The sequence below is a fragment of the Carassius gibelio genome, chromosome A3 (assembly GCF_023724105.1).
Source record: "Carassius gibelio isolate Cgi1373 ecotype wild population from Czech Republic chromosome A3, carGib1.2-hapl.c, whole genome shotgun sequence".
NCBI classification, from domain to species: Eukaryota; Metazoa; Chordata; class Actinopteri; order Cypriniformes; family Cyprinidae; genus Carassius; species Carassius gibelio.
This window is the reverse complement of record NC_068373.1, coordinates 29,562,384-29,623,331: the sequence shown is the minus strand read 5'-3', so window position 1 is coordinate 29,623,331 and position 60,948 is coordinate 29,562,384. Positions and strand designations below refer to the sequence as shown.

Here is a 60,948-nt window from a genome sequence, read left to right as displayed (position 1 = left end):
GGAGAGCGATGCCGGACCTCCTCTCGACCAATCACTCCTAAGCGATTGAGATAGATTGACTGCACCTGGTGAAATTAAATGGAGTGCAATTACTGTGAAGACAGGACCAGACTAGAGGAATTCTAGTGCCTATGGTGAAGTGCTTAAGGGGAAGTGAGTCCACTAGTGGACACCCAGGGAAACAGAGACTAGACAGCGTGACAGTCACTGTCTAAAATTAATCTTTTAAATGTTTATTTGGGGCATTTAGAGTTTTTTCTTAGCAAATATTGATAAATAATTATTTGTGACTAATTATATTAATTAATGAGAAAAGCATGTAATTATTAAGATGTAAAAAATATTCACTGACAGTCCTAATTCCTACTTAATGATTCATATAATGACATATTCTAAATATAATGTATCCACCACCTGGTAAGAACATCACTAAGCATGAATTACAATTTATTTAGCATATAATGTTTATTTAAACACTTTTTTGAGATTTGTAACATTTAATAAATAAATAAAAAATCCACAAAAATATTGTATTTAAATTCTCATCACTGATTTTATTTGCACTCAATTTTGTGCATTCAGCTAATATATTACATAGTTAATAGCTCTAACAAAACAGAACAAATAATGAATAAACTTTTTTGGGCGGGAAAACGCAACTTTGCTACCGCAATATGCTTCCTCAGATTTGATGGTGAACTTTTGAAGCCAGACATTTACCTGATGAAAGTCATAATTGAAGTAGAAATGTGTGTGTTTGATGCATGAAAACAAAGATCATTAGTCCTCACATCAGGCACACACATTTGAGCTTCTGTTTACCATATTTAATGTGCATAAGATAAAAGAAAAACATTATGTACTTTTCAAGATTATAATAATATTGTAAGGAATAAAAAGTACTGTTCCCTATCTCTTGGTCACTACGAGTTATGTCGAATGACATGTATACTGTATGGGGTCCCACTTGGGAGGCCAATCATCTCTGAGTTTAAGAGAAAACGAAAAGTTTGGGAGCGTGGCTTGCGCTGCCCAACTCGTCATGCTTCGCATTCGGAACCCGACAGGCATTAGGACAGTCCGTCTCAGTTATGCGATTCAGTTCACCCGGTGACCTCCCAAGTTCAATGGCATGCTCGAGACTTCGGTGGCAGTCAGGGACACCTCTTTCTTGCGTGAGGAGATTGCTTTCCTGCTGGACAAAGATGCAATCGAGCCGGTCCCTCCAGCCGATATGAGGACAGGGTTTTACAGCCCTTACTTCATCGTATCCATTAAAAGCGGTGGCCTTCAACCTATCCTGTATCTGCGAGTCTTGAATCGGGCTCTGCTCAAGCTCCCGTTCAAGATGTTGATGCAGAAACGCATGATCAAATGTGTTCAGCCCCAGGACTGGTTTGCAGCGATCGACCTGAAAGACGCATACTTTAATGTCTCGATTCTCCCTCTCCACAGACCGTTTCTGCGGTTTGCATTCAAAGGTCAGGCATGGCAGTACAAGGTCCTCCACTTCAGGCTCTCCCTATCCCCCCGTGTCTTCACGAAGGTCACGGAGGGTGCCATCAGGATCCCTCCGTGGATAGGAACTATCTCGACAACTGAGTCATTTTGGCCCGGTCCCAAGAGGAGTTGTGTGATCACAGGGACTTGGTGCTCCGGCACCTCAGTCAGTTGGGGCTTCAGGTCAACCGAGAGAAGAGCAAACTCTCCCCGGTGCAGAGAATCTCTTATCTCTGTATGGCGTTAGACTCAGTGAGTATGACGGCATGGCTCACCAGCGAGTGTGCCCAGTCAGTGCTGAACTGCCTGAGTTTCTCCAGAGGCAGGACAATGATACCACTGAGACACTTTCAGAGGCTTCTGGGGCATATGGCATCCAGAACCGCAGTCACACTGCTCCATGTGAATCCACTTCAGCACTGGTTGTCCCGAGTCCCGAGATGGGCATGGCGCCACGGTACACATCCTGTCACCATCACACCGATGTGTCGCAGACTATTCAGCCCCTGGTTGGACCTTGTCTTTCTACGGCCTGGCGTCCCTTAGAACAAGTGTCCCGGCATGTTGTTGTCACAACAGATGCCCCCAACACGGGCTGGGGCGTGACATGCCCGCTCTCATGACAGCTCACCTTTCCAGGGGAATAGTGACTCCATCCCCAGATGGTCCAGCAGATCTGGAGTCGATTCGGGGAAGCCCAGATAGACCTGTTTGCTTCCCACGAGTCCTCCCCCACTGCCAGCTGTACTATTCCCTGTCCCAGGCCGCCCTGGGCATGGATGCACTGGATTTGCTGTGTCCTGTAAGAGCACATTGCATATATGTGGATTGCATCCAGAGCTTCAGAAGCTCTGAGCAGCTCCTGGTCTGCTTTGGAGGTCAGCAGAAGGAGAAGGCTGTCTCCAAGCAGAGGTAGCCTACTGGATAGTGGATGCCATATGGCGAACGTTCCCAAGGCAAGCTGTGCCCCCTGGGGAGCCAGTTTCTTTCTGTGTGTTGGGTAACAGCTAATTGGCGGGAAGGGCTGGCTGTGTGTCATGCTTGCTGTGCCATTCTCCCTAACACGGGGATGTGAGTGCCTTTCTTCTCCCAGTAGAGTTCCCCAGTTGGCGTACCCTGGTCGAGCATCCTCCAGCACCCTTGGCGGTCAGACTTGGTGGAGCAGTCTGTCGCCATGCCCAGTACTGGTGTTAGTGTGACCGGAGCTCCGGTCAGCCCCTGTACTGGGCTAGGTGTCCATCTGGCTTGATTCCCTACAGGTAATCCCATATGTGTATTCTTCCATGGTAAGGTTTCCCTCTTGGCAAACCTGTGTCTTCCCTTGACAGACCCGTTCTGTCAGTCTCTTCTGGCAGCAGTTCCATCCCTACTCTAAGGTGGGACCTGTCTCAGAGACCCTTTCCATATGTAGTACTGCCCCCTGGGTAAGTCCATATCAGTATCTCCACATGTCACCTCCCTACAGGTAGGATGTGGTCTCCGTAGTCGCCTGTTTCCTAGGCTCACTTCCCCATCGTCTTGCCAAGCTGAAAGAACAAATAGGGAAGATTTGAAGCAATCTTTCACAGAAGGTTGAAATCCCTTCCACTAACTTTGTGGGTGGAACAGCAGCGTGGCCTTTTCCAGCAGCGATGTACTGTCCTTTGAACCCCTTCAGTACCATGGTCAGTGAATTTGCGCTGGGGCTTTGGGAAGGTTACGACCTTAGCGTAGCTTTTGTGGCTAACTTAATATGAATAGGCCTAATAATCAGAAGAATGTAACATGCCGACATTAACTTAAAAGGCCAAATTAGATATAACTAAAGTGTATAAAAAATGTATTCAGAAATTTAATGTTTGTGATTTTCTTTTCCAATTCATTATTTAAATGGTCTACAAATAAGGGAACAGGTGCAGTTATTTGTTGAAACAGCCTGGATAACAATTGGCTAACACTTGTCAAGAATTACGCAAAAACACAATTTATTTATTTTAGTTATTTGAGATGTTATAATAGTTCTCTAATTGTGTTAAAAAAGATGAAACAATAATTATTTAACAAATATTATATAAATAAGTGATGTGACATTCAGCCAAGTATGGTGACCCATACTCAGAACTCATGCTCTGCGTTTAACCCATCCGAAGTGCACACACACAGAGCAGTGAACACACACCCAGAGCAGTGGGCAGCCATTTATTCTGCAGCGCCCGGGGAGCAGTTGGGGGTTCGGTGCCTTGCTCGAGGGCACCTAAGTTGTGGTATTGAAGGTGAAGAGAGAACTGTACATGCACTTCCCCCACCCACAATTCCTGCTGGCCCGAGACTCGAACTCACAACCCTTTGATTGGGATTCCGACTCTCTAACCATTAGGCCACGACTTCCCATTAATTGACTTCCCCTTAATATTTGTATAATAAACTTGGAGTGCCTGTCATCAGAGTGGGCTGGACTGTGCCATGAGGGCCCTCCGCTGCCTACGCCCCTGCTTTATAATGTTGCTGTTTGCTGACATCATGTCTGCGGTCAAACATTTTAATGACTGATGCCTTGTCAAAGCACACACACGCAAAGCTCGGGATATGACAAATGCTTGGTTAAAGCTAGAGGGGATACGTTTGGTGCTACTGGGCATGCACACATAAATACAGCCTAATTTGTCACACTGTACAACATTAATTAGTATGTAATTATTGTAAAAGGTAAGTTAAAAGGCCATGTAGGTGTAGACATTAGTAAAACACAATCTAAAAGGTAGAAAATTAAATTGGAAACATCTAAACTTTTCAGAACAAAGTGCACTGATGGTCATGTGACAAGAACCAACAAATCAGCTTCATCCTTTCCCTAACAAAAATGTACAAGGATAGACATTTTTTTTAATGAATTTATTAACAGAGCTACTCCAAGGGATTTTTAGTGATTTTTATTTTTATTTCTATCTTGTAATTGCACTGGTTTAAACACACACACACACACACACACACACAGGTGCTGGTCATGAAATTAAAATATCATCAAAAAGTTGATTTATTTCACTAATTCCATTCAAAAAGTGAAACTTGTATATTATATTCATTCATTACACACAGTCTGATAATATTTCAAATGTTTATTTCTTATAATTTCGATGATTACTGACAACTAAGGAAAATCATAAATTCAATGTCTCAATACTCAATATTGAAGAAACCTGGTGCCACACTCTAATCAGCTAACTCAAAACAAGTGCAAAGGCCTTTAAATGTTCTCTCAGTCTAGTTCTGTAGGCTACACAATCCTTGAGAAGATTGCTGACTTGACAGTTGTCCAAAAGACGACCATTGTCACCTTGCAAAAGGAGAATGAAAACACATTTAAAAATGTGGGGGAGATTCACAAAGAGTGGACTGCAGCTGGAGTCAGTGCTTTAAGAACCATTACACACAGACGAATGCAAGACATGGGTTTCAGCAGTTGCATTCCTTGTGTCAATCAACTCTTGAACAACAGACAGCGTCAGAAGCGTCTCGCTTCAAAAAGGACTGGACTGCTGCGGAGTGGTCCACAGTTATGTTCTCTGATGAAAGTAAATTTAGCATTTCCTTTGGAAATCAGTCTGTCTGCACTAAAAGTCTGTCTAAATTTGATGACTCCACACTACAAAATCATCTAAACGTAGTGTATGTAGGCTACACTTCATCATTAATAGAATAAGGCATCAGTTTACCCATCACTGGGTTCTATTGTCTTTTGTTGGATCTCGCCATTCGTGTCCGGTGTAGACATGGTGTGAGTTTTTAATGGGTTATGTTATAGCCCTGCTTGTTTTTAATGTTTTTATGAAATATCTGTATTGACTGCATGATCATATAATCTTATTATTTACTGCCATGTTAGCCACAAAAGTAAATCGCTTTGCGATTTGCGTAACGAACACTGCTGTAGGTTGCTTTTTTAGCGGGTGCACCGAGCACCCAACTGCTCATGCAGTTTATGCACTCAACTGCTGTGTATGTGTGTGTGTGTGTATGTCTCATTACTCACAATGTATGTCTGCACTTGGATGGGTGAAGTGCAGAGCACAAAATCAGAGTATGAGCTACCATACTTGGCATATACATAACATCACATTATCAAACTGTGACTGGACAGGGTTTTGATGGCTGTTGTTGGTGTGAATGTTGGGTGTTCATGTGCTCATCATTCTTTATTTTCTGATACAGATTTAAATTCTGACCTATCTTACGGGAGAAATGATGAGACGTCTTTCTTAACCATAGTGAGGGCAGCCTGTTACAGTTTATATTTAATCATAACATTTTATGTATACGTACCTTTAATTTTTGGATTACAAGGTAACCTTTATTTTCTTTTTTCATTATATAATGTAGAGTAAGGATAAAAACTAATAAGTCTAGTATAAACTGTATCAGTTAAATATTATTGCAGACAGATTTATTCCAATTAAATTAAGATTTGTTTATTGAAGTTAACTGAGTGCACCCAATTATATGTATTCACATGTTTAAAGTTCTATTTGATTTCTATGTTCACAATATATATCTGTATTCATTTCTCCATATCTAGGAGTTATGGCCACTGGAGTTTTACCGCTTATAGCAAGTGTTCTATGTGTTGTACTCTTCAACAACTCTAATAAGACATATATACAGAGACAAAGTGGTAAGTGTTACAGTAGTTTACATTACAAATCATATACTGGTAAAATACAGTCGTGGTCAGAATGGTTGGTTACCTTGGTAAATAATATGATCAAAAAAAGGCTGTGAAAATAAATCTGCATTGTTAACCCTATTGATCTTATTTTAAAAATATAAAAAAAATCTAACCTTTCATTGAAGAATAAGAATTTAAAATGGATGGAATTCTCATTATGAAATGTTTTTTTTTTCTCTAGTACACGTTGGCCACAATTAATGTTACCCTTAGAAATTCTTATAAGTAAAATATCTCCGAAGTATATTCCCATTCATATGTATAATTTTTAGCACACCAGGGTGATTATGAATTTAAAATTATCCAGCCATTGCTTCCGGATTCACAGGAATATAAAAGTGAGGGAAAACAAAGCCAGAATTCCCTTAATCATCCATCACAATGGAAAACACACACACACACACACACACACACAAACAAAAAACAAACCTAGGAATATATTTCTGATGTGCAGAACAAAATTGTTGAGCTTCACAAAATACAAAGTGGCTTTACAAAAAGAGCTAAAGCATTGAAAATCAACATTAACACCATCAGGCTATAATTAAGAGGTTCCAATCAACTAAAGATATTACAAATCTTCCTGGAAGAGAACATGTCTATATCGTCCTAATGCATGGTGGGAAGGAGAGTTTAAGACTCTCCAAGGATCATAGCTGGAGAACTGCAGAAAATAGTCAGAGTCAGAAACCCTAAAGAAAATTTTAAACAGGACCTACATCAGCACATGTTATTTGGGAGGGTTACAAGATTCAAAAAAAAAAAAAAAATGAAAACAAAATGCTCTCAACCAAATTCATACTCCAGCATATTCATTTGCCAGACACTGAAACTACAAACAAGACTGGTTTCTATGGTTCTAAAAAAAAAAAAAACACCCAAGATGGGTTTGGTGTACACATGTCCTGGGGCCCATTTCACAAAGGAGGTTAAGTGAAAACTCGGAGTATGTTTACCCTGAAATGAGGGAAACTCTAGGTTTTCTGTTTCAGAATGGAAGGTTTGTCAAACCCGAGAAAGCAGGGTAAGTCAAGCCCATTTCTGAAAGAGAGGTTACTTATATGGTAACTTACTATGAACCTAACCTGGTCAGGAGCAGGTTTTCTTCTGTAAACCCGGTTTCTTTTGGTATCCTCCCCCTTTTTAACACTTCATTGATGCACGCTGGAAAAATGCCCTTATTACTAAGTGTTTTTTTTTTTTTCAAGTACAAATGTATATAAAAATTAATAAAATAAAGACTGATTTTCTATATAAGAAAACGATATAAGATACTTAGTCTTGTTTCCTGGGGAGGGGGTCTATTACTAAGAATCTGCAAATCTACTGTAGCTCCTCCCTCCATCATAAGGTTAAATACGACACATGTGAATAACAGCTTCAGTGGTGTAGGCTGTAATGTTTTGGGCACGGAAAACTAGCTTGTAACGCAAATGATTGGGCTAGAGTCCGGCTTTTACAGAGCTCGTTCTTCTCACTTTTCCCATCACATGTCACATTAGAATTTATTTTCAATAAAAATGAACAAAATGTTCTAAAAATGGAAGTTATTATTAAACGAGTGTTTAATAATGATACAGCTATTTATAATTGTAATAAATATAATAATTTACATTCTGTTATTATTGCATCCTGTTAATGTATAACAATACTGAGGTGCAAATCTAATTATTATTTACACTTACATGGTACTTTTACTTTTACATGGTAAATAGAATATATCACGATTTCCACTCATTTACATGTTTTCTGTAAATAGCATCTAGAGCTACTTACACTTAGCCTACTGTAAATAGGATCTATCGCTGAGAAAGTATGTTAATTCCACTTAGTGTAAGTAGCCAATGCCATATTTTTGTTACTCTATTGGCAGATAATTTGTAAAATAAGAAAAATGCACTTAACATATTATTATTAATATTATTATTTTATATATATTTTTTGCCCATGAGATACCATAAAATGATTAGCTATTAGTTCATTAATCTAACGTTCTGCCAGTTATCACCTGTGATATTATAAAACTGAGAAGAATTACATTTGTATCGAGTCTGAAGTATGCAGACGGCTTTTTGGCGGGAGCTGTTGCCATGGTGAATTGTAATATCAGCGCTCCATTGATAATGGCTTTTATAGTTGTGGTGCACGCGCTTAACTCAGAGTCAGTCAATTTAGAGTTGATTAAACTAACTCATTTCAGCTGCTCTGTAACTGAAAACTCAGAGTTTCCCATCTCAGGGTAAGTCAACTCAGAGTTCAAGTTTAAACTCAGAGTTGGTTGAACCTCCTTACTGAAACGGGCCCCAGGACATCTTGTTTAGAGACATGGCATCATGGATTCTATCAAATAACAGATAAGAAAAAAAAAAATTATTGTATGATGCTAGAAATCGAATAATGGGCCATGGTCTGATCTACAACAGGACAATGATCCAAAAACAAATATCGAGATTAAAACAAAAATGGGTTTCTGAACACAAAACAAATATTCTGCCATGGTCGTTCCAGTCCTCTGACCTGAACCCTCCTGAAAATGAGAGAAGTGAACTGAAGAGGAGACGCTGGGAATCTAAAGGGTCTGGAGTGATTCTGGATGAAGGAATGGTCTCTGATCTCTAAATCTCTGATCGCTGGTGCTAAAAAGGTTGGGGACCGCTGGTATACACTACAGTCTCCGTGCTCACAGCTCACAAACACAAATAATTTTATATATTTATTTATTTATATTTATATTTTCATTGTCTGGCTATCTGGGACTTCTGTGTGGAGTTAAAAGGTTAAGATTATAACTTTCTCTGTAGTATTATATCACATTGTGAGTTTATATTAGCACCTTTTGTTGTTTTCTCATGGATATGGAAGCAGACGTCAGACTTAACAAGTGAATAGGAGAAAATATTAGAGCTGTTAAAATGGCAAAATGGAGGTTTCAAAAAAAGTGAATAAAAGTGTGCCATTAATTGTGGCCAACGTGTATTAGAGAAAAACATTTATTTCATAATGAGATTTACCTGAATTTTAAATTCTTAATATTTAATGAAATGTTAGATTTATGTACATTTTTTAAATAAAAGATCAATAGAATTAACAATGCAGATTTATTTTCACAGCCTTTTTGACACTGATCTGCCTAAACATGCTTTAATTACATAAATATTGAGACCGTTCTGAAGCAAAAATGGAAAGTAATGGACTATGATCAAAACCTGTGTTCCTGTAGCTCAACACCAGTGCTTAATCTCAAAATTTAATTCTTCCAGAGTAGGCGAAAAGATGCTGAATGACTTACTATTTTTGTTGAGGTTGAGTGTCTTTTGTATTCTTCTTGTTTTGATAACCCACATAAACTTTTAATCAACAAGGAAGGGAGTCACCAAACACAGAATGAAAATGTCCTCATATTTTCCTCAGATTCAAGCTTTGCAGAGAGAGGATTATTTCTCTGTAATTTCCTGGCGCTTAATGCTTTTATGAACTGTTTTTACAACATGGTACTAAAAAATCATGAAGGTATGATATTTGAAAAAATGAATATCAAAGTATTCTTTTTTAAAACTATTTTATTTGTTATTAATAATAATATTTATAAATAATTTGTTTTAATAAGATGGGGCGTTGAGTGTTATCCTAATTAACCATCTCTCCACTGATAGATTATTTTGGATGGTTCTGTGTGATTACATTTCTGCAGATACAGTGGACACGTATGCAATTAACATGGATATTTAATAACTCAGGTACAGTAATGATAATATTCTTTATGATGTCTTTCTGCTCCCACATTTAGATTATTTCCTTCGCCTATCATTTCTGATTTTTAAGTGTTTGATTTTTAAGTGTTTGATTTAGATGTAAGTGGGAATTTGAGTTAACCCTTCAGTTAAACCTACCTTCAGTGCAGAGTCCAGATCTTTAACCTCTAAACCACAAAGATCTCTCAGTAAATTCATGAGGCTGTGTGCATGCTCGAAAATGCAACCATAATGTTGTAATGTGATCTATGTGGCTTTACAGATTACAGTAATAGTTTTTGTCTTTTAAATTATTTCCTTTTTAACTTTTATTACAGTTTGTCATCACAGTGTTTTTGTGTACCTGTTTGGATCAGTTGTTGTTGTTTTACTGACTTCATCAACACTTATGACAAATCTGATACTCAAGATAAGTGAGTTCAATCCTTTTATTAAAAAAGCCTATCGTCTGTCATAATAATTGAATATTAAATACGATCTCTGCTATAATGTTATTTGTATTCCACAGTGAATGGTGAAGGTGTACTGGGAGATCTGAGAACTGTTCTCTTTCCATCTGAAAGCCTCTTCGCTTTGATTCTGCTGATTTTACAAAAATTTAAACCTGGTGAGTAATAGGTGATGTTTTTAGTACAAAAACATTGTTATGAAATAAACAGTCCATAATGAGAGAACATTGTTCCACACACTTCCAATTCTATGCTTGCACTTTCTTATACAAAGCACAGAAGGAGAATAAAAATAAAAAAAAACTTTATGCAGTTCTTTTCTGTGCAAGGACAGTTCATAGTTTGCCAAACACCATTAAAAGGAGAGACCATCTTCAGTTGAACAAAAAAACATGATTTTTTAATTCATCTGTTGCAGTCTATCAGTCTTATAATGTATGGCAATGGTTACAAAATCTGAGAGAGTAAAAAAAAACTTGCACCGACACAACCAAATTAAACTCTGCAGATTGTGACTATACGTTGATCTGTAAAGACACAAAACGATTGGGGTCTGTGCAAGAAACTGAACAGTATTTATTTTATTTTTTTTTACCTCTGATTAACGCAATATCCAAACTGTTAGAACTCTTGTGAATGCACTTCACAGCAGAAAGTGCATTACCGCCATGATTTCTTCATTTCTTTCTTTTTATTTCTTGTAAGGACCGATTGTTTTGTGTCTTTACACATCAATGTATCAACATGAGCCACAGGGTTTAATTTGAATTTTTCTGTGGAAGGTTTATTTATTTATTTATTTTTACTCTCATAGATCCTGCACTGTATTAAGTTTCTAAAGTAATATGATGATTATATCATAGACATACTGAAATTTAAACTCTTCCTCTGGAAGGCCTGCATTTTTTTTTTTTTTTTTTAAATCTTAGGTTTAATGGCGTTGACCATGTTACACAGCAGCAGAATAAAGTTGTCAGTCCTGTATCTCAGTCCTTAGTACAGTTTTTCACACACATTACTGGTATAAACTTACACTAGTTTTCAGGACTCGGAACTGCATTTTCGGAAAACGTAAAATTTAAGATTGTGAAGCAGAAAACATATATTTTTTATTTATTTCAACAGATGATGACACATCTCAGTCTGTTTCCAATGTGAGCTATCATTTGAAAAATACTATATAATGAGTCTTCTAAATTCTCCTTTTGTGTTTTGTAAAGGAAATCAAAGCATACATGTTTGGAACAACATGAAAGTTAGTAAATGATGACATAATCTAATAAGATCTTTAACTCATTTACTGCACTATGAATGTTCAAAACTTAATAATTACTCAAACACACACAATAAATAGTACACTTGCATGCATAAAATCTGCATTCAATTGCTGAATGCTGAATTCATTGTCAGTTTAAATCCCAATCTAATAAATTGTATATCTCTGCTGCAGGTGAGACTTGTACGTATAATGGATGTCAAATTCCTGCGATCATAATTTTGTGCATCGTGTTTACTGGTTCATTCATATGTTCTATATTGAAGTTTTTTAAAGTCCAGCCATGGTGGTAGGCAGTATGGGAACTTTAACATAATTATTGGTATGAATTGTTGTGGAAAACATGTAAATATGTTAACATAAAATCTGTTATGTTGTATTGTGTAAATTCTCCAAGGCACTAATAAGGTTAGACAAGAGGAGTATGTAAATTCAATTCTATCCTCCCCCTGAGACCCAGAAAAAAAAATGTCATTAGATTGTTTTGAGCATAAGAAACAAATGGGATTTGTTTAATAATATGTCCTCTGTAGAAAACATCAGGACTGAGTTATTAAGGAAAGTATAAGAAACTACAGTCATTCACCAATATTTTTTTTAGGTCCCAGGATATTTTGTTTCGAGCAAAACATTATACAAACTATGTTATGAAAGATATTACAAAACGACTTGATATACTAATATTTTACTTTCTAAAATATGTGTATCAGCTTGGCCAGATGTTTATATTCCTTCTCTATAAATGTTATCTATACACTTGATTTGCATATTAATAGGTTCTTGCGCAACGTGTAATAAAAAAAGAGATAATAATGAGAGAAACAACACTGCAAGATTTTCATATGAATTCTATAGGAATATTGATATACAGTTCCTTTTCCTGCTTAACATGCTGTATTGGCCTCTACGTAACACACTGATAAAATTGATGATATTCTCATTTAATTCCCCAGAAAGTTTTCCTGAGACTTTTATGACAAACAATTTGAAAATTAGTCAGATTTACCATCAACGATGGCAACCAGGTGAGACACAGGGCCATCTCATCAGAACATTATAATTCTAAAGGGACGATACGTTGAGTGGTTTATTTATTTATTTATTTTACAATGTATTATTAATTATTAATACTTATAAAATCGTATTATTAAATTATTTAACTATATTATTCACTTTGATTTCTACACATCTTTGGAATATTTTTGTCAATATTTGAAAAAAGAAAAGTAGTAATCTGGTAGGCCTATATACTGACCATCCAGCAGATGGAGACTGTCGCTCTCTTTCTCTTCTTGACTTTTACTTGAAAAGCAGTTTTTCCCAAGCATCAGCTTGCATGTTTATTTAGTTTAAAAGAATGTTTTAATGCACATCCTGAGCATTTTTTTTTATGTGCATTGACTCTATAAGGAGCTGAATAGTATATATATATATATATATATATATATATATATATATATATATATATATATATATATATATATATATTAGAGGTGGGCATAGATTAATTTTTTTAATCTAGATTAATCTCACTGTGATCTTGAAATTAATCTAGATTAAAATGGCTCATTCGAATTCTGCCGAAGGCATTCAGAATATGTGTTACACAAATAAAATTGACAAACAGTAAGTCTTTGAGAAGGGGTTTATCAAGCTAGGTGGTGCATTAGAAAAGGGGCTCATCTCCTGTTTCCAAAATGCATCACAAAGTGCTTGAAAAAGCTGTAAACTAATTCCACATTTCAAAAGGTGCAAACAACAAAGTTTTTTTGTAAAAGTAAAAGTGTACCTGTAAAAGTTTTTTTTTCAAGTTTGTAGGTGTCAAGGTACAGAAACCAAATAATAGCACTGGATAGTCTTCAATGTAAAAATGAAAGATACAATCAAACCTACATGTATTCAGACACCTTCAACTTTTCTCACATTATTACAGTTTTGCTATATATATCAAAAATTATATCTGGTTTCTGAATAATTTTTGGTTTGACTGTTAAACTACAAAGTAATTCAGTCAAGAGCAGTGAGTGATTTTCTTAAATTTTCTTGTATTAACATTACAGCAGCCAGTAGCTAAATTAGGCGCGGTCACTTTAAGAGAAGATGAACGCATCCAATATAATACACATCCCATTTTTTTCCTCAACTGTTTACTTTCACGTTTTTTCGAGCATAATTTCCAAGGGGGATATTTTGACATATTTTGTATGTATTTGTCGGCACAAGAGCAAAAATAAGCAAATTCGATGTTCTAGTGTTTTGAGACGCCTTTCTCTGCGCGAGCCCTGAACACCAGAACACCGTGGTGTTGAATTGGGCTCTTTCAGATCTTTTTGTTTGTTCAAACTGCGATTTGCATTTGTTCGTTCGGGTGCAGGAGGAACTTTGAGAACTTCGCAGAAGAGAGCTCGGTTCAGTGTCGCTGTCCGTGATACGCGGCTCTCTCTCGTGCGCACCCGCTACTCTGTTCAGTTTTTCCACGTCTAGTTTTTGGATGCTTTAATGTTTAAATCGACAAGCGGTACGGCTTAACAACATGTGAAAAAGATAAGTTTTCGTGACGATGCGCAGCAGTGGCCCGTCAACTGTCCTGAGCATCTTTTTAGGCTGTCCTCAGCGAGTCAGTTATACAAAATATCAAGGTGAAAGTAATCATAGCTTGCTTAGTATAGACCCAGCTCCCAACCCAACTTTCAGAATAGATTAACGGCGATATTTTTTTTTATCGCCCGATAAGAGTCTCGCGTAAACGCAGCACGTTAACGTCGATAACGGCCCACCACTAATATATATATATATATATATATATATATATATATATGTGTGTGTGTGTGTGTGTGTGTGTGTGTGTGTGTGTGTGTGTGTGTGTGTGTGTGTGTGTGTGTTTGAGTTGTTTTCAGTCAAGAATATGGTTATTCTTATGAATGGATGGATTTGTGTGTTCAGTTGTCAGCAGGACTTAAACATTTAGAGTTTTTCATTGACAAAACCTGCAGTGCATTTTCCAGTTGCTCATTTTACTGAAACTCATAATACAGCACATTAATTATTGCATGACATTTCAAGATGATTATTACAGACTATAAACCAACTTTTGGTTTCAGATTCAGTTTTTATTGCACCGGGAGAGAGATAATTTTTTTAGAAAATTAGTTGTGTTTGATAGACTTTATCACATTCGATACTAAACTGATGTGAAAACATGTCACATCTGTTCAGTTCCAGGAAGGCTGTGTGATTTAGTGGGACATGCACCGACTGGTTTAAAACACGAGACCAGTGTCATTTTACAAAGACAAACCACTTGCTTCAAACAGGATTTAAGAGAGAGGTTTGTGCTGTAAAGACACCCATGACAAATATGGTGATGTGTACATTCTGGTTAAAATATAACTAGTATATGGTTATGTTGGTTATATTATAACCAGAATGCACACATCACAATGGATATATGGTTATAAAATAAATAAACGTACTTTGATAAATTTATTCTATATTTTATTCTGACCTTGTTCAATCCGTGTGTTCCTCTTTGTTTGTGCGGGGTTTCCAGACCAGACCAACGAAACACGGAGGGAAGTAGGGTAATTATTTTATACTGAGTAAATGAAACAAAGTTATTGTTTGTTGTGTGTGTGTACCTAAGAACATTGGTTGGGATTACTTAGATATATTTGGTAAACAACAAAAAAAAAAACAAATTGTGTTGTATTTTGAACAAATGCAGATTAATTAAAAACTAGATGTATGAATGTAAAGACAGAAACTTAACATTTTATTGTTAATATCACAGATTTAATTATGTAACATTTACATCCACCCAGATAAATTTTTCAGTGTAAGCTATCTTTTATCTTTCTATCCCGTTTATTGTGTGTACCAGAATGCATATAGTGTCTATTGATGCTCATCATTTAATTTGTTTTGTCAGCAAGTACACTATAGGTATTTTTGTTTATAAAAAGTATGCAGTAAAAAGTAAAAAGTAAAAAGTATGTCTTGGTTGAATGGTTCTTTTATGGTTCACTCAAAATACGGAAGTCAAGGGAAATGCAACAATTGTTTGTGTCTGTTTGTTAAACATATCTATGTTCCTCCTTTTCAGGGAGAGTACAAGAATCTCATCTAAGTCTCCTGAGCTTAGGAAGAGCAACCACCAATCAATACATTTTTCCTAAGGAAGCATCCAGGTTGGTTTAAATTTCACACAGGACTTATAGACATTACATTTACATAACAGGAAAAAACAGTCTGAACATAACAGTCGAAGCTGGTCTGAACTGTAATGTGAAAGCTCATTTGTATTAAATGCAGATTCAGAGAGACGGTGGCTGTATTATCATCTGAAAATGAACCGAATTCTGTTCCTTTTTGGTTCTGTCATCCTGGTGATAGCTGATGGTATGTCCATGAATTTTAATTGTTCAGGGTGTTTTCTTATTATGATTCATCTAATTCATCTATCTATTTTAATAATTCATTTGAAACGTTTTAGGCTTCATTGTGCATGGTCCCTCTGGTCCTCTGTTTGCTCCTCTGGGATCTTCAGTGGTTTTGCCCTGTTATGTTACTGAACCCTTTCTAATGGAGGATCTGGAGGTGCAATGGAGAAGAACAGACTCATATGCCGTGGTTCATCTATTTCTGGATGGTGAGAGTCGACCAGAGGTCAAGCAGCAGGATTATCATGATAGAGCTCATTTCTTCACTGATCAGATTCAACATGGAAACTTCTCTCTCCATCTGGACAATCTGACAGCTGAAGATGAGGGACGATACACATGTAGAGTTTACAGTCAGCAGGATTCTGGAGAAACTTTTGTTGAAATTAAAGCTGTTTTTGAGTCTGGAGCATTAGATGGTATTATAAACATACTTTTCCTAAAATTTATTTTATATTGTTCTGTGATAAATTATGCAATGATTGTTCTTTCAGATCGTTTGCTAGTATCAGGCTCAGATAAATCCATATCTGCATCTGTGGGTGAGGATGTCACTCTGAACTGCTCTGTAGACTCTCACATTAAATCTGAACACATTGAGGTTTCATGGAGGAAAACAGATGAAGATATTCCAGTTCTGTTCTTCCAGAACCATAAGACTTTTCCAGATTCTTCACATGAGCGATACAGAGACAGAGTTGAGCTCTTCCCTGCTGAGATCCCCAAAGGAAACTTCTCTCTCAGACTGAAGAGTGTCAGAACTGAGGATAAAGGAGTTTACATGTGTCACGTGAAGAATGGACGTCTGTCTGCAAATACAACTGTGATCATAGAACGACTGAGTGAGTCAACAGGAAAACATCTAAACTTATTGTTGGAGCCTAATTTCATTAAAAAAAATGTATTTAAACACTAATTATCAACATTGTTATTATAATATAAAGGAGTAGGTCCTCAATTAATAAATAAATAAAGTGGAATATAGCACACACTGTTATAATGGTACTTTTATTATATTTTAATGACAGGTAACAGTCACTGTATATGTTGTATGAAAAAGATAATCAGTTGAGTCCATCAACAGAATTTCCATTTTGGGTAAAAAAAAAAAAAAAAAAAAATAGTATCCTAGAAGATCAAGAGCGCTTTCTTCTTGATTTTTTAAAGACCTTCGTGTTCTCCCTGCACTACATCACTCTTGTGTTCATAAATTGATCTCTGTATTTCACAGGTTTCTCTGCTTTACACATAGTGGTTTTGGTTCTCTGTATTACTGGATCTGGATCTGCACTTCTGCTCTGCTGGCTCATATACTGCTGCAGATTACAAGATGCGATAGGTAATAAATGGGGAATAGTATTTGTTGGAATAAGTTAATGGTATACACCAGTACATGTTAGTTATAGTTACATTATTTATTTTAGTTCTGAGTGAAATGTTGTTATTTTTTGTTTTTTCTTTGTAGTCAAACGTCTTCAGATTTTTCTAATTTTCCTTCCAAACATTACTATGCTTATCTCTTTCATCCTCTGGGGGGCTTCTGAGGGTGAGTATTTCAGTCATACTTTTTAATCTGTTTGTTTTTATACACGTCAGTTAATTTGAGTTTTAGTTGTTGTGAGTGACTTAATATCCAGCAAGTTACAGTATTGAACAAGCTACCAAATATGCTAGGTAACGTTATAATCGCTAACATAGCAGACTCATGGAAAAATACATCAGTTATCATTTATTTTTTGTCATGACTAATTATTATTTATTGATTCAGCATTATCTGTATGAAAGAGAAAGAATAACTTAATCTGATCTCTAAAGTGAATAAAAAACATCAGAGTTGTGTGTGTTGGTGAGGTAAAGGGGGAAAGCAGGCAGTGACCCAAACCACTCTGAAGCAAGGGAGGAGGGACTAAAAATATTTATATTTATTTATTTTCCTTTATTTATGCCCCTGTTTGCGTTTATATTGTTTTACTACTTTACTACAATTGTTTTAAATATATATCACTATATTATTTGCAATACACAGTGGGGTTTGTAACTATTTTTAGTGGGGGATAACCCTCAGATGGGGGGATATCACAAATGGAATATCACAAAGTGTACAATCAGTTTTGTTCAATCAATTGTACAGAACGGATTAAACCAAGGTCTTATTTGCGGTAAGATTTAAATCTAATTTCATTCCAGGTATTTCAAGAGAGACTGTTGCTTGCATGGCCCTGTTTCTACTGAGACCAAACATGCTCTTTATGGCTATATCACATGAATCTCAAGGTAAGTTTTTTTTTTCTCAATTAAAAAATAAATAAAACTAAAATTTCCATAGCACATGTTATGTTTGATAGTGGAAATGTCTAATTTGTAGTCAGAACTTATATAATTTCTTAATAGTCATTATTTTATCAAAAAATGATGATAACATTTCCCTTAGAAGTTGTTTTCTGTATGGCATCTTGTTCACTTAATTATTTATGTTTAAATTCTACAGTCATCATTAATAATAACAAATGGATGAATTATCGAGTTTGGAGTTTTATCGAATACATTGTTATTGCTGCAATTGTTTATCCAGGTAAGCACATTAGTATACTTCACCAGTATATACAGTACATTGCTTCTTTGCTGTCATGACTGACAATAATGAGACATGTGTTCAGTATCACAGGGTCAGAGGTGCAATGAGGGTTCCAAATACACAAATATTATGTAATTATGCTATTATATAAGACCTCTGCAACCACTACTAATGTAGAACATATTTACATTTATTTTGAATGTCAAAAGTAACTTGTACAATGTAATTGGGCTTTTATGAAATTTTATGAATTAATAAAGAGCAAAACCTTTTTTTAGAAACCTTTGGCACTACATTAGGCCCTATTTTAAATTTTCATTCACGTCACCAGCAACTTTGTCTCTGCATATCAATTGTCTCTGTACTTCAAGTTATTTGTGGACATTCCTCCTAGTGCTGTCACTCTGATGTTCTTAGTAGACTTCACATTTGGACCTATCTTTAGATAATGCGATCACAGAATAAATTTATTGATGGTAAAACTAAGTTACGTTTCAAGTTTGGTTAACTCTGCATTGCGTGAGTAGCTGCATGAGTTTATCTGCCCTTAACCAGTGGTGGACCTGATGGAGAGCTAGCAGCTTACCGCCTCGGAAAGTGCTCTGCATGTTAGGTCACTTCATGCCACAGGACTATTTGTGACATGCTTGTCTTTGCTTTTGTTTGTGTGTCATGGCAGCCCCGAAGCAGCTGCTGCTTGCAAGAATTGGTCTTCCGGCATAAAGAATACAGCTGTTGATTTGTGCTACTGTATCAGTTTGTGCTATCTACAGTTAAAACAGTAGGTAGTACGATTCAATGATGAGAAATGCTACTAGCATAACACTGTGTAATGTGGTTTGAGGCTTTATGAACATTCAAACCTTCCCCAAACCCTAATCCTAAAACAATGCAAATATAATGTTAGATGGACAATCTGATAGGTAGCATTTTTCGTCAAAACACTGGTGCCGCCATTATCTTAGTTTCTTACAGCTTGACAGCACTGCTGCCAAAATTGTTTTTACAGGCAAATCATCAGCCTGATAGTTGCCATGGTTACACTTGTTGCTTCAATAAGTGCTGCTGTCTTATGATGAACCTCTTATGAACTGAATCCTAAAACAGTGTAGTTAAAATGCTGGTGCTGCACTGCACCTGCTGCCTATGTTTCGTGGCTATGGTGTTCAGTTAGGTCCGATGCATGATACTAGTTTGACGTTGGAAGATCGTCTGGGTCTGTCCCGTCCTCACTTTCCTTACTGTGAAATTCTGACTTTGTTGTGGCCATTCAAGATCCAATACTGTATGAGTATTAAAACATGTGACCAAGTTATTTCATTGCGTTGAATTGACCATTGATCAATGACATTTGATTGCTTTGTTATTATGTATGCTTTGGTATCAGTCTGACTTTGACCATTAATACTTAAAGTGCAAATTGGCTGGTATGCACTGGCATGCAGTATCAGTACTTCTATATTTTAATCTTTAAGTCAAGTCAAGTCAAGTCACCTTTATTTATATAGCGCTTTAAACAAAATACATTGCGTCAAAGCAACTGAACAACATTCATTAGGAAAACAGTGTGTCAATAATTTAAAATGACAGTTAAAGATAGTTCATCATTGAATTCAGTTATGTCATCTCTGTTCAGTAAAACAGTGTCTGTGCATTTATTTGCAATCAAGTCAACGATATCGCTGTAGATGAAGTGACCCCAACTAAGCAAGCCAGAGGCGACAGCGGCAAGGAAATGAAACTCCATCGGTGACAGAATGGAGAAAAAAACCTTGGGAGAAACCAGGCTCAGTTGGGGGGCCAGTTCTCCTCTGACCAGACGAAACCAGTAGTTCAATTCCAGGCTGCAGCAAAGTCAGATTGTGCAGAAGAATCACCAAATAGGAAAAGGATCTGCCGCCCGCAGTTGATTTTGATATTCTAGGTATTATCAAATTGCCTGAGTTTTGAGAACGTAGCGGACGTAGAGGAGTATAATGTAAAAGGAGCTCATTCAAATACTGAGGTGCTAAATCATTCAGGGCTTTATAAGTAATAAGCAATATTTTAAAATCTTTTAAATATTTTAAAATATTTTAAAATTAACATTCCTGCATTTGACATTGAGAGCATATGCCGTAATTTAGATTTATTTTTGAGATGGAAAAATGCAGTTTTACAAATGCTAGAAACGTGGCTTTCTAAGGAAAGATTGCTATCAAGTAGCACACCTAGGTTCCTAACTGATGACGAAGAATTGACAGAGCAACCATCAAGTCTTAGACAGTGTTCTAGGTTATTACATGCAGAGTTTTTAGGTCCTATAATTAACACCTCTGTTTTTTCAGAATTTAGCAGTAAGAAATTACTCATCATCCAGTTTTTTTATATCAACTATGCATTCCATTAGTTTTTCAAATTGGTGTGTTTCACCGGGCCGCGAAGAAATATAGAGATGAGTATCATCAGCATAACAGTGAAAGCTAACACCATGTTTCCTGATGATATCTCCCAAGGGTAACATATAAAGCGTGAAGAGTAGCGGCCCTAGTACTGAGCCTTAAGGTACTCCATACTGCACTTGTGATCGATATGATACATCTTCATTCACTGCTACAAACTGATGGCGGTCATATAAGTACGATTTAAACCATGCTAATGCACTTCCATTAATGCCAACAAAGTGTTCTAGTCTAGGCAAAAGAATGCTGTGGTCAATTGTGTCAAATGCAGCACTAAGATTCAATAGAACTAATAGAGAGGTACAACCACGATCAGATGATAAGAGCAGATCATTTGTAACTTTAAGGAGAGCAGTCTCAGTACTATGATACGGTCAAAATCCTGACTGGAAATCCTCACAGATATCATTTTTCTAGTATCTTGGACAGAAAAGGGAGATTCGAGATTGTTCTATAATTAACTAGTTCTTTGGGGTCAAGTTGTGGTTTTTTGATGAGAAGCTTAATAACAGCCAGTTTGAAGGTTTTGGGGACATATCCTAATGACAATGAGGAATTAATACTAGTCAGAAAAGGATCTATGACTTCTGGAAGCACCTCTTTTAGGAGCTTAGATGGTATAGGGTCTAACATAGATGTTGTTGGTTTAGATAATTTAACAAGTTTATACAATTCTTCCTCTCCTATAGTAGAGAATGAGTGGAACTGTTCCTCAGGGGGTCTATAGTGCACTGTCTGATGCGATACTGTAGCTGCACTGTATTGATTTTAGAGGTAAAGTAGTTCATGAAGTCATAACTGCTGTGATGTTGGGAAATGTCAACACTTGTTGTCGCTATTTTTCATTAATTTAGCCACTGTATTGAATAAATACCTGGGGTTATGTTTGTTTTCTTCTAAAAGAGAAGAAAAGTAATCGGATCTAGCAGTTTTTAATGCTTTTCTGTAGGATAGGTTACTTTCCCGCCAAGCAATACGAAATACCTCTAGTTTTGTTTTCCTCCAGCTGCGCTCCATTTTTCGGGCTGCTCTCTTTAGGGTGCGAGTATGCTCATTATACCATGGTGTCAAACTGTTTTCCTTAACCTTTCTTAAGCGGAAAGGAGCAACTGTATTTAAATGCTAGAAAAGAGAGAGTCCATAGTTTCTGTTACATCAAGTTGTTCTGAGGTTTTGGATATGCTAAGGAATTTGGATACATCAGGAAGATAACTTAAAAAGCAGTCTTTTGTGGTAGAAGTGATGGTTCTTCCATACTTGTAACAAGAATTAGAATTTACAATTTTGGCTATATGAAGTTTGCACAAAACTAAATAATGATCCGAGATATCATCACTTGGCTGCGTAATTTCAACACTATCAACATCAATTCCATGTGACAGTATTAAATCTAGAGTATGATTTTGACAATGACTATGTCCTGAAACGTGTTTTCTAACACGAATAGAGTTCAGAATGTCTATAAATGCTGATCCCAATGCATCTTTTTCATTATCAACATGGATATTAAAATCAACAACTATTAAAACTTTATCTGCAGCCAACTCAGATTTATAATTACCAAACTCTTTAATAAACTCTGTATGGTGCCCTGGTGGCCTGTATACAGTAGCCAGTACAAACATAAAAGGAGGAGTGTCGTGCCGTCCGCCGAGGGCCGTCCAGTGCCACCGCCAGGCACCGCGGATGAGATCACCCAGCTGGTGGAGGGCCGAGCAGCAGTGCGTCTGGGAGCCTGATTTTTTCTTTCCTCTCTCCCCTCTCTCGTCTCTGTCGCTCCTCCTTCCATCTCATTTTCTCTCGCCTCGTCTGTCCTACCCCCAGGTTCCCACAGGTCCCCGTGAACGGTCCCCCCCGGAGGGAGGGGGGGGGGGAGTAGAGCGCAGTCTCGGGAGTACCCCCCGGCCTGCGAGGGGAGATGGGGGTATGTGGGGCGGGGCCGAGAGGCGTGGGAACAAGGAGTGAGGCCAGGTGCAGTGATTGGAGATGAGCTGCACCTGCGCCCCACCACCGGTCTCGAGTCCCACGTAGGAGATGGAAGGATATAAAACTGGAGTGACGATAGTGAAGGACGAGAGAGGACCAGGCCTGGGATGTTAGTTTATGTTTTGGTTTTTATTTATGCGCACCAGTCGTCCGTGAGGGGCTGGTGCGCTGTTTTGTGTTTATTTTGAATATTAAAGTGATGTTTGATTGTGCGCCGGTTCCCGCCTCCTTCTTCCGGATGAATAGGAAGTTTTTATCATTACAATCTAATTCTTGCAATGTTTTTAAATGATAGTATGCTGATTTAGTTACTGCTATGACATGACTAATGAAACTAAGGTCTGTCTCCAGAATCACACCAAGATTCCTGACTTGATTTTTAGTTGTTTGACCCCTAGAGTCAAGGTATGCATTAACCTTGAAAACTTCATCTTTGTTTCCAAATGCAATGATTAATTTTTTTCCTTGTTTAACTGACACATCCAACTATTAATTTCATCTGTACATTAGCAGAGGGAGTCAATGGGGCTGTAGTCATTTGGAGATAAGGCTAGGTAAATCTGGGTATCATCAGCAAGCTGTGATAGGCAATTTGGTTCTTTCTCATTATTAGACTTAGTGGGAGCATATACAGGCGGTGCGAGAATTGACCCTTGTGGGACTCCACATGTCATGGAGGTCCACTTAGACTTATGCTCTCCTAGACTCACATAATAGCCTCTCCCTTCTAAATATGACCTGAACCATTTGAGTACCATCCCAGAAAGCCCGACCCAGTTTTCCAGTCTTTCTAGTAGTATGTTATGATCGACAGTGTCAAACGCAGCACTGAGATCTAGCAATACCAGCACCGATATTTTGCCAGAGTCACAATTTAAGCGAATATCATTTATTATCTTAATGAGTGCTGTCTCTGTGCTGTGAAGCGGTCGGAAACCAGATTGAAAGTTGTCCAGGTATCCATTTGAGTTTAAGTATTTGTTTAGCTGATTAAAAACTACCTTTTCTATAATTTTGCCTATAAAAGGAAGATTAGATATTGGTCTAAAATAGCTCAAAATGGTGTTATCAAGATTGCTCTTTTTCAGGAGGGGCTGAAAAAGATCTGCTCTCAACAGTTAAGCACACTTTTGAAAAAGATGTGGGAAGTGTGTCAAAATAGCAGGTTGACGATTTTAGGTGCTACACTATGTCTTCCAGAATTTTGCTATCAATTGCTTCAAAAATAGACATAGTATCTTTTTGATATTGTGGCCTAATCTGTCTGACCTCTGCATTACTTGAGGATGTTCTAATAGCCTTCCTGATATTGATGATCTTCTCAGAAAAGAAGGATGCAAACTCATTGCATTTGCTGTCTGAGAGCATTCCACTGGGAATCTGACTTGGGGGGTTTGTCAGTCTCTCAACAGTGGCAAAAAGAGTACGAGTGTTATTTAAGTTATTGTTTATAAGGTTTGAGAGGAAATTCTGTCTAGCTGTGGCTAGTTTCACATTAAAAGCATTTGGCTGTCTTTATAGATGCTATAGTGAATTTCAGGTTTTGTCTTCCGCCACATCCGCTCGTCTTTTCTGCATTGTCTTTTCATAGTCTGAACTGCTGTTGATCTTCTCCAATCTGATTTCTGTCTCTTTGTTTTCTTACTTACTATTATTGGAGCAATATCATCAATAACATTCTTAACTTTTGAGTTTAAGGAATCAAGGAGAATATCAAAGAAATGAAGTTTGCAGAAATGCTTGGGTGTTAAATATATAGTCTCCATAAATAATACACTTGTGTTCTCGTTTATGCATCTCCTGACAGAGGCCGATCTATATTCAGTTGTAGCAGAGATCAAAATATCAAAGAAAATACAGAAGTGATCAGATAGTGCTATGTCCTTAATAACAATGGATGAAATGTTTAGACCCCTACTGATGATTAAGTCTAGAGTGTGTCCACCTTTGTGTGTGGGTCCATGCACATGCTGAATCAGGTCAAAATTGTTTAGAACCATTATCATTTTTTTAGTGTTGTTTTCTGCATTGTCTATGTGAATATTAAAATCTCCTGCAATAACAAACAGTCAAACTCTGAGGAAATCCTTGATAACATTTCTGTGACCTCTTCAACAAAGGCTGGAGAGTATTTTGGAGGCTTGTAAATAATAATAAACAGAATGCGTGGAGCATCTTTCAGCACAGTCCCTATATATTCAAAAGACAAGTACTGACCAAATGACACTTGCTTGCATTGATAGACATCTTTAAATAGAGCAGCTACACCCCCACCTCTCCTAACATTCCTGCAGACACTCATGTATGTGAAGTTAGGAGGGGCTGCTTCATTGAGGACTGTTGCACTGCAGCTGTCTTCTAGCCATGTTTAGTTTAGAAACATAAAATCCAGATTGTTTGTGGTTATAAAGTCATTGATTAGAAATGATTTATTTTTTTAGTTAACGAGTGTTTAAAAGTGCTAACTTGATGGCAGTTCTTGGTGTCTTTATATCAATCTTAGTTTGATGCATAATAGGCCTCAGATTAGATGAGTTTGCCCTTCGGCTTGAGAAGGCCTTAGACTTTCTATCACGTGATAAAACTGAAATAGAGAAAGCTACATGCACACTGGGTTCCCACTTGTTCTATAAGCATTTGTGAAGTGAAATGACAAAGTGAAGTGACATTCAGCCAAGTATGGTGACCCATACTCAGAATTTGTGCTCTGCATTTAACCCATCCGAAGTGCACACACACAGAGCAGTGCGCACACACACACCCGGAGCAGTGGGCAGCCATTTATGCTGCGGCGCCCAGGGAGCAGTTGGGGGTTCAGTGCCTTGCTCAAGGGCACCTAAGTCGTGGTATTGAGGGTGGAGAGAGAACTGTACATGCACTACCCCCACCCACAATTCCTGCCGGCCCGGGACTCAAACTCACAACCTTTCGATTGGGAGTCTGACTCTCTAACCATTAGGCCACGACTTCCCTTAATGTTGCTGCTATTATAGCGGGGGCCCGACACATATCACTGAGAGCTGCTATCAGTTGTTTTTTGGTTCACCTTCAGCAGATAGAGGGTTTGGGCCCTGCCGTTGAGGCAGTGGTCGAAGAGCTCTCGCAGGAGCAGGGACCACAGGCTTTGGTGGTTTTGGGGCTTGCTGTTTTTTTGTTTATATCTGCAGGCTTGCAGCAAATGAGTGAGAGAGTTTAGTCCCAGCATACACCAATTCCTCCATTTTCTGTGTGAAGCACAGAAGTGGAGATGCTGGAGAAAGAGATAATGTGTCTGGTGAGATGGGCTGTGTCTCTGGTGTTTCCGGTGGCTGTGATATGTTGTCCAGGCTTCCCTTGCTGTTTTCTAGAAAGTCATCCTTGGGTGCTGAATCTTGTAGCTGTTTTGATACATCACAGTCAGTCTGTGAGGAGCTCTGTTGGCAGGGCTCAGCAGGGATAGTGTCCATCAGCAGTGCTTGTTTTGGCTGCATAGTGTTATCATTGTCCTTGTGGGATATGTCAATCACATGATGACTCGAACCCGGTGTGTGTGTGCTGAATGGATTGACACACTCTGCTGAAGGATGACAGAGGGAAAAGTAGATATTGTCCTTAAACACTCTAGCACCAAGTTTGTTTGGGTGGAGGCCATCCGGTTTAAACAATTGTCTATGGCCCCAGAAAAGATTGAAGTTGTCAATGAAATTCACTCCTTTTATATTACAAGATCTTTGTAGCCATGTGTTCAGCCCAAGCATCCATGAAAACATATTCGTTCCCCTTGCTGGGAGTGGTCCACTGATTAACGACTGAACTTTGAGTCTTCAAAGTGTTTCAAAGAGTTCAATGAAGTCCTTCTTAAGGAGTTCTGACTGTTCTTTCCGAATATCATTCTTCCCCACATGGATGATGATTTGATTTGTAGTCTTGTGCTTCATCAGAATGTTGAACATCTGAAGTTCCTTGTTCACATCAGAGACCTTTGCTTGAAGAAGGCAGCATGTTGTTGTAGTCCTGCTACAGATGTTTCTGATAACAGAGTCACCCACTATCAGAGTCCTTGGCTCAGCTGCGCTCTGAGCTGGAAGCCGCTGTCTGCTCGTCCTTGAGCGCCTGTTAGTAGCGGTGTTAACTGCTGGCTGATCAGATCCATGTTTAATCACATTTGGGGATTCCTCATCCACATTCATTAATGCTTCAAATCTATTCTCAAGATGTATAGGGGGTGGTAGAATACCAGTATTTACAAGCCTTGTCATAGTCGAATCTGGGGTAGAGGAAGCTAAGGCAGCAATACGAGAAACTCGTGACAATCTGATGTCTCGTGTTCCTTTGGGTCTTGCTCCCTGTTTGTGCCATCGATTAGTGTGGCGATCAGTTTCGGCTTGTTCCTCTACACTTGGTATAAACTGTTGAGATTCAGAAGATTCATGGGACTCACCGGCTGTATGCTGAGAGGGTCTGTGATGACAGTCTGCTGAGTGTTCCATCTGGTTTGGAAGTCCAGAAAGTAACTTTGTTTCAAGAATCACAATCCTTGTAGAAGTTTGCAGCAGTTCATGCAACAAGTAGATCCAACAGGAGGCATTTTCTCTCTCTTCTGTTTGAATGTAGGCAGTTGTTTTCCCGTCTCCGGAATGTAAGCTGCTGGCAGTGGGAGGCAAAGTTTTCTTTTTGTAGTATTATTCCAGTCCCAAAGAGTTTTTAGTTTTAGCGTTTGCTCCAAAAATCTGTTGTTTGAGCACTGTGCTGATCTGCTGAAGTAAAAATCTTAGAAAAATCAGAGAAAAGTACAGAAATAAGAAGCAAAGCGCAGAGCAGTAAGCTAGAACGTCCGAACTGTAGCAAAGCCGGAAGCAAGAATGAAAGAAATTTAAGAATTAAAATAAATGATAAATCATTTAGGTAAAAACAAGGCCCGTTTATCACTTTCAGGCACATTCCTGTGAAAGTTTATTTTTTTTTTTTCAGGTTCACTTATGAAAAGTTCCCATGGTTTTAACAATAACACCACAAACCATGTTCTTGTAGCCATGGTCACTGCAAATTAACCATGGTTTTATTACTTCAAACTTGTTACTTAATAATTTACAAAGAAGTATTAATATACTGTAATATTTGGTTGTTGTTGTTGCTATAAAAACAGACCTAAGCCATCAATAGCCTTTAAAATGACTTAAAATGCATTATATAAAAAAATAATGAGGCAATAATGATTGCTTAATAATAAAACTGTTAAAATACATCATGTAGGCAAAAACAAAATAAACAATTTATGTACATGTTATTACAAATGCCTGCAAAGGGAGCCAAATGCCATGTGATTGCTGCTGTTACTCTTACAGGACAATCAAATCCTTGTTCAGGCTACTGACCAAACATTTAATTAAATTATTCACTTAATCTTTCATTTTTGGCCACCTTTGTGGCACAGCCTTTATTATTTCTTCAACAACAAAAAATGCATATCACAACCCTTACAAAAATAAAAGATGGTTTTATCATAGTAAAACTGCTTAATTTCCTTTTGCTTGATTTCCTTATGCTTGAGAATATAAAATGAATTAGAATCATAATAAAGTTATAGCCACAGGTAAATGTCGAGAGCTACAATTGTAATTTGTAAATAATACAATTTATTAATTTAGTTTTTTATTTGATTAAAGTTTTTTCACCCCTATATTAGGTGTTTTTATTCCATCATCATATTTGAGGAAGGGGGGCACAACAATACAATCCTGCTTAGGGCACCTGTTTGGCCCTGGTTGTGATAGAAATTGCATCAGTGCTAAACTGCTTCCATCAAACAATCACTAACTATCAATGTATGAATCAAACTCACTGAGACTGCGGACATTTCATTCTAGACAGTTTTTGCTAAATAAGGTGAATAACATTTGAGAGACAGCACTAGAAATGCCCACTAGTGACTTGAAGTACAGAGACAATTGTCATAAAAGGGTTAATTCACCCAAAAATGAAAATTAGCCCATAAATTACTCCCCCTCAAGTCATCCTAGGTGTATATTATTTTCTTCTTACAGATGAATCGAGTCAGAGTTAGATTAAAAATGGTCTTGTGTTGCAGTGTTTCCATCTAAAAGAAGTAAAATAAAAAGCGCTCATCCATAAAAAAAACTGCCTCACACGGCTCCGGGGGGTGAACAAAGGCCTCCTGTAGTGACTCGATGCGTTTTTTAAAGAATCACTGTTGTAAGCGGAAGCAGCTCTGGGCGGATAATAGATACTGTTTTGTTTGTGCTACTGTCATCATTACGACCGCAAATATATTCTATTACTACTACTACACTACACTTTTCAGTAGATTTAATAATCGATAATCGATTGATAATTGAGCTCGGGCTTGGTTTAGGGCAACTGTGCCTAGTGTGAGTATACCCTTAATAAAACTCTGACTGGATTTGTCTGAAAGAAGAAAGTCATATACGACGAGTTATTTATGGGATAATTTTCATTTTTGGGTGAACTAACCCTTTAAGCAACAAATTTGCTAGCTGTGTTATTGCAGCTTAAGAGTTAAGCATTGTCAGTAGTTCAAAAATAACACATGAATATTTCTTTACTGTAAACCACAGGCACCAGTTTGACTTTTATTAACATTAGCATATAGTGTTACTTTTATTTAAAATGAATGGCAGCAATAAAATTAGTTTGAAGAACTCTGAAGTAGGGATGAGTGTTTATTATAAAGTTTTCTTCTGAATTCTGTGATTTTACAATAGTTAATTTGTATTCACTGTCTTTTTATTTGATTTACCAGTACCTGAGGAACAAAGTCTACATACTATAATTTTGCTTATGAGCATCTTATTAGGTGCTTGTGTATTGCTGCTGCTGTTGTTTTGGTTTTTGTACAGTAAGTACCATTATTTGATATATTTTTTTTGTAAGTTCTGTAATATTAAGTTAAAATTGTCATGTTAATTAACTGAATAATGTTCATTAGTGTCATACATTTTATTTGGGTTTATTTTTTTATTAAAACCAAATAAAATCTATGATGCTTACATTTCACTATTGACAATTAGCCATTCATTTACTGTAGTCACTTTCAATTTGGTTGTTGTTGTGTATGTTGGGTGATCAAGTGTTAATTCTTCTTTCTTTTCTCATATAGTAATGAAGGATGTTCATGGCTGGAACAATTATAAAACTATATCAAAAATACTGAAGGCAGCTCTTTTAACTATATTGCTAATCGTAAATATTTTGTTCTTTGGGATTTTACTGTTTGGCAAACAAGGTAACCTTTATTTAACATTTTGATTATATTATATGGAATAAATAGATACATGTATTATTTACAGTAATTTTGAATAAATATAGTACAAAATTCATCAATTGATTAACTGTTTAGGATAGATAAACGGATTTATGTACATTAAGATGAGTTTTTCAGTTTCACTTTCATGTTTGAATACTCCACTATATATGTAGTATTATTTTATAACATGGTATTTAAGTTTAAGTCCATCTGAAGCAAATCACTTGTAACTGTCCCTTTTCAAGTTTTTAAGTCTATTGATGTGTCTGTCAGTAAATGTCTGTGCAGAATGTAATTATATTTTCTGTATTTAGTATTTTTTGTTACTGGAGTTATACCACTGGTCACAAGTGCATTAAAGTATTTTACTGATTCGGGAAGGACAGCTACGAACAGAAGTGGTAAGTGGCACAGTACTTAAGTGTGGTGTCATAGATGCATAAATATACTGAATAAAATCATCCCATCTTTATTTTGTGTTCATGTTTAGCACGGAAGGAAATATGGTCTAGTGTGATGATAGTGGTAAATGCATTTATGATCAGTTTTTACATCATGGTCCCACTGGAATATAATGACGGTATGCTTATATATACAGTATAAGTATAACTTAGGTGCTATCTTATATATACAGTAACTTCGTTGCTATCATGTTTAACCCCATCCTTCCATCCCCCTTTATTGACAGATTATATGGGCTGGTTCTGTGTGGTAGTGTTTCTGCAGATACAATGGACACTTGTAGATTTAACATGGACATTTAATGATTCAGGTACAGTATTTGTTTTGTCTATGATGTTCTTAACTCTTCTTACCATGTTTGGTTGGGCAATTTTTTATTTTGCAGAATAATTTTCTCATAAAGCTTATAGTTTTAATAAGCTTATAGTCTAATATTATTTTCATATTATTAAAAAGTACATTAAAACCTTTTCCTTGTTTTAACTTGCAATGCAGTTGGTTGTCAAAATACCTTTGTGTATCTGTTTGGATCGGTTGTTGTTGTTTTACTGAGCTCATCAACTCTGATGACAGAACTGATACTGAAGATATGTGAGTGTTATCCCTTTATGAAAAGTGCATTTTACATGCATTTTTATATAATTATTTTTTATAGTAATTCATATAAATAAATCTTATTATTTTTATTCATATAAACAAATCTTATTTTTTATTCTTTATTTTATCTTATCTTGTTTTTATTCTTCAGTCTTTTTTTTTTGGTCATGTTTAGCATGAGAATCCAACTATTTAACAGTGTAAATAAGTCAGAATGCAAGAAATAGCATTGACCCCACCCTTTAAAGCAAAAGATGATAAATAATTTGTTTGATTTACAATGAAATGTCCAAACCTTCCGCTGAAAGATTACATTATACATTTTATATAGGCACAAAACAGATTGAAAGTGTCATGTCTAATGTATGGCTCATTTCTGCTTTAGGTGTGCCTCGGGATTAATGCATGTGACTAATGGAGAGTGTTATACCAGTAGAGCGATGGTCAAACCTGTAAATAAAGACGGAAGGTGGTTTTACCGAATGCCAACACAACAGCAGCTAGAAAACTGTCACCAGAAGCCCACAACATTCCCTAATTAAAGAGAAAGCTTATACAGGTGGAAAACTCATTAATTATTCCTTTATTTGGACACCATCAACTCAGTGACTGACAATATTGTTTGCATAATATAATTTTCTAATTTTGAGTCAGATTATGAATTTCTACATAATTCCACTAGTTGACAGCATAGCTTCTCAAGGTTTATCAATTTTTGTGAAAGTGTAATCTTATCCACAATTGCTTTCTCATGTTTTTGCAAATAGACGTAAATAGGCATAGTTTAGATAATATCGTGTCTATTTTCATTTAAAAAATTAATGCCAATAAAATGCTATGATAAAGTATGCAATGCTATACCTACTGGTTTATTAAAAATAATCCAAAGCAGTTTTTCTGATGTGTAATCTAGGCCTGTAATTTCTCTTCTTTTTAAAAAAATATGTAATGTAGACCTCTTTGACAGTAAGTTTAACTAAATTTATTTATAAAGAGTTTAAACGTATTATCACTTGGGATTACCAGTGCTATTTTTTGGGAGATGTTGGCACCTCAGTAAGGGATAAAGCTTTTACATTTTATCTAACTTGCTCAAAGATTAAGGAGACACTGTACAGAATTATGTTTAGGATTTACCCTGTCTTCGACTTTTTACAGAAAATATTTAATTTTGAAGTTGACCTGTGTGGCTTTAGTTTTTCTTTTCCAGAAACACTTAATCACCTATTCTTTTACTTTGAGGTAACTTCTAAATTCTGGTAGTTGGCTATCAGTAACAATTGAGAAAATTCCCCTATTTGTTTTGCAAGATATCCTCTTTTTTAAGTGTGATTTAAATTATCTTTTTTTTCTGAATGTTCTCAACTTTGTTCTACTGCTGGGTAAATATCATATTCATATATGAAAATTGAAAAAAATGTAAGCCCTCCTTTAATATATTTCTTTGTGAGTTTGTGAAAATGTTTTAGAGCTTAGAAAAAATAAAATAAAAAATAAATATAAAGTCTGAAACTCTTTGTTCCTCAATCTCAAAATATTTATTATTTAAAGTATTCTTGGTGTCTTTATGTACTTGTATTAATTCTTGCTCAGGCCCAAATCCACAATCAAGTCACTGAAGGTGATTCTTAAATTAGTGATGGTTTCTCTCTCTCTCTCTCTCTCTCTCTCTCTCTCTCTCTCTCTCTCTCTCTCTCTCCCCCCTCATGATTTCTACTTTGTTGTGAGTGAGTGAGAGAGTTTGTATTATTATTCTTTTTATTATTCATGGTGGATATGCCTTATATTGTTGGATGATTTCTGTCTTATTGTCTGCAATTTGCAATATAAAATAATCTTATCCAGAAAACAGCATCCAGATCATTTATCTGACGCAAACAAGCAATTTGTTACGTCTTGTCTTGTCATGTCTTGTTCCTGTTCTTTCTTTTTACTCCGTCTCCCTCTGCTGGTCTTTATAGGTTTCTTTCTCTTTCCCCAGCTGTTCTTAATCTTCTCTGACTACCTTGTTTACACTCTTCCCACCTGTTCCCTTTTCCCTCTGATTATTCCTCTATTTCTCCCTCTGTTTTTGCTGCCTCCTTTGTCAGATTCTCGTTTGAGTTTTTCTCGCAAGAAGCAGACTACTATCCATCTTGTCCTGCCTTGTCCTGTTGAAACCTGCCTGGTAACCCTTCCTGTTCTCTGTTTATCATCTTCATATTTGTATTCTGCCCAGTTTGCCGCTATCACTACAGACCCAGACTGCTGCCAAAAGACCTCTTTTCAAGTTATCTGCTGATATTTCTGTTTTGTTTTTTATTGCCCTCTCTGCGGGTTGCTTATTTGCCTTTATCTCTCAGAAAAACATTTGAGTTCTACATTGTTGTTTTCCGGAGTTTACATTAAAGACTCTATTTTTGTTGAATCGCATTTGGGTCCTCTATGCCTCCAAGCCGGGGCTGTCTGTTCTGCCTCGCTGCCCTATTGCGGGTACGCCTGGGTGTCCTTGACACCACTGGATTGGTTTCTGGGAGCCTGGCTAGAGCTCTGCAGACATCCTGCTGGCTCATTCGAAAGATCAGGGTCTGCTACGCGATCCAGTTCGTCCGGAATCCCCCCAAGTTTCGGGGTGTTCACACGACGATGGTGGGCAAGGATGCTCTTATCATGTGTGCGGAGGTCACGACCCTGCTGGAAAAGGGCGCGATAGAGTCGGTCCCTCCAGCTGACATGAAGTCCAGCTTTTACAGCCCCTACTTCATAGTACCCAAGAAAACAGGTGGGTTACGGCCAATCCTGGACTTGCATGCCTTGAATCAAGCTCTTCACAGAAGTCCGTTCAAGAAGCTAAAGCCCAAGCGCATTTTCAAATGCATTCGTACATTGGATTGGTTTGCAGCAATCGTCCTGAAGGACGCTTACATTCATGACTCCATTCTTCATCAACACAGACCGTTTCTTTGGTTTGTTTCGGAGGGGCAGACATATCAGTACAAGGTTCTCCCATTCGGGCTGGCCCTGTCTCCCGGCGTCTTTACGAAAGTTGGGGAGGGAGCCCTGGATCCTCTCATTGAACAAGGTTTCCATATCCTCAACTACCTCGATGACTGGCTGATTCCAGCTCACTCTCGAGTGCTGGTGTGGAAGCACAGGGATCTGGTGCTCAGACACCTCGCCTGTCTGGGTCACTCCAGCCTTCCTGCAAACTTTCACCTCGTGGTTGGACCTCTCATTTCTACGGGCTGGCGTTCCCCTTGAACCAGTGTCCAGATATGTTGTTTAGTCAACAGATGCCTCTGTCACGGACTGGGTTGCCATGAGCAACGGGCATGCTGCATTAGGTTCCTGGACAGGACCCCGACTTCAGTGGCTTGTCAGTTGCCTCGAGTTGCTAGCAGTACGGCTTGCTCTGCACTGCTTCAGGGCCCTGATGAAGGACAAGCACGTTCTGGTCCATTCGGCCAAAGCTCTTTGTTTGTCATGGAGGCCAGTCTCCAAGCAGAGGTTATCCCACTGGATAATGGATGGTATTGTCTTGGCTTATCAGGCTGAAGAACTGCCATGCCCCCTAGGGGTGAGGGCTCACTCAACTAGGAGTGTAGCCTCCTCCTGGGCACTGGTGTATGGCGCCTTGCTAACAGACATCTGTAGAGCTGCAGGCTGGGCGACACCTAACACATTTGCAAGATTTTATAATATCCATGTAGAGCCAGTGTCTTCCTGAGTACTCGCCCCCTTGGGCCATTAAGGACCTGCTCGGTGTCAATTCACCTGCTACGTCATTCCACTCCACGGACTGGATGTGTGCGCTATTCCCCTCAGGTAAGTTCCTCAATTCAGAACCCTGGGTTCCTCCAGCACTGTTGATGTCCTGCACTTGGGTGTATGCCCTATCGGTCGGCCCAGTGTGGGACTAGGTGCCTCCATGTATTGTGATTCCCCTTTTTCTGGGCAATACCAAATGTGTAATTCCACAGTAAGTCTCTTGGTAGTGTGTGTCTTTCCCTTGGAAAGCCCCTTGCAAGCTCTGTCGTTGAAACTTTCATCCTGTGGGCTGGCTACCTCAGAGTTCTGTGTATCACCACCACCCGGTTTATACCTGCCTTTGTAATTCCTCCTATGAGCAGGCAGCTTGCTAGCATACGTCCAGATAGGATATGCTACCCAGTGCATTCTCTGTCAGGTATAGGCCCTCACTCGTGCTGGCCTCATGACAGGTTGTTATCACTCACACAGGTCACTGGAAGAAAGCCATGTTGCCTTTTGTAAGGGACTCCATTCGTCAGTCTGTTTCTGACATAACGTAGAACGTGACCGACTGAAAGGGAACTTCTATTTTACGTATGTAACCCTCATTCCCTGAAGGAGGGAATGGAGACGTTACGTCCCTTTGCCATATCGCTGTTCCTTTGAACGGCTGGGTCACTGGGCTCGGCTCCTCAGCAAAGACTTGAATGTGATTTGCTTGCCCTGCTCTTTGTATACCCACACAGTGGGGTGGAGCTCGTGATGCAAATCTCGCAGATCAAGGTACACTGTTTACCACTGGCTCATGTTGATACCACTCTCGGGCCAGACCCCATTCATCAGTCTCTTTCTGATTTAACATCTCTGTTCCCTCCTTTAGGGAATGAGGGTTACATACGTAACCTAGACGTTTTTCCCAAGCAGCAACTTGCATGGATATTTTGTTTAAAATAAAGTTTTAATGCACATTCTGAGCAATTTTTAGTGTTAACTCTATAAAGAGCTGAGAGCTTTTTTCTGTGTTGTTTTAATTGTTTTCAGTGAGGAATATTGTTATTCTTATGAATGGATGGATTTGTGCATTCAGTTATCAGCAGGATGTAAACAATTCGAGTTTTTCATTAACAAAATTTGCAGTGCATTTTTCTGTTGCTCATTTTACTGAAACTCATAATACAGCCCATTAATTATTGCATGACATTATTGTGGCGAGTGGGGCGGGGCCGAGAGGCGTGGGAACGAGGAGTGAGGCCAGGTGTAGTGATTGGAGATGAGCTACACCTGCGCCCCACCGCCAGTATCGAGTCCCACGTAGGAGATGGAAGGATATAAAACTGGAGTGACGACCATGAAGGACGAGAGAGGACCAGGCCTGGGACATTATTTTATGTTTGCTTTTTATTTGTGCGCGTCAGTCGCCGTGAGGGGCTGACGCGCTGTTTTGTGTTTAATTTTGAATATTAAAACGTTTTTGATTGTGCGCCGGTTCCCGCCTCCTTCTTCCCGATGAGTACAAAGGTTTTATTGTTACAATTATAAAATTACTATTACAGACAATAAACCAACTTTTGGTTTTTCAGATTCAGTTTTATTGTACAAAGAGGGAGAAAGAAAAGTTATTTTCTAGAAAATGTGCTGTGTTTGATATACTTTATTACATTGCATATGAAATTGGTGTGAAAACATGTCAAATCTGTTAAATTCCAGGAAGGCTGTATGATTTATTGTGACATGCACAGACTGGTTTAAAACACGAGAACCAGTGTCACATCTATGACATTTTGGAATATCCGATGAGATCCGTCTTTGTTGGCGCCGATACAGGATGGCTGCCTCCGTGATGTGCTCTGCATATGTTTTTGTGTTTTTGTTAGTTTGTCCTGTCTTTAGTTATATTCCAGCCATCAGTTTCACCAGGGATGAACTGCTGAACATTCGGCAGAACGCACCACAAGATGTTTTTCCGGATTTCAATTATTCAGACGTTTTAGTGAACGTTGTTATCGGAGGAGCAGCGGCGCTGATCAAGCGCTTCAGGACGCGCAGACGGGGGAAGCGAGCGGGAGCGCTCGTCAGACTAAGGAAGCGCGGATTTCGAACGCCGTTGCCTAGCATCCATCTGGCAAATCTCCGCTCTCTACCCAACAAAACGGACGAACTCCTTCTTCTTTCTCGGACAAATAAGGATTTCACACACTCTGCTGCTCTGTGTTTCACGGAAACCTGGCTGAATGACACCATACCGGACAGCGCGCTCCATCTGCCGGACTTTCAGCTGTTTAGAGCGGATCGCGACGCAGAATCAACGGGGGAAATCGCGTGGTGGCGGAACATGCTTTTACATCAATGAACGGTGGTGTACAGATGTAACTGTGTTAAAGAAGACGTGCTGCTCAAATCTCGAAACACTCTTCATTAACTGCAAGCCGTTCTATTCGCCGCGGGAGTTTCACTCGTTCATTCTGGTCAGTGTTTACATCCCTCCGCAAGCGCATGTGAGCTCAGGTTTACAGAAACTCACTGATCAGATCACAGACACAGAACAACAACACCCGGACTCTGTTTTAATAGTTCTCGGGGACTTTAATAAAGCCAATCTCTCCCGTGAACTGCCAAAGTACAGACAGCATGTTACATGTCCCACAAGAGACAGTAATATATTGGATCACTGTTACACCACAATAAAGGATTAGTGATGGGAAGTTCGATTCTTTTCACCGAACCGGTTCTTTCGGACGGTTCGATTCAATAAACTGGTTGAAAAAACCGGTTCATCGGTTCTTTCACGCTCGACGTAATGACGTCATTGGCGATGACGTAATGGCGTCACGTCTATCAAACATTCAAATATATAAAGTCAGTAATCATAACTTTAGTCAGTTAAAACCTCATAATCATGAAAAGTTTACATTTGAGTTTTGCAACAACACCTAAATACAGTAACAGCAATAATGTGCATATGAGGATTTAAGTCTTGAAGATATAAAGTAAATAAATTAGGTGTCATCAGCGCAGAAACCATGATCCACTTACTAAACATAATCCATTGCGAAGTATTTGTTATTAAATGAACTTACGTTTCGCCAGATTGCCCTTCATCCAAGCCCTCGAAATACCCGCGCTCATAACATTACTAGTACAGAATCAGAATCAATCACCAAAAGAATCCCTTCGGTTCAGACATGTTGTGAGTCAGTTGGCTTCACGCTGAATCGCGCATGCGCAGTATTATCAGTTCATCGGTTCTCAATTCGGACGCGTCCGAAAGAAACGATTCTCGGTTGAGTGTACTGATGATCCGAAAACCGATGCAACCGGTTGTAACAACAATGAGTCTTACAGAATAATTAACTCAAATGATATATAGGGAATTTGAATAATTAATCAGGAATATGATTAATTTATATCTCAGATGACAGTTACATTAAATTTGATTGATTATGAAAAATAGCTCAATTGCCTATAACAATAAATAATCACAGGGCACTGTAACTTACTCATTAATATGTCAATATTACATTCTTCATATCAATTATTGTGATATCTCTTACTGTAAATTACTGCAAATCAAACCGTGGTATGTCCAGCAAACCACTGTAGACCTATCAATTTTCAATAAAGTTATCACGCCTTATAATTCAAGGAAAAGTATTCTCTGGCCATGAAAATATTATCCTATCCTTATGATAAATTTAGTTTCTAAATTTAGAGCTTGTAGCTATAGATCAGACATCTCAGTGACTCGTAATGTGAGTGGGGTGGAGTCCAAGCCAATCGTCAGTATATGGGTTTTTAATAATTAAACTAGTAATACATCAAACTACAAATCACACAGAGTAAATATGCGTACGACAATACAAACAGTAAGCTTTATACAATACATAACGAATCCAAATAAAAGAGAGAGAGAGAGAGAGAGAGAGAGAGAGAGAGAAAATAGAATGAGATCACATAAGGAGCTCAGGTATGAAAATCATAGTCAGTAACTTTTGGGAAGCCAACAACAAATCAGATCATAACAACACTTTAAAGCAGCATTTAAATCTCCATAGAGAAAGTGATACTTGCAAAAGTGTCCAATGTGAGCGTGGCGTGAGATCGGCGTCGAGCTTGTGAGCTTTGCGCGCTGTTCCCGTTGAAACAGCCATGTGCCATGAAACGGAGGCCATGTGACGCGCGTGCATGCTGCGCTGGCTCTTGGCGTGAGCGTGGAGCACGTGGTCCTTTGTTCTGTCCTCGCGCGGTATTTGAAAGGTTCAACAAACATTGTTCCAGAATTCGTCTTCCTTGCGTGGAGAGGCGAATAGTTGAATAAACTTAGTAAAGAAAATAAAATAAAAGAACGAAAATGAAAGCTTCCAAAGAAGCCATTAAAATGGCTTTTTCTCTCAGCCCCTGTGCTGAGGGGGTTTGCGCTATGAGCGTGGCAGCAACGTTGGAGAGCAGCGTGTCCGAGAACGGAGAATGAGAAGAAGAGGAAGAAGAGCGAAGGTGGACCTTGTTTGGTCAATTCTTATAGCTTGAAATAGTTCACGCCCCTTTTTCGCGTAAACAGCCAATGAAAGTCCGCGATCTGAAGCGGAGGGAAAAGTTCCTTTGTCTCTGTGGAGACAACCCCCCCGATGATCTAGGGCCTGTCCGATTCCATCAGGGATATTTCTAGCAAGTTTGTACTTCAGATTACATACATTTCCTTACTTTGTTCTAGATAAATGGGTCTGTCAGAGCATGACGATTAGAACAAGACTAAACATAATATATATATGATCAAAACATGAAGTTACATTCCAAATGTAGAATTACACATTTAAAGATTTGCTTAACACATGATAACACTGCAGATGTTGGGAAACATCTAAATGTACCAAAAGGGAATACGTAATACATTTATAAAACATAAAAACAGAAAGTTAATGAATACATTCCATAGAATGCATTGTTCAAAAGAAGCCAGTGATTTGGCTTCTCTCCTGTCCTGTGTGGTCGTAAACTTTTACAACCTGCAAAAGTGGGGGTTGCAGAAACATGGCTCTCTTTGAGAAGGTTAAAGTGAGGAGAGACATTTCCTAAAGTATGAGCTTGCAACTTATACTCTTCACATAACAAGGATTAACCATTTTATGCAATCCATAAACATAATTAAAATACATATTAATAATAAAATGAAAGTAAGGAACTTATACGAAAGGTTTCCTTTGTCTCCAGTGTTGGAATGTGGTTGGGGGTTTTCATTTCTTCTTTGAAGCTCGCATGGGCATCGTAAATAATTTAAGTCCAGCCAGGCTGGCGCCAGGCCAGGCACTTGGTGCAAAAAGAGTTTCATTTGGAAAATCTGAATTAAACACATGAATCGATGATCTGCATATCCGTTACACATCCCCCTTCCGTCAGATGAAGTCCCTGTGTGGACATCATCGGACGGCAATCATCAGGATGGGCAGATGACAAGTGAATCGTGATGGTCATGCAGCAGGTGGGTCATGATGACAGGTGGTTCCTGAAGCTGAGGATTCAGCTTGGTGAGGTTCGGTATTGTCTTTGACTTTGCGTCCCTTTTCCGGGGATTCCATCGGAGACCTCCAGCCACAGTTGTCGTGAGTTTGGCTGTAGAGGTTTGCATCTCGTTGAGTATCCTGTTTAGGATGAAGGTCACGCCAAGAGTCAGGGTGGGACCACTGACAGTGGAGATGCCCCGTGCAGTGTCGGCAGCAGTCCAGGCTAAGACCGCAGATGACTGGTTCAGAATGGGCTGTCGAGACAGTGCTTGGAGGGCTGTGTCGACAGGAGTAATGTCAATGTGTTGGGTGGTACCTTTCAGTACTTGGTCCAGCAGGTTGGCACGGGTGGCGGTGTCATGCTGGTCGTAGGTCAGCGTAGCTGAGCGCACAGGAGTGTTGACGAGCCATCTGTTACCCACAATCTCTGCTTGCGTTTCTGTGACTTGTGTACGAGGCTTGGCTTCGGCAGGGCAGCGCGTATCGCTGACCCAGGGTTGCAGCTCGCAGATTCCTTCAGAGTTGTGTCTGAGGAAGGGTTTGCTAAGGCAGAGATAATGAATGTCTTTGGTTAAAGTACACATGTGCATGTTTGGGGCCAGGTACAGCTGTGTGTCACTGTCGTGGTAGGCCACCACATTTGGAATGTGTGTTTTGGTGTGGGTGTTGCTCTTCCACATCCTGACACTGACAATGTCTTTAGGTCTGTAGACTTGGTTTGACTCGCTGATGAGTTGGTTCAGGAGCACGTTCACTTCTCTCTGTTTGGGGTTTACGTGCCGTAGGAAGGCGCTATCCAGAGAGTTGGCCAGGTGTATTTGTAGCAGGTCAGCTGGCATGGTGATGGCGTAAGACAGCACAGTTAACACAAGGCTTAAAGGTATCATGTACGGTGGGGTTTTACTCGTGGTTAGGCTGTCATTGGAGGAGCTAACCTCCCACAGCATGGCTGTTGTTAATGCTGTTAACAGCTGAGTCTGGGTAAAGTCCTTCTGGAAGACAGTAAACAGTGGTTTCAAGGAGTTTACAGTCTGGTTCGCTGCATTGACACTGGACATAACAATGTTAAACATTCTGGCGGCAGCAGCGGCTCTAAGCAAAGCTCCCGGGAACTGTTTGGAGCGGTGGTGGTGTCCACCTAACTCCATTTGTGTAACCGTCACTTTCTCATGTTGGCTGAACAGGTGTTTGACATCAGCCTCAGTGTGAGTGAGGGAGTCCTCTCTCCATCGGAACCTTGTACAGCTGTATTCGGTTACAGTGCTGGGGTAGTGTGCCCTGTCATCGGTAGTCAGGAGTCTCAGCGGTTTTCTCGGTGGCAGCTGTCCTCGCTTTGGCTGACAGCACGGCACAGCAAACCACAGCAGCATCCTGGTACAGATAATAGGGAGAGAGAGAAAGAAAGGGGAGAAAGAAACAAACGAGGGCTGTCTTTGGTTGGACAGGGCAGCCTCTTTGCTTAGTGGGCGGCGACTGGGTTTAGCTCGCCCCCGCCCCTGTTTTGCCACATCTTGCTGCTGGCATGACGCTTGACTCAGTGTTTTGTCAGTGGCTCTGGTGCTGCGTGGTGCAGCACATGCTGCGTCATGGAAATATATTGGCAGTATCCCCCTTTTGCTCCGTGGCATTACACGCCCTAGCATTGTGATGTCAGACGGTGCACAACCCACAATATTGTTCTGTGCACACAGCATGGTTTGTGTATCATGCAGTGGTCTGGGGCTTTGGTTGTCAGTGACTGTAGACTGGTTGCCAGGGTGGATGGAGGGGTCTGAGAGGTGGTAAAGCAAAGTCATTATCAAGGTTTCAGAAGCCCGCATGTCTGCTATGTTGGTCTGTGTAGACAACGGAGCCTGCGTAAGCGATTCTGAGGTAGGCAGTTTAGCTAGTAAAGTTCTTGTGATGTGTGTAATCACTTCAACCTTGAATATGGGTGGGTGGGTTGGGAGTGACCACAGAATGTTGTTTAGTGTGCCAGTTTTGGCAAGGGTGTCAGTGTGATCTTTAAAGTCCTCGTCTAGACTTGGTAACTTCGAGTGTCCTTTTACCTTCTTCCAGTACACGATCACATTGTGTGTTTTTGTGATGTTATCACATTGCTGGAACAGGTGTTGGTGTTTGACATGCTTGTTGTTTGCAAGTGTGAGTCCGAGTTCCACACATTCAGGTGAGGATTGGAAGAAACCCAGCGTGTGGTGTAAGGTTTGACCACCTTGCAGGTTGAGCCGAACAGCGACCCCTTTGGTGTAAGCTGGTACCACCGTACCCTGTTTGTTGACTAAGGTACAGAGGCTTGAACTTGGGCCTGTTGTTAGGGCGTTGTACTCATGGCTGGCTGCTGGGGTTCCCGTGACCTCTGTGACCTGACCGTCTGGCTCTGTGGGAGTTCCCGTGACCTCTGCGACCTGACAGTCTGGCTCTAGCAACCTGTGTGGCTGGAGAGAAAGAGGTTCTCGCACTTGAGCAAAGTCTTTTAGCTGTTTGAAGTTCAGAAAAGGGTCAAAGTGTTCTAGCAGGTCTTTGTCGATGAGCAATGTATGAGTGTTCATTGGTGGGACATACATGGGATGTATTAGACTCATCGGAACGAATGTCAGGTGAATGGAAACAACCTGTTCAAACTGGATGTCATCCTGTCTGTACACCTGTACATTCAGTTCATAAGTTTGAGGTGTAAGAGTTCGATATTGTCTCTTAGCTTCAAATTGGAGTCTTTTGAAGTAAGATGAGATCACCGTCAGGTTTAATCCTGTGTCGATCAGGTCTTCCCTGTTGACTCCTTTTCGGCCCACCCCCTTTTTGACAAGGCTGCCCAGGAATGTTGGCATCAGGGCAAGTGTGACGATCGGTGGTTGGTGAGGACCGGTCTTGTGTAGCTCGCTGCGAAGGCAGGTAGTCAAAACAGCATTTTCTGGTACCTTGTGTTTGTAGTACCTGGTGTGAGGACCTGTGCTGTCTCGTTCAGGGTGTGCAGCTGTTGACAGTGGAGCTTGGGTGTTGTTGTCACTTTGTGCTGTAACAGTTAGCTCTGTGGTCTGTAGATGACGGGCAGTGTTCTGGGTGCTTGGCTCATCTTCCTTGTGAGTTTTCATGTGAAGAAGCACTTTCAGCACCCTCAGGATCTCTGCTGTCTCAGACGTGGCTGCACTGTGTTGCCCTCTGCTGGCTTGGAACGGTATTGACTCTCTGTAAAAATGTCTGTGACTGTGGTGTTGTAGGGCGCCATCTAGGGTTAACTCCAAGCAGTGCTCAGAGACAGAGACTTTGGGTTTTTTCACAGTCTTTTCACAAATAGTCTTTTGCTTGGTGCAAGCTTTGTGGGCTAAGTTCCGTAACTCTTGTGTAGTCCTGTTACGGGGACACGCTGGGACTCTGAGATGAAAACTCCAACTGGCATGTAGGTTTGGGAGTAACAAAGTTTTTAAGTTGAAATCCTGTTCCTTCCCTGGTTCGTTGCATGCTCCGAAGTAGGTGTTTCGTAACTGACTACAGAAAGTCTGTGGGTTTTCAAATCGGCCCTGTTTGAGGTCCATAGCAATAAGGAGCCCATGATCTGAGTTTGGATCAGAGAATTCAAGAATCAAAGTCTGTAGCAGTTGCTGGTAGTACGCTTTGACAGTCTCTGGTTGACGATCCAGAAAGCAATGCACATCACGGCTGGACGTGATTTTTAACAGGTACAATGTGTTCACATCTGTCACGTTAGCGACAGTTTGCAAATGAAAGTCAATGGCTTGTAAAGAAGCATGAACGTCATGTCCTCCTGCAGGATCTGGATTGAATGTAGAGATGCTTCTGGCTAGCTTGTGAAGTTCTCTGTGAGCAGTGCAGGGTTTAGTGACATGCGTTCTCTGGAAGGGTTCTCTTCCCTCCGTTGTTGACAGATGTTCTTGTAAGCTGGTTCTTGTTACACCCCCTTTTCCAGCTCTGGGTTCTTGGCTGAAAGGGTTGGAGTGGCGGCCCGGGAGAAATTTTGTGGGGTGCGTTTCTCCGATCCAGCCACTCTGTAATCTGTGAGATTGTCTCAGTTCGGTGTGAACAGTGTCAAGTTCATCTTGGAGCTCATCTCTCTGCAGAGTAAGCTTGTTGAATTTAGCTCGGGCCACTTGCAAGTGTGTTTTGCAGGCCCAGGTTTTATAGTCTCTTTCTTTCAGTTCAGTTTCTGCTCTTTTTAGGAGAGCGTCACCTTGCTGGAGTTTTTTGTTGAGGTCTTTTCTGGCTTCTCTCTCCAGCTGTTCTCTTTGATCTGTGTCGAGGCGAAGATCTTGCAGGGCATTGTGAAGTCTTTCAACTCCTTTCTGTAGCTCTGGATCTGTGTCGTCTTCTTTCTTGTGCTGGTTCTGGGTCTCGAGGAGGAGCTGATCAAGATGACTCTGGGTTGGGGCCTGGTCCTTCCAGGCCTCCTCCGCGATGTTGCTCCGTTCACTGAGCCGTGCCTGGGCGACGAGAATGTGAACTAGGCTTCCGAAGATCCTGGCGAGTTCTCCGTAGTAGTCGCTTTGGTTTGGATCGCATGCCATCAGTTCATCTAGCTCGGTGTCTAGTTGCTCTGGGTGCTGCAGGTTACTGGCGTCCTTGGGCAGGAAGGGGGTCGTCACTGCTTTCAACCATGTCGAGAGGTGGCCCCCGTGGACTGCTGGACTGGATGCCTGGAACATCCTGATTCTCTGTCGGCGAGAGAAGCACAGCACACACACACAAAAAGACCAATGCAAGTTCGTTCTACGTTTAACGAGCTATATTCATACGGGCTGTGCCGTTTATGAGAATTTTGGGGCTGACTGATGCAAACAGTCAGACAGTTAAGTAGCCAATTAACTTGGGTCAACGAAGGACCTGAAATGGAGATTTGACAGGCAGTAGCCTAGCGGGTCGTGTGATGACACCGGCTGCTGGTTGTCGCTCTCCTATTTAACTTCGTTGGTGGCTCCCAGGTTACTGTCTCTATGTGAAATGAAAGAAACAAATCACAACAGAACAGAGGGTAGAAAAAGATCAAAGTGAAACAACACTTGAAATGAGATGAAAACAATAGAAACACAATGTGTTAGTGAGAATAAGGAGGCCTGAGCCTACTGCTAGGTTTTAAGATAGGGCCAACAGGTGAGTGGGCTATCTGGGTAGGAAACCTAGAAATATGGTGTGGCTTATAGAAGCAAAAGGGTTAAACACTTAAAACATATCCGGGGGAATATCTAATATTCTGTGGCTTATAATAAGTGGATAGGTTTTATCACTTTTGGTTCACCTGGTTGAATTGAAGTCATTCAGGTGGGAACCAGTGGCTTGGTCAACCTCCCCGGTGCTCCCCAAACACTGAACCGCAGTGTCCCCGGTCCTCCGTTACTCTGGCGTGGCGCCGTCTCGAACGGCTTGTGACTTTTAGCACAACCTTTGGAGTGCCAAAATTGCTGATGTCTCTTGAGACAAGAGGAACCGAGTTTCACTCGCAGCCCGTATCGGTAACACCGGTCGGGCAGCCTTGCTCACTGGAAACCTGAGATGACTGTCCAATCACCAAGGGAGTTCTAATAATAATAAAACAAAACAAAGGAATTATGATAATAATGGTAATCATCAAAATAACCTAAGTCAAAAGAGAGAAGAAAAATAATAAACATCAAATTAAAAGACAGGAATGAAACAAGGGAGAAGGAGTAGCTGGTTTTCACCACAAGGGGGGGGGGGGGGAGTACTGCTTCTCTGTCTTTAACCTGCTGAGCAGAAAACTTAATTCAAATTAAAAATTCAAAACTGGTTTAAATCAAAATTTAAAATAAGCATGTATGAATTAAAAGGAAAATCTGAATAATATCCTATAATAACCATTGATAGCTTGTAAGTTATCATTAATGATCATGAAGTTAATCAAACAGTGTGAGATTAATCAAAGAGGGTAAAAGTGGACATGCAATTCAAACAGAATGGAAAAGACATAGGTCTGTTAGTCGATTTAACAGGAGACTGCCACTAGATGGCTTACCTTCTAAGTGGGTCAAACCGTAGTTGACCTGACACATCTAGATTTCCACTATTAACAATTACATTTTAATTCAAATCATGTTTGAACCAAACTCAAAGTGAATGTAAACAGTCAAAGGCAGGGAACATTCTTTTGTTTCCCTGTAATAATATTCGCACGAGCAAAGCTGTAAATGCAAATATTTATCGAGAATTTAGACATCTAATTTAAATACATCAAGGGGAAAGATTAGCAATTAGAGCGCATTATCTGAAACAGCCACGGGATGGCAACTTTGCACTCATGCAAGCTGGAATCAGAAAGCAGGGCGTACCCTGAAATTTCTAACCCACGCCTTCCCTCTGGTGTTTAGATAGAGGAATTACAATTTCAATATGACTTAGAAATTATCTGATCGTTTGTCAGGCTGATTTTCTGCATCAAAAATCACAAGTAACAAACCAAAGGTTTTAATCTCTGAGGTGCTATATTAACATAGGTTGAAGAAGGATCCGTTCACTTCCAAAACACAACTGAAATAAAAACAGGAATTTTCCAACTGTTGACTCCAATAAACATTTATCAAAATAGCACTTATGATTTAAATGTTTTAGGTTTAAAAATCGGGTAGCTAAGCCAATTTTAGACCAGGAGTTTTTATCGTTTATTTTTTTTTTGAATATCATGTGGTTTACCACGAATTTAATAACGAGGCCTTTTTAACTGAATCAGAGGAACATCGCTCAGGTTCAGATTTACATGTTGCAACTATTAAAAGATTTCTTTATCTTTTAATTATTCATATTAAAATGTTCTCACTGTGAAAAGATTTTGGTCTTTCTTAACAGGATACTTTTAACATTATACTGCAGTTTACTTTCATTAAAAATAACAGTGACTATACTGTTAAGTTTCTACAAATACCTAGCGCTGACTGACCAGCTTTTTGCCTCAGTCAGTTGAGTGAGTTCGCGTCTTGCGACTTATCTCACAAGTACCGTTACATAATTTCATAGCGCACGTGCAGAAATTATTAAAAACCATATACATAGATTGATTGCTCACAAAACGAAGTTTGAAATGCCCGCGTTTCTCCACCATAATGTAACAACAATGAGTCTTACAGAATAATTAACTCAAATGATATATAGGGAATTTGAATAATTAATCAGGAATATGATTAATTTATATCTCAGATGACAGTTACATTAAATTTGATTGATTATGAAAAATAGCTCAATTGCCTATAACAATAAATAATCACAGGGCACTGTAACTTACTCATTAATATGTCAATATTACATTCTTCATATCAATTATTGTGATATCTCTTACTGTAAATTACTGCAAATCAAACCGTGGTATGTCCAGCAAACCACTGTAGACCTATCAATTTTCAATAAAGTTATCACGCCTTATAATTCAAGGAAAAGTATTCTCTGGCCATGAAAATATTATCCTATCCTTATGATAAATTTAGTTTCTAAATTTAGAGCTTGTAGCTATAGATCAGACATCTCAGTGACTCGTAATGTGAGTGGGGTGGAGTCCAAGCCAATCGTCAGTATATGGGTTTTTAATAATTAAACTAGTAATACATCAAACTACAAATCACACAGCGTAAATATGCGTACGACAATACAAACAGTAAGCTTTATACAATACATAACGAATCCAAATAAAGAGAGAGAGAGAGAGAGAGAGAGAGAGAGAGAGAGAGAGAGAGAGAAAATAGAATGAGATCACATAAGGAGCTCAGGTATGAAAATCATAGTCAGTAACTTTTGGGAAGCCAACAACAAATCAGATCATAACAACACTTTAAAGCAGCATTTAAATCTCCATAGAGAAAGTGATACTTGCAAAAGTGTCCAATGTGAGCGTGGCGTGAGATCGGCGTCGAGCTTGTGAGCTTTGCGCGCTGTTCCCGTTGAAACAGCCATGTGCCATGAAACGGAGGCCATGTGACGCGCGTGCATGCTGCACTGGCTCTTGGCGTGAGCGTGGAGCACGTGGTCCTTTGTTCTGTCCTCGCGCGGTATTTGAAAGGTTCAACAAACATTGTTCCAGAATTCGTCTTCCTTGCGTGGAGAGGCGAATAGTTGAATAAACTTAGTAAAGAAAATAAAATAAAAGAACGAAAACGAAAGCTTCCAAAGAAGCCATTAAAATGGCTTTTTCTCTCAGCCCCTGTGCTGAGGGGTTTGCGCTATGAGCGCGGCAGAGCAGCGTGTCCGAGAACGGAGAATGAGAAGAAGAGGAAGAAGAGCGAAGGTGGACCTTGTTTAGTCAATTCTTATAGCTTGAAATAGTTCACGCCCCTTTTTCGCGTAAACAGCCAATGAAAGTCCGCGATCTGAAGCGGAGGGAAAAGTTCCTTTGTCTCTGTGGAGACAACCCCCCCGATGATCTAGGGCCTGTCCGATTCCATCAGGGATATTTCTAGCAAGTTTGTACTTCAGATTACATACATTTCCTTACTTTGTTCTAGATAAATGGGTCTGTCAGAGCATGACGATTAGAACAAGACTAAACATAATATATATATGATCAAAACATGAAGTTACATTCCAAATGTAGAATTACACATTTAAAGATTTGCTTAACACATGATAACACTGCAGATGTTTGGAAACATCTAAATGTACCAAAAGGGAATACGTAATACATTTATAAAACATAAAAACAGAAAGTTAATGAATACATTCCATAGAATGCATTGTTCAAAAGAAGCCAGTGATTTGGCTTCTCTCCTGTCCTGTGTGGTCGTAAACTTTTACAACCTGCAAAAGTGGGGGTTGCAGAAACATGGCTCTCTTTGAGAAGGTTAAAGTGAGGAGAGACATTTCCTAAAGTATGAGCTTGCAACTTATACTCTTCACATAACAAGGATTAACCATTTTATGCAATCCATAAACATAATTAAAATACATATTAATAATAAAATGAAAGTAAGGAACTTATACGAAAGGTTTCCTTTGTCTCCAGTGTTGGAATGTGGTTGGGGGTTTTCATTTCTTCTTTGAAGCTCGCATGGGCATCGTAAATAATTTAAGTCCAGCCAGGCTGGCGCCAGGCCAGGCACTTGGTGCAAAAAGAGTTTCATTTGGAAAATCTGAATTAAACACATGAATCGATGATCTGCATATCCGTTACAAAAGCCTGGAACGGCCGAATTGCATCTCTTCTGGGGAATCATGGAGTGGTTCAGGAACTGGGGAATTTCTGAAGGAAGGAGCACAAACTGGAGAACCGGACCTCCTCAGAGGAACTTGGGACTGAGACTCCTTGCGACGGGCGGTCCTCCGCTCTCTCAGACGATTGTCTAGACGGATGGCCATTGCTATGAGGGATTCAAGATCTTCAGGCGTTTCTCAAGTGGCTAACTCATCTTGAAGGGGCTCAGACAACCCTCCCTGAAAGCAGACCCTCAGTGCCTCATCGTTCCATCCACTTTTCGCAGCTATGGTCCGAAACTCAATGGCATAATCTGCGGTGCTTCTGGGACCCTGACGGAGAGTGAGTAGGCGCTTAGAAGCCTCCCGACCACTGACAGGATGATCAAACACTCGCTTGAACTCTTCCACGAATGCCATGTAAGACGTCCTGGGATTGCCACACTGCTGAGGCCCAAGAGAGTGCTTTGTCCGAGAGAAGGGTGATAATGTAGGCAATCTTAGAGAGGTTGGAGCTCGAAAGTGAGAGAACACTGGGTGAAGAAACCCTGGCAGGAACTGGGATCTCCAGCAAAGGGCTTAGGAGGCAGTAGTCGGGGTTCCGCCACTCGGAGGTGATGAACCCGGGAGGCGTTCAAATAGCTGGCGGATGGAGCTCATCACATCAGCCAGGACTTGAGAACGGCTTCATGGGGCTGAAAGGATGCCTTATGTTGAGCAATCACTGCCAAGAGGTCCTTGGAACTGAGTGTTTCTGGGTCCATGAGTGACTTGGTTTTTCTGTCATGGGCCGGGCTAGAACTCGGGTCTCTGGTGTGGTGGGTGAGAGATCTGCCACTAGGCCACAGAGGCTGAGGTGTTGAACCCAATTGAACTACTCAAGGCAGTACTCCAAGCAATATTGGTTTATTAAAAAAAAGGACTTTGCAAGCCAAAAAATCCAACAAAAGTTCTTCTCAGACAGAGGAATTAATAACAAGAGAGATAATGGGAAAACAAAACCACAAGGGAAAATAAAAACTCCACAAGGGGAGAAAACAAATCAAGAGCGTGTGAACAAACAAATAACTAGGAACACCTTACTTGAGGTAGCATGGGAGGACTTGGAAGAACTAGTAAATACAGAGCTGGTATCATGCAGCCTGAACTCAAAAAACCAAGTGTCAAACAAGGGAAAGACTCAGCTAAAATACTCTAACAGAAACAAGGCACAGGTGACCTGGATAACGCTAACAAGAGTAGACAAAGAAGAACAAAGACAGAAGGGAACACAGGGGACCTCTAGAGGCACGGAGACAAACTACAGGAGGTCAAATGCTGACACTAGTTTATTCAAGCTTTTTTTTTTTTTAAGTCTGTAATGACAAGAGAATTTATTATTTATGTGTTTTATAGTAGAGCACATCATTAAAATCACTCTTGAGAAACATTTTAATCTTATATTTCCTAGATCATGACACATTTTATTGTTCTAAAAGCAAAACGTTCGTTTGGTTTCAGTGGGAAGATAATACGTTTCCACAATCCACCAAAAGAGTACAAGCTTTTAAACCCTGACAGAATGCGTATATGCAAATTTGTTATGAATTACAAATTAATTAATTAATTAATTAATTACTTTCATTAATCATGAATTTCAAGTTTGGGACCAAAAGTTTTTTTGAAGTTATTTATCAATTATATCGTTATATTAATCATTTTGTCTTATATACATATACAAGACTTTGGAGCCTGTTCGTGACTCGGTTGATTCAGATAGGCACTTCGGAGCCTGTTTGCGACTCGGTTGATTCAGATCGGCACTTCGTAGCATGTTTGAGATTTTTTTAAATTCAGTTCTGGAAATCGAAGCAGGAAGTGTTTGTCAAACAGTTAATATGTGATAAATGAATATTTGGACTTGAGGCTTTTTTTAACCGTGTCGATTCAGCATGTACATGGACCCACACACAAAGGTGGACACACTCTAGACGGGTGTGCCAGGTAGGGTGACCACCCATCCAGCGTAGAGCGTGCGCGCACAGCGTTTGAGCCCAATACATGCCTCCCACAAATTGAGACTGTGTCACGCATAATCAATGCTTGCTCAAAAAAAGTTAGTCGCTATATCTGGAGTCACCAACCCGTCGATCGCGGTCGACAAGTCGATCTTGGAAGCATTTTAAGTCGATCGCGAAGATTTTTCAAAATCTGAGAAAAAAAGGTGCCTCCGCTGACTGCGCGCACACCTCCCGAAACAGACGAGACATTTATACTTGACACAACTGTTTTAAACTGAAAACCAGACCATACATCTGATTTAGACGCGGATGCCGGTGTGATGAGATGTACTAATATCCGTCTGCTCGGGCATGATTGTTTTAGGCCTGTAATTGATTGATTATTGAGGTAATAGGGATGGCACAGTTCGCTGAAATAAAAAAACCAAACCGTTCGGTTCACCACACACGGTTCGGCACGCGCTTCAACTTAAATCTGACAAAGCATCTGTAATATTATCTGTAATATGTCTTGCTATAAATGGCACGTAAAAAAACAGGGTTCAGCTAATAAATGTTTCTGTTGATGCATGCGCATTCTGGCTTCCCAGACATTACAAAAACAATGAAAAAAAAAAGATCTATATTGAGCAACTACAATTCATTTTAATCCTATAATTATATATTATAATTGATTTAAAGTGAATAAATTGTAATGAAAAATAAACAAAATGAAATAGCTAAAGTTCAAAATGATCGTATTTGGAAGAAAATTATTACATTTAACAATTGACTACATTTTGACACGACCTGCAAATTAACACTAGGAGTATGGTTGGACGGAAGCAGTGTGACAAAAATACTGTCCCATAATTTTGCACAGTAATCTGACAATAAATGTGGCACACCCAGATTTTCATATGCACACCCAGAGTCTCTTTTCTGGCTATACACTACTGGTTCGGAGTGAACCGATTGATTTTTTTTTTTTCGTTTTCAAGCCCTGGTATCATCAGCTGCTCTACTTGTGTTCATGTTCTATTTACTACAAACTCAATATGTGAATGTGTCATCATTAACTATAAATACACTACAGATGTTTCATAAATCATCCCTTATTCCTATTAAACATAGAGTCTTTAGAGTCTTAATTATTGTCCATCTTCCCTGAAAACCCCTTTGGCCTATAGGTCAATATCACCATAGAGTGCCTTTCAACCCTCACAATACTCACACATTTTGATTTTAATTTACCATTCACTTTATGTCATGTCATAATAGCAGACACTCAAATACTATAATAAATATATTATCTGAGCTCCCACAATGTTTTTTTTTTAATTATGGGCCATTTTTTAGAGCATAAAGCATAGATATGTCCACCCTGTTGTGGACATATAAATTACAGTTAAATATGTTTTCATATAAAAGGTTACATTGGTCAGTTTGAATAGACCGTATAATATACCGGTCCACTCTGTTGTTTTGTTTTTGCTCATGTGAAGAGGATGATCTTTTCCGTCTAGTTTACATTAAAAAAAATAAATAAAATATTATAGTTTAACATTCAGATACATTGCAAATATGGAAACGTTTGGATATGTGCAGAACGAGACGTGAGCAATAACCTCCAAATACAGTCAAACCTGCGCTCGCTCGTCCTCGTATGGATCTGATCATTTTTCGGATCAGCAAAAAAAAGAAAAAGTATTGACTTTTTTATTAACATTAAATTATTAAATTATGAATATATGAAATCAACTTAAAGTGCACATGGCATAATATCTTCTTTTTAACATAATAGCCGGACTTCTCATCTCTCAGTCTGCTTTGATGAAGTGAGCAGTTATCGTCACATAGTTCTACGTCCCCCTGGACGTCCACCCTTCTGTCGTGAGGGCAACAGAGGATGCTTCGGGATAGTTCATCCACAACTTTTTTCGTCTCCTGTTCATAAAGATCTGGCACAATCTTTTTGCTAAAGTGGGTGCGCGATGGGATGTCGTAACGTGGCTCTACGCACCGTCACGGTTTTACACTCTAACCTCTTTCCTTCATCATTGTATCTGACAGGGAAGCCAAAATGCGCGGGCCTTTCAAGCTCCTCCGTACCTCCGCTCGCCATGTCCATTGAGTGTGGACTGAACATGCGCAACTTTTTTTGTTATAAATCAATCCGCGGGTCACGTGTGTGCCGAACGTAACCTACCTAAGATATTGATCCGATGATCCGTTGCACCACCGTTGACGTGGTCTCTCTTAACAGGTAAGTGAAACTACTGAATTAATTTCATTAGTGCAAGCTTGAGTTTGTGACGATCCAATTTGTTTGTAGTTTAAAGCAAGCGGGAGGGAGCCTTTTAATAGTCCAGACGTTCTGCCTGATGCTACATAGTTTTGCCCCATTGTGTGCGGTTTTGCCGACCGAGTGAGCCCACGGGTGCACGGAACATTTGCATACCTAATCGTTCGGGCTTTGAGAGATCGCACGGATACGATTATCACGAATCAGCAGTGCCTTGTCCCCCTTATGCACTTATTTAAGTATTACGGTCTGGACATCTGACTCAGGTAGTATATTTTTAAAGCTATAATACATTGATTTAGTTGTTATTTGATTTGTTTATAATTAAATTTCATTTACTGGTAGACTCGTTGCGTCTGCGGGCGATTTTTAACTTCTTACTGTGGGGGGCTTCGTGGGAAGTATCGTCCAGAGGCGCTGTTGCTTTGCCGGTCCTTTAATATTGTTGTGTTCTGTTATTTGAGCAATGTTTGTAAAATGGTTGTTTATTTTCTTTGTTTTGTTTAATGTTTTCCTTTGACTGATTTATTGTTTTGGTATTTTCTTTAACACTCTATTGTATTTCGGGTTATTTTGTGTATACAAAAGTGTTGACTTTCTTCTTGTTTTTGCTTTGGTTGTATTATGTGATAGCTAAGGGTGCCCCAATATTTCTTTGCTGTACACCTCGTTTGCGAGTTATATCAGTGATTTGTCTACCCTCAAGTGTAACATACCATCTTGTTGTTACAGGAGCTGAGTGCCGAAGGCGGGGTGGATTTTGGTGGTGGTGCTACTTCACGAGTACAGTGTGGAGTGTGTGTGTGTGTGTGTGTGTTTCCACACAGGTGTAACAAAAGTGTGCGGTGTTGTGGAGGCCTATTAGTGCCCTTATTCCCAGTTGTTACGTCTCGGCTCCTGCATCCTCTTCCTACAGTTTGAGGTTATTGGCCACCCAGATCACATTTATTGAACTATTTTTTTTTTCTTTTTGTTGCGTTAAATTTTATTTTTAATAAAATTTCATAATTGTTTTACCCACGTCTTCTGCCAATTTATTGCACACGAACCTGTGTTGCCTACGGGCAAGGTATTATCTCTGGCACCGTGCCAGGGTGGCGTAGTCGCTCCATCTATTCTGACAACCCTCTGTGTCCTGCCACATATATATATATATATATATATATCTCATTTAATCGTTAATTACAATCACTAATCTTGTAATGTTGAACACTTAAAACCTACAAGTAGTCAATGATCTTACACGCGCGTTTATCTCCATTATGGGATAGTTGGACAAACCGATTTAAAAGTGCATGATGGATTACGTGGTTAAAACCCTTTTTTGTGGTTTTGTTCTTGTTTGTTTCCAGTAAAGGAGTATATAAGTCACCTTTTCCCTGATCATTTAGAGCAATATTAATGTTCACTTAAGCGCACATATCCTGTGCACCACATAAGTAAAGGAAAAGTGTGTCTCCTTGAAAAAATCAATGGGATATAATACATTTAATAAATAAATGTATGCATTTAGCAGACGCTTTTATCCAAAGCGAATTACATTGCATTCAGGCTAACAGTTTTCTCCTAACTCGTGTTCCCTGGGATATAAGACAAAAATGGGACAAGTAGATCCATTGATGTAAAGTTATACAAAATAGTGTAATGTTTGCTTTTAAACATGCTATATACGTTCTTGTACAAAGAAAAGCAAATCACAGAATATGGATTTTAAATAATCGTTATTTTTAAATCAAGTATAGCAGCTTCCCGTTCTCAACGGACATGCTGGCATATTTTGGGTGATAAAGATACGTAGTATAGATGTCATTTAGAGGTAGGGAAGATGTTTCATTTAACAGCTCAAACAGAAGATCAAAATACGACTATAAAAAAATAATCCGATGTTTATCAGATGATGCGCTATTCAGCAGATGTCTCCGCAACGTACCCTTGCTGTCTGGAGGGAAGCCCCTACGAACTCCTGAGCTGATTCAAATGATTCGTGAACCCGCAACGAACTCTCGAACTGATTCAAATGATTCGGAACCCACTACGAACTCTTGAAATGATTCAAATGATTCGCGAACCCGCTCCGAACTCCCCAACTGATTCAAATGATTCGCGAAGCCGCTACGAACTCTCGAAATGATTCAAATGATTCGCGAACCCGCTCCGAACTCCCCAACTGATTCAAATGATTCGGAACCCACTACGAACTCTCGAAATGATTCAAATGATTCGCGAACCCGCTCCGAACTCCCCAACTGATTCAAATGATTCGCGAACCCGCTACGAATTCCCGAAGTGACTCAAATGATTCGCGAACCCGATACGAACTCTCGAAACTGATTCAAATGATTCTAGAACCCGCTCCGAACTCCCGAACTGACTCAAATGATTCGCGAACCCGCTACGAACTCCCGAAATGACTCAAATGATTCGCGAACCCGCTTTGAACTCCCAAACTGATTCAAATGATTCGTGATCCCGCTACGAACTCTCGAACTGATTCAAATGATTCGCGAACCCGATACGAACTCTCGAACTGAGAATTTGAGAGTAGTACTATGTAATATAAAGATCCTCCTTTGAACTCCCACCTGTTCTATGGGTTTTATTGTTCTGGGTCTGAATTTGGGCTCCTGGGGTCTCAAAAAAGAAACATTTTCAATCTCCAAGGTGAATGTTATGACAACACCAGTGTTGTGCTAGTTACTAAGAAATAGTAACTAGTAACGGTTACTAGTTACTTAATTCAAAAAGTAACTCAATTACTTCGTTGATCATTTACACAAAAAAAGTAATGCATTACTATTAAAAGTAACTTTTTAGTTCCTTTTTTAAAGAACTTTCTTTAATGTTTTCATTAATGTGCTTTTATGCGTTATGATCTATACAAACACAAAGTAAAACAGAAAGTAATTTTTAAACACTATTTTGATTAAGTCAGACCAGCACAAACTGAATATTGTATATCACAAGGATTTCTGAAATAAATAACAAAACACCTGAATAATATATTCAGAATCAAATACTAAAGTGACTTCTGCATCATAAAAGCTGTTAAAAATTTTCCTTTCACAGCTTAAGTATGAAAACTATAAACAATGGACAACATAACACAGAACATTTTGAAATAAATAAATGAAAGCAATCTGACTTATTCAGAATCAATTTCGAGAAACATACATACATACATACATACATACATACACACACACATATATATATATATATATATATATATATATATATATATATATATATAGTCAGATTCCAGATTTTCAAATATTGTCCTCCTAACAAACCAGACATCACTGGAGAGATGATTTATTCAGATTTCAGATGATGCATAAATCTCAGTTTCAAAAATCTTATCCCTTATGACTGGTTTTGTGCTCTAGGGACACATTTCTAATGTTACAATAGATTTCTATTTCAAATAAATGCTGTTCTTCTGAACTTTCTGTTCATCTGTGAATCCTGATTGTTCATGTGAATCATATATTATATTATATTATGTATATTCACCCGGCTCTGTACAGACTGAATGGGGACTGGAACCCGCTGCACATCGACTCCAGCTTCTCCGGGATGGGAGGTAAACACTCTTTAACAGGAAGTGTGTCCTTTTGAGGATGTTACAGATTAATATGCAGAGTCAACCAATGGGGAGAGTTTGTGGGCGGGACTATCCGTTTGACCGACCAATAACAGATCAGTCTGGAGACACAGAATTACAGACTTGTGTTTGAAGCTGTATCTTGACCTGATCCGCAGGGTTCGAGTCTCCCATCCTGCACGGCCTGCTCGTTCTGAAGCAGTACGCCACTAACGAAGTGTCCAGGTTTAAGGCCTGTTTAAGGTTTAAGGTTAAGGTTTACTTAGAATATATATATATTCACTTCGGAGCCTGTTCGCGACTCGGTTGATTCAGATCAGCACTTCTGAGCCTGTTCGCGACTCGGTTGATTCAGATCGGGACTTCGGAGTATGTTCGCGACTCCGTTGATCAGTGGTGGAATGTAACGAAGTATTTGTACTTCGTTACTGTACTTAAGTAAATTTTTACGTATCTATACTTTACTTAAGTAAAAAAAATAATGCATACTTATACTTTTACTCAAGTAGATTTTTCAGCAATTATCTGTACTTTCTACTCCACTACATTATTAAAATGCGTGTCGTTACATCCTTCCGAATCTTGCATAAAAATTTTTTTGGTCGACTGACGTTTTGGCGTTGCTGGCCAATGCACGTTGAAACAGATCGGAGATCTGATTGGCCAAAGAACTCACGCGCTCAGCACGTGTTTTGAAACAACACAAGCGGAACTGATGTAAATCTAAGATATTATAATATTTGTTTGACGTAAGTTAGTGGTAACTGTTACCCTAACAGGGCAACTTCTTTAGCTGGTTATTAGCACAGCAGGGACGATAGCTTGCTAGTACGTTTCATTTTTGGAGATGAGCAAACTACTGCTATATCTGTTCATTCGTAGTTGGCTAAAATAGCTGTTTGTTTTGACTCGATGAAAAAATGTTCAAACTATTTATACGGCGTCGGCTCCTAGCTTCTTTACCATACAACATTGGGTATTTATTTGACATTCACAAGTAAGCATGCAGGCAAAACTATATCTTGGTTTGATTCGATTGTGAACAATTTTGAACTATGACAGTGGTTTTTCGTCAATATCATGATATTATATATATATATATATATATATATATTATATATATATATAAATATATATATATATGTATATATATACATATATATATATATGTATATATATACATATATATATATATATATATATATATATATATATATATATATATATATATATATATATATATACACAGTACAGGCCAAAAGTTTGGAAACATTACTATTTTTAATGTTTTTGACAGAAGTTTCTTCTTCTTATCAAGCCTGCATTTATTTGATCAAAAATACAGAAATAAATGTAATATTGAGCAGAATAATATTGTGCAGAATAAACTGGTCATACAAATTTGATTAAAGTGTTCAGAATAACACTCACCTGTGTACTTTTGAGTTTTTACTGCTCTTAATAGTATAGTAAAAATAAAATAAATTGTATGTCATAATAAAATAAATTGTACGTCATAATTGGCTTAGCCTAATTATTATTTAATGAGTAATTAGTAAATAACCAGATTTTTACAGTGTCAGTATTGCACAACAACTCTTTCCAGTACACAATAGATATTGTTTGTGATTGTTACAATTGAACAGCCCAGACATTGAGACAACTGATTGTACTTTTACTTAAAAAAATACTTTAAAGTAAATTTAAAAGTATGTACTTATGACTTTTACTTAAGTAAGATGTTGATGTAGTAATTATACTTTTACTTAAGTATATATTTTGCAGGGTAGTTGTACTTTTACTTAAGTACTAAACTGAAGTACTTCCTCCACCACTGCCGTTGATTCAGATCGGCACTTCGGAGCCTGTTCGCGACTCGGTTGATTCAGATCGGGACTTCGGAGTATGTTCGCGACTCCGTTGATTCAGATCGGCACTTCGGAGCCTGTTTGCGACTCGGTTGATTCAGATCGGGACTTCGGAGTATGTTCGCGACTCCGTTGATTCAGATCGGCACTTCGGAGCCTGTTCGCGACTCGGTTGATTCAGATCGGCACTTTGGAGCCTATTCGCGACTCGGTTGATTCAGATCGGGACTTCGTAGCATGTTTGAGATTTTTTTTAAATTCAGATCTGGACATCGAAGCAGGAAGTGTTTGTCAAACAGTTAATTGGTGATAAATGAATATTTGGACTTGAGGCTTTTTTTTACCTGTCGATTCAGCATGTACATGGACCCACACACAAAGGTGGACACACTCTAGACGGGTGTGCCAGGTAGGGTGACCACCCTTCCCGCGTAGCGCGTGCGCGCACAGCATTTGAGCCCAATACATGCGTCCCACAAATTGAGAATGTGTCACGCATAATCAATGCTTGCTCAAAAAAAGTTGGTCGCTATATCTGGAGTCACCAACCCATCGATCGCGGTTGACAAGTCGATCTTGGAAGCATTTTAAGTCGATCGCGAAGATTTTTCAAAATCTGAGAAAAAAAGGTGCCTCGACTGCGCGCGCACCTCCCGAAACAGACGAGACATTTATACTTGACTCAACTGTTTTAGACTGAAAACCAGACCATACAACTGATTTAGACGCGGGTGCCGGTGTGATGAGATGTACTTATATCCGTCTGCTCGGGCATGATTGTTTTAGGCCTGTAATTGATTGATTATTGAGGTAATAGGGATGGCACGGTTCGCTGAAATAAAAAAAACCAAACCGTTCGGTTCACCACACACAGTTCTGCACGCGCTTCAACTTAAATCTCACAAAGCATCTGTAATATCATCTGTAATATGTCTTGCTATAAATGGCACGTAAAAAAAAACAGGGTTCAGCTAATAAATGTTTCTGTTGATGCATGCGCATTCTGGCTTCCCAGACATTACAAAAACATGAAAAAAAAGATCTATATTGAGCAACTACAATTCATTTTAATCCTATAATTATATATTATAATTGATTTAAAGTGAATAAATTGTAATAAAAAATAAACAATAGCTAAATAGCTAAAGTTCAAAATTACCAAACGTATTCAGATGTGTATATGTGAGCCTTTATTTTCTAATTCAAATTGAAAAAAAAAGGTATTTTTCATTTAATAGTTTTCCCACCGACGAAAATAAAAAAAAAACGTTGAAATTGGGCTATACGGCGAGAGGAGGAGGCGACAATTACTGTGAGGAAAGGTACTTTAGTGTGTGCTTCAAGTTTAGGTCTCTGCAGGAAAGTAATGGGAGTTACCAGATCAGGG

At 39.1% G+C, this 60,948-nt stretch overlaps 1 protein-coding gene across 1 annotated transcript; it reads left to right on the top strand.

Moving 5' to 3' along the window:
• The first annotated feature begins 1,488 nt into the window (after nucleotides 1-1,488).
• Nucleotides 1,489-29,163, top strand: LOC127943244 (butyrophilin-like protein 2). The gene is made up of 9 exons (XM_052539565.1): nucleotides 1,489-1,556; nucleotides 1,748-1,922; nucleotides 15,821-15,866; nucleotides 15,991-16,077; nucleotides 16,172-16,537; nucleotides 16,613-16,960; nucleotides 17,350-17,415; nucleotides 24,897-24,947; nucleotides 29,144-29,163. Exons 1-9 carry the CDS (start codon nucleotides 1,489-1,491, stop codon nucleotides 29,161-29,163), a joined length of 1,227 nt encoding a protein of 408 aa, XP_052395525.1.
• The last annotated feature ends 31,785 nt before the right edge of the window (nucleotides 29,164-60,948 follow it).

Bases quoted from the DNA above. Each gene is read 5' to 3' on its own strand.
- LOC127943244 (XM_052539565.1), top strand. From the start codon at position 1,489: ATGGCAGTACAAGGTCCTCCACTTCAGGCTCTCCCTATCCCCCCGTGT. The intron at 16,078-16,171 runs GTATGTCCATGA...GAAACGTTTTAG, and splicing joins CATCCTGGTGATAGCTGATG to GCTTCATTGTGCATGGTCCC. The intron at 24,948-29,143 runs GTAGCAGAGATC...TTCTTCTTACAG, and splicing joins AGGCCGATCTATATTCAGTT to ATGAATCGAGTCAGAGTTAG.